General features: G+C 37.8%; 1 protein-coding gene and 1 non-coding gene across 3 annotated transcripts; one reads left to right on the top strand and one right to left on the bottom strand.

The window, feature by feature from the left end:
• Positions 1-31,995: 31,995 nt before the first annotated feature.
• LOC133851288 (ETO1-like protein 1) lies at positions 31,996-38,279 on the bottom strand. Of its 2 annotated transcripts, XM_062287625.1 has the most exons (5): positions 37,340-38,272; positions 35,498-37,210; positions 34,871-35,162; positions 33,048-33,357; positions 31,996-32,387 (listed from the first exon to the last, which is right to left on the bottom strand). In XM_062287625.1, the coding sequence occupies exons 1-5, from the start codon at positions 37,465-37,467 to the stop codon at positions 32,167-32,169; spliced, it is 2,664 nt and encodes an 887-aa protein (XP_062143609.1). In that variant the 5' UTR covers positions 37,468-38,272; the 3' UTR covers positions 31,996-32,166. The 2 variants fall into 2 exon arrangements, with proteins under 2 accessions (XP_062143609.1, XP_062143610.1); XM_062287626.1 differs by lacking the exon at positions 31,996-32,387 and having other exon boundaries at positions 33,191-33,357; positions 34,876-35,162; positions 37,340-38,279.
• Positions 38,280-67,216: 28,937 nt separating this feature from the next.
• Positions 67,217-67,323, top strand: LOC133853087 (small nucleolar RNA R71). The gene has a single exon (XR_009896210.1). It is a non-coding gene; the product is annotated as a small nucleolar RNA R71 (small nucleolar RNA).
• Positions 67,324-72,089: the final 4,766 nt, after the last annotated feature.

Below are 72,089 nucleotides of genomic sequence, written 5' to 3'. Positions count from 1 at the left end.
AACTTTATGCTTAGATCTCGGATTGCAATGAAATAGTGGCATTGGAAAGATCATAAAAAAATGCATCAAATATGTCAGAATATAACTTTTTCTTAATTCGGACATTTACTATGCCAAAATCACCCCGCAATAAAAGACCACAGATCTAAATGAATTTGGAATCTTTTTCCTACTTGGATTGAATTTTTAATCTCTTACTTGGACTAAAAGACTAAGTTCTGATTTTTCTTAGATTCTTAGGGCTTTTAGGCCTTTTCTAATCTCTATAAATAGACCCCTAAGCTTCAAGAGAAGGTGTGCTTAGCTTTAGACTAAAAATTATTCTTAGAGGCTCGACAAGTTGAAGAGGAGAGAAGAACATGGTAGGAGGCCATCCCAGCACCATGATGAGTGGCTAAATTCGTAATAGGGTTTTGATGTAACTCTTTTCAAGTAACAATGATTTAATTGTATTTTAATTTGGGATTTTCTATATGCATGATGGTTGTATAAGTGTGAGAATTGATCTTGTAACGACCCGCTTTTTACAAAAAAACGTAAGTACTTATATCTGGATAATTACGTGTCATTAACCATTCAGAGATGATAGATCTAGCAACGGAAAATACGAATATCTTTTTTTCCTTTACAAACGTCAGGGACAATTCCCTTACAATACATTCAGAGCTTTAACCGAACTCCTCTAGAAATACATTAAAAGTTCTTTACACTAATTATAAAGAAACATGTGTCACACATGACACTAAAGCATACATGAAAAGTTTACTGAATACAAGTAAATCCCTAGCATGTTACATACAAACCAATACGAACATTTACAAGTACAAAGTACTAAAATCCTAACTACATAGCCTTAAATCTCTTAAGCTAGCAATTAATCCAATCCATGATCTTCAGAACCTGCACAAACATCTATGAGACGGTGGTTATAACCACAACCCCATAGTTCCATAAGTAAGCTAACTGTCAATCAACAATATCATGATTTATGCGTTATTTAAGGGACAGAGATATGACATAATGATGTAGTGATAGTTTTCTATGCAAAGTTTAACAATTCAATATAGTCATTGTACTCCTCTCGTTTGAAGCCATTAACTCGGTAAGCGTCTTTCTCGAGGCTGTTCCCTCTACATTACATTTTGATTAGCTTATTTTCGCACTAGCAGAGTACGTCACACGTTACTCTACTAGCACTTTGAGAGACGTTGACTCCAATATGAATTATTAGGGTTTTCGGTTTCAGGCACTATTCCCATCCTGAACCTTTGAGAGACGTTGACTCCAATATTAATAGATTGATTATTAACAGTATGCAACAATCAGTCACATGCATCCAATTAAAATAAAACATAAACACAACACTATTGAAATCCAGTACTACCCTCAGTAAGTAATTTATACTTACAGCCCTTTTGTGCAGTCTCAGTTCATCATCTGCATCAAATACATATACATATGCATTGAAGATTAATATCATTACTTTTTGTAAATCCATGCCTAAACATGAATTTTATTTCCATACATAGAGGCAATCATCTATTAATTGGAAAATCATTTACATTTATTAACACTTAACATGGTTAAGTCTTAATATTTGCTTAATTAATTAGCAAATCAATACCTTAGAATCATATCTAATCTAGGTCTTAAGTAGCACTTGAGTATAATCTAACATTCTTAATATCATCTTCTAAAGCATAGATAAATCAGCTAACAAGAAACCTATGCATATTTCTAGCAAGACATTAACATCACATTGCTAACTTCAAAAGCTTTCAACCATAATACACAACCAAACAGAAAATATGTTTGAACATAATTATAATTAAAGAGAACTCAACATATGAACATGTTTTCATATTTAAACCATATCACAACTCAATAACAACATTCATACATTTCCTTAGATTATATGACTCATTTACATAATATTCAATCTTTTTCATTTTAAAAGAATTCCCTTTAAAACATCAATGTCAATTTATTAACGTATTTAGGATGAAGACGCCACATAGCAAACGTTTGATAATTGAACTAACACCAATATTCCTCCTACACTCAAAATATCACCATACTCATAATTGGTCAACAACAAAGGCCACCTAGGGACTTAAATTCAGTTACCAATCCATTAGGACTACATTTAACCCATTCCAGTTTAACTAAATATATCACACATAAATATCTAGCCAACACCTCCAAATAACATTCCAATATCTATTCAATTGAAACAACCTAAAACAAATATCCAAAACACCATATGGCCAACATAGGAAATCTATCCTTTAAAATTCATCACTGATCCGATTACTAAAATACAAATACACTCAAATATTCATTCAGCTATTCTAACCTCAAAATCAGGTATTTGTTTATTTTGAAAATCCCCAAATCTTTTGGTTAAAACAGGGACATCAACAACACATACACAACCGGTCAGCAAGACCTAAATTCCCGAATATAAACCAATCAAACCAGCACAAATATCAACTCAAATCAGTCCAACACAGTCACAACAGAGACAGTTTTAACCTCAAACCACCAAATTAGAACACTCATCATCAAATCTCCACAGCACAACACACACACACAGGCACTCACTGGAATTCATAGCCAATAATAAGTGAATCGGTCACAGACAATTACAAATCAATTATAAAGCCCCAAAATTATCAAACCCTAATTCCATAATAATCAAATCAATCCCAGAATAATTCATCATAGGTTATAAGAAATTACCCAAAGGATTTTCATAGCAAATCCACTGGAATTCGCCACTGATTCCGCCGGAAAAGTCGCCGGAAAATGCACATGGAGAATCGGGTTTCCTCTCCGGTTCAGCGAGTCACGGGCTCACCGGAAACCTCTATTGGGACCGCCGGACACGGAGGATCGGACCTCCGGAAGGATCGGGTCACACGGTTTCTCCCAGATTCGTTGGGTTTGGCTCACGGGTCGCGAGTCCAAGCTCCTGGGTTCGTCGGGTCTCTCTCTCCCGATCTCTGACTCTCCCTCTCTCTCTGTCTCATCTCGTCTCTGATCTCTCTCCCTCATCCGTGAATCTCTCTCTCTCTCACCCTCAATCTCTCTAATCTCTCTCGTCTCTCCCTGCCTCTCGGGTAGAAGAAGAAAAAAGAAGGAACGAAGAACAGAGAAGAAAGAAAGAAGAAAAAGAAGAAATAAGGAAGAGAGGTGCGTGGGATTTGATGAGAGAGGGGGATTTATTTTATAAAAATATAAGATATTATTTTTTTGTAATCATTAAGTTTTAGTGAAATATCCACTGATATTTTGCACAAAACTTAGTAGTTAAGTTTTTACAAAATATCTTCCATAAAAATATCTCTTATAAAAATATCTCTAGATATTTTATCTGTTGATATTTTTACATTGGTCTTTACCATTATGTATAATTCATTAAAATTATAATCTATATCCATTTTGAGTCTAATTTGTTTCATTGATAATATTGTTATCTCAATAATATTTTAACATCATAAAATATATACCAAATATATATTGCACAATAATATTACACGCAGTGAATATTACACATTAATATTATTATGCCAATTAATCCACTAAATAATTCAGTCATTTTATTAAATAGCCCTGTAATATCATTAAACTTTATCAGAGTTTAATAATATTATTCTTTATTTATAAAATCATGGTTTACAAATAATAAGACCAATGAATATTTATTTTCATAAATATCCATGTATTCATCATTATTTATCGGGGATTAAAATACCGTGTTTAAAGTCACGTATTTTATTAACTGATGGATGTGAATATTGTTTCCAACAATATTAAGCCGTTCGAGCGTCAAGTCTTGAGAATCGAACGTCAATTCAGACTTGTCTATTTTATTCAGTCTTAAATTCTAATTTAAGACATTTTATTTAATTACTTAAAATCTGAGGCGCTGCAGATCTTATCTTTTCTATATGCATTATGAATTTCTTATCTTGACTTAGAAGGTCTTTTATATTGATTGAACTCAATCCTTCATATTTTCTGTGATTATGTGAATGATTGTTATACAACGGTTTTAATTGATATATGATCAAGAGAGTTAGATAGGCCATGCCTAGGGAAGACAGATTGTACTACACCCTAGTTTAATGTAATTTAGGTAGACAGTTCGTACCAACCGAAGATGGGTTATACTATATATTCCATTGATTGTATGTATCCTATTAAAGACGTAGCTAATCCATACCTAGAGAAGACAGGTCGTATTGAATCTTAGTGGTTAGGTGGACGATCCCTGCCAACCGAAGATGGATTATACTTATTCTTTAGAGGTAATTTCTTGACTATTCGAGTAAGAGGAGCCCTATGTCATGCATAGTATGAATTTTCCTTGTTAATTTATGATTGACCATTGATAGGTAGTGAGGGGTGAAATCAATCCCCTATTCTTTCTCTCATCACTATAATCTTTATTTTTATGTCTTTAGTTTTATGTATTTAACTTAGTTATAAATAAAATAAAATCAAACTTCTTTTAAATTAAGTTATATTTAATCTCGAAAAGCTTGATAACAACACATACGCAGCCCTTGAGGTTCGACACCCTCAATATAGCCCTATCTTACAAGAATTCGTTCTATTGCGAGTGATTTATATATTATTGATATTTTTGTACACAAAACGACCACATCATGGCTCAAGCCACCCCTCTTTATCTTTTTTCAAAAAGTTTTTTTAATTTTTAATTAGGCATAAGGACACGTGTCGATTTTTTAAAGCCAGTGGCGTGGACTTCCGTATAGATTTTGGACAGAAATACCATCGCCATCTTTATACCATTTGTGATACGAAATGAAGTTATAGGAAAAAAAAAATAAAGTCGTTAAACCACATGAGGATCAAAGGTATTTATTAACCTTTTTTTTCTTTTTTTTTTTTCAAATGATGGTATTTTGAGAATTTATCACCCCCTCCATTAGGATTTTTCATTAAATCCTAACGTGGGGGTGAGATTGCAATTTTAAAAAAATTTGATACACTAAATTGAGAGTTTTTTAACTTTGGGGGGAGATTGCAAAGGTTATAAAAATTAAGGGGGTTAAGTGAAGTTTTCCCAAATAAGCTACTATTGAGAAGGTTGCAATCATACAAAATAAATCATCTATTGTTTATGTGTATAGTGACGATGTTTTTTTTTTTTTTTTTTTATACAAAACAGGATCATCATAGTATCATGACAATTAACCATGAACCAGCTCAACTCAAAATACATCACATAACATGTGCATAACATATCAGAGGTAACACCTATAGCAGCAGAAACTTATAACATTTTACAAAAGGAATAATTACAACATCAAAACTAATTAGTTGTCTATGTGTTTAAAACTTAATCAAATATTGTTCATAACAAAAGAATGGCTATACAAAAGATGTCACATGCAACACGTGGCCATATTCTAAATCTATACAAAAGAGGACTATCCGCAAGTCCAACACAAATAACCGAAACGAAGAACCTCAGTCGTAGTATTCCAAGTACAATTCTAAAGGGTCCTTATTCGACTTTTGAGGTACTTGCAGCCACAACATCTACATCTATACGATCGTGGCCACATGAGCATAAGTGGAATTATGAGTCCACGATCTCAGCATTATAAAACTTATTAAGTTTTCGTAATGAGCGGACATTTCTTTCCTTCTACTATACGTTTACAATAACAGCTACCCTTGGTAAACTACTTCTCTTCTTAAAACGTTCCGTACCTGATAATATAAAACATACCACGTAGTCATAATATATATATCATGTGACTCAACTATACTTGTATACAAGCTTTCCAACATTCGAAAAATGCAAGTATACTAATATATCTAAGCAAGAAACCATTGACATCATAACTCAGTTATGCTTGTATACAAGTTTTCCAAACCTTCGAAAAATATCATAATAGAAGCACATCTAAGCATAAAGTCTTATAAATCATCATATGCAACAAGCCGTAAAAATATACATATGTTCTGTTCCATTCAAACTTATATATATACTGATACTTCTAGCATGAAATCCCATATAATATACAAAACATCATCATATAAAATTATGTTATGCCTGCTTTCTTATACATAAATTTTTTACATTCTTTCTTTTTCATCACTTTGGGACTTGTCCCGAAGGCTTCTAGGATATCCTACCCATTTTTTTTTATGTACAAAGTGGAATCACCAAAGTGGCATGACGATTAGTCATAAGCCAACATCAACCTAATACATCTCATAACATATGCATAATATATCAGAGATAAACCTGTAGCAACAGAACTAAATTCATTAACTAAAAAGTGTAAATACAACATCAGAGCTATACATCTATCTATGTGTTTAAGGTATAATCAAAATATTATATACATCAAAGAATGGCTATACACAAGAGGTGTCACATGTGACACAAGCCCTATATATCAAATATCTATACAAAATATGGACTATAAACAAATTCGACAAATACAACTATTACAAAAAGCTTCAGTCGTAGTACACCAAATATAAAGCCACTGGGTCCTCATTGACATCAGCGGTATCTGCTACCACAACATCAACATTTATACGGTTGTGGTGGTAGCCACGTCCACGTCCTAAGTTCTCATAATGAGCCAGCTCTTTCCTTTCAATCATTTGTTTACAATAACAACTATTTTGTGGATTGTTGACTTTCATAGAAAGGTTTCATAATTGATAGAGTAAACATTGGCATGTGTATACATGGAACATTATTCTATAATATACACAGCATTACATATATAACATGTGACTTAAACACATTCATATACAAGCTTTCCAACCTTCGAAAAATACAGGTATACGGGTATATTGCAAGGAAATAGCCGACACTATGTTTTGGCTCTACGCGCATACAAATCTTCTAAACCTTTATGGAAGACAAGTATATGCATATTCCCAATATGACATCACAAGAAAGCATTTGACATAGTATACAAGTCTTCTAAACCTTTGTGGAATACAGGTGTACGTATACTCCCAAATTTCACATCTCTAGAAAACAGTCAATGTCATATCTTGGCCATACACGCATGCAAAGTCTTTTAAACCTTTGTGGAATACAAGTATATGTGCACTTAAAAAATACATGACATCACATAAAACATAATATGCAATCTAGCCAATTATCAATATACATATGCTCCATGCCATTCAAACTCATAGGCATATTAATATTTCTAGTATGAAATCCATCAGTAAAAACATGTCACACACCATCATGCTATGCATGCTCTTGTTATGTTTCTTGGTTTTATAGTGCCTGCAAGACTTGAACCCACGGTCTTACACTTGCTTTGCACGGGACTTGAACCCCTGGTCTTTCATTCAACGTTAATGATTTTTTGTAACATGCTCATGATCTCATACCATGTATGCTTCGTGTACATGCTTTAATACTTATGCAACTCTTATCATCGTATGCTTTTCTTAAACTTTTCAACATAAAATGAATTCTTAAATTCTCTTAAAGCACATAAAACATAAATCAATCCACATCTTCATAAACATAACATAAAACTCTTAAATCATCATCAAATCATCTCAATATCGTTGAAAGTGTTTAAAGCATTCACAAGCATATATCATTCTCAAGTATTATCGGCTTGAATTTAGAATGGCAATATCATTTTATACCAACAAAATCACCAAAACTTTAGTATCTTTTCTCAGTGAGTTAAATATTCACATTGGACTGCTTGATATTTGGCTTAAGAAGGATTCCCAACGAAAGCCTTGCAATGCGCCACTACATTATCACATTGCATGACACATTAACAACTAACTCGTAACATTTTCTAACTTTAAATCCCACTTTGGTTCTTGGTTTTTCTCAAGAGCTAAGGCCCATGGAAAACCCTTAAATTTTAAGGTTTCCAATTTACAACCCATTAACTAATAAAACTAACCCATATGATTACCTTAGGTTAGGCACAAAATTCATCAATTTACAACACTTCGACAAAAACTAGGGTTTTACGTTTTACCTTGATTTCTCATCAAAATGGAACCCAATGCTTGGAGCTTTCTAGAACACTTCAAGAATACCAAATACCTAAAGAGAATTAGGAGATCAATCTCAAACTCTAAGGATTTACACAAAATCTAGCAAAGTTGGGATTTTCGGCTTTTCTTCGAAATGATTGGTGAAAATGTAGATCTTGCAACAAGGATCACGTTTCCGGTGTCGGATTTGAGTATGGAAGCTTCAATCTACCAAAATCTAAGGTATATAAGCAAACCCTGATAAGTCTTGAAATATTCTATTTAAGACCCATTCACATTTTTTATCCTTAGTTTGTGTTGTAAATATGTTGTTTTGTTGTGTTTTTGTGTTTTGTCTTATTTTAAGGTCTTAATTGGAAACAAGTTTAAATCATCAGAATTAGACCTGAAAAGATTAATTGAAGAGGTTCCTGCCAAGAGAAAAGCGGACATGTCTTAAAAGCACATGTCGATCGATCGACTTTATATCCAATTGAGCGAAAATCGATCGTGCGACATAGGACATCTGATCGAGTGAAAATCGATCGATTGACGAGAGAATTTGATCAAGCGATTTCAAATCTTACAGAAAAATCTACAGATATCGACACAATTTTTGTGCGATTCAAAATTCAAACTCAAGTTGTGCGGTTGAAATGAGATGTCGACACTCTTCATTTGTGCAGCTGAGATGGATCGTTTGGGATATATTTGATACATCAAATTCTCTATAAATAGAGAAGTGCCGAGAGAGAGAGAGAGGGGGATAGTTTTTGATAATAAGTTTTCTTTTGTATTTTTAGTTGCAATGCTTCGATGCAACCTTTTCATTTATATTTTTCAGAGAGCTTAGATTAGTTTATTTAATTTTGTAAGGCATTTTAATTCCGTTTTATTCAAGAAAGCTTTGATTTTGTTTGATGAAATTCTTTCCTTATTTTATTTCAGCAATCTTTTCTTCTTTCTTTAGTGTTTGTTTCATTTTATTTTTGATACAACTCTGGAATCCAAAATTCTAAAGAGCTTGACCTAGTATCTTAAATGCTTTTCTTTAGTTTTTCTTTTCCAATTCATTGTTCTTCATTGTTTAATTTATAGTTTGGTTTCTTTTTACATAGATTAAAATAAGTGTTGTTTTACATATTGTTGGTAGAAATAAGTTTGAATTGTAGTTTCTAATTCCTCTTAAAGAAATGGATTCTTCTTCTTCTTCCATAAGAGAATCCCATTTCTTCATGAGTAGCTAAATTAATTATAGGGTATTGATGGAACTCCGTCTGATTACCGTGGCTTGATTGTGTCAATCTTTGGATTTCTACATATGTGTAATGATTACATAGCTTAGAGGTTTGCAAAACTTTTGCGAAACGTTCTCCAATTCAATAATCAATCTTGAAAAGAAGGTTTTCTTGTCCATGAGAACCCTTCAATTCTTGAATGAACTCAACATTTCATTTTTATGTGATTAAGGGAACGATGGCTATGTAATGATGCTCTTTGACATAATCTATGTGAACTTGATAGCTAGGGAACATGTATTATTCCACATCCTTTTAGTTTGAATGCTTTCTAGACACTTTTCATTATAGTGTAATTTTTATGTGGATGATCCGTGCAAAACTAAGATGATTTATGCTTTTTCCATAGATATGTATGCTTATTAAGAGGTCTTATAGTCAATGCTAGGGAGCATACTTCATTCATAAGTAGATGTTAGTTCGATGATTAATGTGCAACTAGATAGATTATTATTACCTTTTAAATAAAGTAGTTTCATGTTGAGGTCATCGTGTGACTGACAATCATAACGCTCTCGTATTTTGCATATAAAGGAAATCCGAGATTGACATAATTTTGCCATTGGTATCTTGGATTGAGTGAAATCAATTCCCTATCCCTTTCATTCTATAAATCTCTCCATTTTTAATTCTCTTTAGTCCATGTTAGCTTAGTGTTAAAATCAAAAGAAAATATCTTTTTAAAGTTAAATTGGACAACATCTTAAGTATTCCATAAAGCAAAACAACATACACAATCCTTCTGGTTCGACACCCTTAATATAGTACAAAGATTCAGACTATTGCTACTAGTTTATAAATATTAAAATCCACATCGTCGTTCAAGCCGATTTAGTTTTCAAAACCAAAATCACTATTTTTAATCATCGGTGAAAACACTATCAATTTTTGGAAGCTTCGATCTACCGAAATCTAGGGTATATAAGTAAACCCCAAGAAAGGGAATGGATAGAAAATGTTTGGGAGGAGAGAAATGGGGAAAAAACTAGCTAAACACTCGCTCTAGCAATTTCTACCCAAGCCTGTCCAAACACGTTAGTGGGCTATCCAAACACGTGCTGAAAATGCAACTATCTGCCAAGGCCGTTCAGACACAGATTTGCCCCTTCTGGACACGAGCAGAGAAATCGACCTATTGACTAATGTTGTGAGTTTTAAAAGTACTCGTAAGCACACAAATCATTTGCAATATAGTGTGTGTGCAAGTGTGAGGTCGAATCCACAGGGAATTGTGTTGTGAAAATTAATTTCTATTTAAACTAATTCTATCTTAACCTAGTTCCAAATTTTTGGGATTTTCTGATGCAAAAATAATAAACTAAATAAAATTGTATTAAAAATAATAGATAAAAAAGCACTAAGGTTTTAGAATCCACCTCGTCAAATCAAAGCACATATTCTCATGTTTGTTCATACATCCTATGCATGTTCTAATTTTCATAAAATTACCTATTGAAAGATTCAATGAATTCATCATTTCTACAAATCACAATGAATATCCAATTTAATTCAAAAACATCCAATGTGTCCGTTTGATTAACAAATCACAATGGATATCCAAATTAAATCAAAAGATTCAATGTATCCATTGGATGAAACACATTGAATATCCAACGTTTGCACATATATTAATTGAAACAATCAATTAAAAGAGTTTTGATCCTTTAATTGAATTGAAATGAACACACATTCGGATTATACGAACAAAACATGAAAATACGAAATCCAATCAATGGTGAGGCTTCATCTTCAACCTTAGTTGAAGAATTAGCCTCTCATGACTACGAACAAAATACTAAACTTTATTTAAAACATCAAAATTGAGAGACTTACAAAGATAATGTGCAAAAAGAAATTGTGGGTAGGTCCTAGGCGTAATAGCTGTTGGTAGAAAAAATAATCATGCTTTCTGTAGCCTCCCCGAGTCACCTGCTTACAAAGACGAGAAAGAAAATACATATAGTGATAAGTCTTAGGATTTTTTGGCACCTCCAAAAGAAAACATGTGAATTTTCGGTGCTGCCCCTTCTAGTTCTCACGTTCACTCCCTTGTTCACATTCAGTCTCCCCTTGGTTTCGGCGTATGCTAGTTATGGAAAGAGGCATGTAAAAGTCAAGATAGCTCTCGGTTTGGAAAGAAGTAATGTGAAGAGTTGTTGTAGAAACGCATCTTCAAGAAAAACGAGTGTCCCTCTTTGTGCTGCCAGGTCAAGAGAATCAAGTGTACGTTTGGCGTTTCCAGCTTAGGAAAGAATCCATGCAAAGCAATTAATGACCCCTTTCCATGTTCAATTCTGTGCTGCTGGTCTTCTTGGAAGTAATTAGGAACCTCTTATGGAAAACATGTACGTTTAAGGAAAAGAAAAATAGAAAAGCTCAAGTCGATGCTCTCCATTTCGCACCGCCAAAAGAAATGAATGCATTTGGAAAGAACTCATTTGGAAAGAGCTTGTACCTTGGCAATGACGCATGGCTACAGGCCATGTGTTAGAAATAAATGCACCCATGGTGCTCATGACTTCTGGTTTAGAAAATAATCTCACTTGCTCCTTCATGTACACGTGTAAAGAGCTGCATTTCCATCTCTTTGCTTTGCACATTTCTTTTTCACTTTAAGTCCCTCGCAAGCCTGAAGAATAAGGCTAGTATATAGAGCTCATGCACGTGTCTTCCATTAGACAAAATATTATTCTCTATAAATTTGCAATTTCATGTATAAATATTTTCTCTTAATGACCTGTAAAACACTAAAACACTCAAACTAATTGTTAGTTTTTGTGTTGGCTGCGTTCTGTTGGACAAAATCACTTCTATGTAATGTTGTTGTTTTCACAGGGATGCTATTTTATTCAGAGTCTACACTTCAGTTATGAGCTTCAAGAAGACACTATGCAGAATTCAAACCAGTCAGTTCAGTTCCCTTGCATCCGTCCGAACGACATGGTATTCCATTCGGACGCTCATCTGTCAAAGAATCATCCATCCGGACGACGAGGACTTTCCGTCCGGAGGCCCATCAATGTCTAGAAACTTTGAACTGTTCCAACTTGCATCCATCCGGACGTAATGGCAAATCATCTGGCCGCTATTCAGAGTTCGAGAAGAATCCAGCGTTCAAGTGCATCCGTTCGGACGACGTGAAAATACCGTCCGGACGCCATTCAGTGTTCGACAAGTAATAGGGTTTCTATCTCAGACATAGATATCGGAAGACAACTGCAATCATCCGGACGGTGTGGTATTCCCGTCCAAACGCTATCCTTAATAAGGTAAGTCGTGCAAAAGAAGTTCAACAGTCTGGACGTCAAACTCCATGGTCCGGACGCTCAAACCTTATTATGGAAATTGCGTGCAGCAGAAGTGCAATCGTCCGGACGATAGGGCAACACCGTATCGGATTGGGACGAAATCGGCGTCATTGGAAAGCTAACTAAAAATATTGCAACTTGATGGTCCTAACGGCCAATAGAAACGTCCGGACGGCCTGCCAAAATTTGAGAAGTTTTCAGAATTGCTTTTTAGACACGGAAACAGTTGATCGTCCAGACGCCCAAGTCTGCCGTTCGGATGAGCGTGCCAAAGACTCCGATTCTTACTAGAATTAGGGCTTGTAAAGCCTATAAATAAGAGGCTCTAGGCATGTGTTAGTTTGTAATTTGCCACATTCTGTTGGACAAAATCACTTCTTTGTAATGATGCTTTTTAACAGGGATTCTGCTTTTCAGAGTGCTTCGAGAAGATTCTGCACAATTTACAAGTCAAAAAATTTGGTTCCTTGCTAGCCATCCGGACTACGTGTCATACCGTCCCGTTGCCCAACTATCCAAAGCATCATCCGTCCGAACGATGAGAACTTTCCGTCCGGACCTTCCTCTGTGTCGAGAAGCTTCGACCTGCTCCAACTTGCATCTGTTCGGACATTTCAGCAGTACGTTCGGATGACACTTAGTGTTCGACCAGCTATGGGATTTCCTTCCAAAACACAGTTATGGGAAGATCACTGCAACCGTCCGAACGACGTGGATTCCTGTCGGAACGCGCTCATTCACAAGGCAAGTATCGCATTCAAAATCCAAACATCCAGAAGTCAGTCCTCTTGGTCCGGACACGCGAGCATCAGATATGGAAATTGCTTGCATCAGATCAACCGTCTGGACAACCATCCCCTTGGTCCAGACGTGTGAAGCCTTGGTATGGAAATTACTTGCAGCGAAAGTGCGACCGTCCGGACGACAAGGCACCACTAATCGTACAGTTGTCCGTCCGGACGCCCTATGACTACCATTCGGACGGCGCCTAGGTTTTATCAAGCTAGACGCTCATTTGAACCCTCAACCTATAAATAGAGGTCCCTAGGCTTGAGAACAGCAAGAATTCGATATTGAATTCCATTAGTGCTTAGAGAGTTATATTGTGAGAGTATTGAGCTGAATTGTCTCTCTGAAGCCATTGTAATGTGTGCTGTTGCTGCGCTGATCTGAAGTCTATCTTAGGGGTTGGCCCTAAGGTAAAGTTCAAGGTACAACCACTGCATTAGGGGTATGTGAGTGTTACAACTTTGTAACTAGTCTTGTCATCTGAATAGTGGATATCCTGGGTTTGGCTGCCCCGAAGTGATTTTTCTCATATGGAGTTTTCACTTCGTTAACAAAAATTCTTGTGTCTTTTAAATTCCGCATTGATATTTTGTCGACACTTTGTGCACACACACACTTACTTTGTGTTAGAAGTCATTTTAATTTTTCAATTGGTATTAGAGCTTGGTACACTCTGATTAAGATTAATTTCTTGAGTGTTATTTTTATCATTGACTTCTAGCTATTAAAATGTCTCAAACTCTTAATATTGTTCCTGACTTTGACGGTACGAACTATGGCTATTGGAAGGCTCATATGCGGTTCTTTTTACAATCTATTGACAGTTGGAGTATTGTTGAAACTGGTTGGACTAAACCAACGGATGCAACCCTCGAGCTAGTCCCTCAGAAAACCGCACAGCTTTCTAATGATAAAGCCCTCCATGCTCTCTGTCAAGCACTTTCACCATCTGAATTTGCGAAAATTTCAAATTTTGAATTCGCTCAAGAAGCATGGAAAATCTTGGAAACAACATATGAAGGCACCAAACTTGTAAAATCTGCCAAACTTCAAATGTTGATTTCCAGATTTCAAGAAATTAAGATGTTGGAAGAAGAGACATTTGGAGAATTTTACTGCAAAATGAGTGACCTAAGAAACTCCATGGTGAGTCTTGGGAAACCTGTCTCAGATGTAAAACTCATCTGAAAAATTTTAAGATCTTTGCCTGAGCGTTTCAGGATCAAGGTGACTACAATTGAAGAGAGCAAAGATCTGGAAGAAATGAAGATTAAAGAGTTGGTGGGATCTCTTCAAACTTATGAGATGTCCCTACCCCCGGTCAAAAAGCTAAAGACCATTGCCCTAAAAGCTTCCAAGAAAATGGTAGAAGTGTTATCTGAAGATGACTCTGAGGAGGAAGAAAAAGCAGTGGCTATGTTGGCCAAAAATTTTAGAAGACTAATGAGGGATGACTGATTCAAGAAGAAGTTTTATGAAAAGATGAAGAATGCTCCCAGAGAAGCTGAACCTGAGGAAGTAGAGAAGAAAGATCCCAAAGGTCCGAAATGTTTTGAGTGCTCAGGATTCGGGCATATACGAGCTGATTGTGGGAACCTCAAGAAGGGCAAAGGGAAGGCATACAATGTGACTCTTAGTGATGAGTCAGAAGAAGAAGAAGCTCCTGAGTCAGAAAAATTTCTAGCCTTTGTGGCTCCACTTGTAGAAGAGGAGGATTCTTATTACTCAGAGCACAGTTATAATGGGGAAGAACTCAAGGAGGCATACAAAACTCTCTATGTATAGTACGAAAAGCTGAGGGAAGGTCACAAGCAATACATTCATGATCTGAACAGTTTTGCAAACTGAGAAGAGTTCATTGCTGTGCAAAATTCAAGAGCTAAAGGAGAAGCTACTAAAGACTCAGCTCCAATTAAAAAGAGTCACGGATGAAAATTTAACTCACATGCTATCTATCTAGAAGAGTCCTACCGACAAGATTGGTCTCAGGTATGTAGCTCCTCCCTCTGATACTCCCTTTACTTCAAGGACTGTCTTTGTCAAGCCTGGAGTCCCAGAGCCTCCCCCCACTGTTGAAGATAAAGGGAAGGACAAAATTGATGGAGATGTTCTGGGCACTCAGAAGCCTCCTTCCATCAGAAAATCTCCTATATGCCATCACTGCGATTTAAGTGGGCATGTCCGACCCAGTGCTCCCTACTTAAAGCCCAGAAAGCAAAAGGCAAGAAAGAAGTGCCTTGGCTAGCAAATTATGGCACAAGACCTCTGACCCAGTATCAAGCTCCATGGCATCAGGATCATTACCAAGCTCCATGGAGGCAAGCACCAAGGCATCAGGCTCCTCAATATCAAGCTCCTTAGTCTCATGTCCCTTGGCACCAGGCATCACAGCATCAGCAGCCTCAACAACGATTTGTACCTGCCAATCATAGTGGCAAATCCAAGATCAAATCCAAGCACTCTAAATGGTCGCAGAAGGTGGAAGATGATCAATACTACAGGGAGCCACCTATTTGGATGCAAAGCATGATGGAGTGAATGGGTCAACAGATGAAGTCTTGCCAGCAACCACCCACAGGAAGGCAGGCTTGGTTCAAGAAGAAGAAAGACATTCACAGCATGAGGGGGAATGGACGCACCTAGTATGAGAAGGTGTTCATGCCTAGGATTTGGTTCCTAATCCTAAGGCATCAAGTTTGATTACTTTACTTTTACTTGCTATATTTTGTGTGCAATCTAGGAACCAGTTTTGTTTGGCCCTCTATTTCTCTTGAGAGAATATTGCAGCTACTAATTTGGGAAGACAGAAAAAGCAGGTCGAGCTACTGTTTTTCTGTATTGGCAACATCGATCTTACACAGATTTGATCATGCCTTGCATGTTATATGATGTCCTTTCCATATAGCATTTTGTTTAATAATAATAAAAAAAAAATGGAGAGAAATTGCAAGAATTTTTTTCTTTTCTTGGCATGTCAAATATTGCATGTGTTTTCACCTGATATCTCAATTCTTTATGCATTAATCTACTTTGCTTAGAAACGATTGATAGTTTATGACTATATCTGCCAAATGTTTTCTTGTTTATGCAAAAGTTGGATAGCTTTTTTCCTCATGCGATGAAAATGTACGCTATCCAAGACTCCCCTTAAGGTACATCTTTCCTTCTATGACTTTTTGCTTCTAGAAATTTTGAATAAGAGAAGAGGTTTTTGATAAGATGGCCAAATTGACCAAATGCTAGTTGAACCTAGAACCTAAAAATTCTGGTATTTTCTCTAGGTTGCAACATCAAAAGAATCAAGCAGTTACTCTTATGAATTCTACGCTATATATGTATATTTTCTGCTTATGTGCTGAATTTGCAATATGCCTTGTCCTTCATAGTGCAAGTAAAATTTTACCTTGTCCTTCATAGTGCAAGTAAAATTTTACCTTGTCTTTCATAGTACAAGTAAAACAATTGGGTGTTGCATCTTAAGGGGAGTGTATCAGATGAGGGTGGCTAGGCCCTAGTACTGAATAAGGTTTGACTTTTGATTAATCTTTCACTGATTTTCTCTCTGGTCTAGAAAATCTGGTTGCTTTTTGTCATATCAGTGAAAGTCATACCTTGTGGGAAAAGTCTTCACACACACCCGCATTGTATGAGTTGAGTAATCTATCTACAGGAAAATCTTTGTGCTTATTGAACTCTAAACTCTCTTTTATATCTCTGCATAGTTTTGAGATGCTCTCTGATTGCTTTATCAGTTGATTATGCCTACGTGTTCTGAAGCTGACTTTAGGAAAAATATTTTCTGCTAATTTCTCCCTCAGTTTCTGCCTTTTCAGTGTGAAGCGTCTGGACGACCTCTCTTTGCGTCCGGACGGGTGTGGCTCTGTCGGCCGGACGATTATGTTAGACGTCAGGACGTGCGCAGCTCTAATGGCCGGACAGTAAGGTTACACATCCGGACGCGCGTGGCCTGCTCGCATGTTTACGAGGCAACGCGCATCCGGACGGGGACCCCACCGGTTTTAAAAATCCTAGCCGCCGCATTTTTAGCCTACCCCACTCATTTTCTCACTCTCTTTTGGCTTCTAGTTAGTAAGTTCTCGAGAGTTTTTGCATTTTCTCGCACTCTTTTGTCATTTTGTGCATTACTCACCACATTCCAGGTACTTAGTTAACTTTATTCTTTTCAGTTTCTTTTCAAACTGTTAGAATAGTGATGATTTTGGGAATGTTAGTGAGTTTCTTTTGGGAATGGTAGAATTTCCTTTTATGATATCTGCTGTGTTGGGATTATCTGGTTCGATATTATTGAGGACTGTTTTGTGATAGTTCCTGTTTGTAATTTTTGGAAAAGTCCCTTTTACTGCCGTTATAATGCTGGATTTTCTTTATGCACTAACAAGAATATTTTTTGGATTATTCTTGGCAAATCTTGTTGGTTTCTTTTGCAGAATCATGTCTGCTGGCAGTCCACAACATAGAGTTAGACAGAGGACAGAGGGAGATAGGGCAGCCTTTAGAGCTAAGATTATGGATCGACCAGTCATTGCAGAGAGGAATGTTGTTCGGTCCGACATCATGGTGGCTCCTCTGGACAGTATCCACGACACTATCCAGACCTATCATTGGGTGTGTCTACACACCTGTGCCTGTGTTGTGTACACCAGGCTGGTCAGGCTATTCTATGCCAAACTCATGGTGGTTCAGGATGATGACCGTGGGTTGGTGCTTCAGTCTATTGTAGGCAGGCATACTATCACTGTTGATCCCCAGATCATCAGTTAGTTCATAGGAGTACATGTTCTCCAGATTCCTGGCAGTCCTTATAATGAGGTGGTAATCCCTCCTTCTTTGGATGATCTTAGAGAGTTCTTTCATGCTGTTTCCCAAGGAGAGGAGCGCGCCACCACCATTAGGATTGGTGCCTTATCTGCCCCACACCGCATGCTAGCCAAGATTGTCTAGCACAACCTTTGGCCCGTCGTTAGGCGCAATGCCTTGATTTTGAAGGGGGCCCAGTTCGTGTGTGCTATCAGTCTTCGCTTGCCTTTCTGCTTGTGCAAGCATATTTTGGGCGTTATTCTGGAGGCCCGTGACAAGGGCAATACCGGTCTCCCATTTGGTTGCCTACCCACACAGATTATTCTACAGCCAGGCATCAGTATTGCTGGCAAGCTAAAGATGAAGATCCAGGATCCTCTCAGCAAGTAGACTCTAATGAAGTCCAATGCTCAGCTGCGCAGAGATAATCTAGATGATGATGTGCCCCCGCCTCCTTCTATTCCTGTAGGGATACCGGATGTGGTGTCGTCATCTCAGACTGTTCCGCCACCACAGCAGGATGCCAGCTATTCTCAAATTATGGAGGCATTGGCTACCATTCAAGGGGGGCATGAGTTCCATACAGCTCTCCATGTCATCCATGCAGCAATCCATCTCGGCCATGCAATAGGAGGTTCACTCAATTAACCTCCGTGTGTAGAAAAATCAGATGGATCTCCGAGAGTGTCTCAAGTGCCATCACCCGTCTAGCAGTGATGACGAGGACAATGCACCGATGGCAGATGCATCCTGATTTTCTTTTCCTGCTGTAGTTTTTGATATATTTTGAGACATTTGTGTTATCTTTTTGATAATTTGCTAGATTTGTTTAAACTCCTGGATATTTTATTACTCTGGTTACCCTGGTCCTTTTGAGACTTTTAGGGGGAGTAATTTTTGTGTGGTTTTTATCATTACTTTGTTTTACCCTTAGTCCCTTTGTGACAAAAAGGGGGAGTAATTTTTAATTTGGACCGGGATTGTATTTTTAACCGGTCAAGTGATTTTTGTCCCAGAATGGCCAAAGGGGGAGTTTGTTAGTTTGTAATTGGCCACATTCTGTTGGACAAAATCACTTCTTTGTAATGATGCTTTTTAACAGGGATTCCGCTTTTCAGAGTGCTTCCAGAAGATTATGCACTATTTACAAGTCAAAAAATTCGGTTCCCTGCCAGCCGTCTGGACGACGTGTCATACTGTCCAGACGCCCAACTGTCCAAAGCATCATCCGTTCGAACCTTCCTCTATGTCGAGAAGCTTCGACCTGCTCCAACTTGCATCCGTCCAGACGTTTCAGCAGCATGTCCGGATGACACTCAGTGTTCGACCAGCTATGTGATTTCCTTCCAAAACACAGTTATGGGAAGATCGCTGCAATCGTCCGGACGACATGGATTCCCGTCTGGACGCGCTCATCCATAAGGAAAGTATCGCATTTAAAATCCAGACTTCCAGACGTTAGTCTTCTTGGTCCGGACGCGCGAGCATCAGATATGGAAAATCGTCTAGAAACTTCTAATTGTTCCAGCTTGTATCCGTCCGGACGTAATGGTAAATCGTCTGACTGCTATTCAGAGTTCGAGAAGAATCCAGCGTTTAAGTGCATATGTCCGAACGAAGTGAAAATACCGTCCGGATGCCATTCAGTATTCAACAAGTAATAATCAAAAATTAAAATGACTTCTAATATAAAGCAAATGTGTGTGTGCACAAAGTGTTAACAAAATAATTTAAATGCAGAATTTAAAAGAAACAAGAATTTCGTTAACGAAGTCGAAACTCAATATGAGAAAAACCACTCCGGGGCAGCCAAACTCAGGATATCCACTATTCAGATGACAAGACTAGTTACAAAGTAGTAGCACTCACATACCCCTGATGCAGTGGTCGTACCTTGAACTTTAACGTGTAACCCAACACGAACGCCTCCCAACCAAGTCTCCTACCTGAAGGGGTCTTTAATGGAATCATTTACCTTAGGGCCAACCCCTAAGATAGACTTCAGATCAGTGTAGCAACAGCCCACACAACAATGGCTTCAGAGAGACTTACACAGCACAATAACCTTACAATATAAGTCTCTAAGCACTAAGGAATTCAATACCAAATTCTTGCTGGTCTTAAGCCTAGGGACCTCTATTTATAGGCTATAGGTTCAACTGGGCGTTTGGCTTGATAAAACCTAGGCGTCGTCCAGACGGTAGTCATAAGACGTCCGGACGGACAACTGTATGATCGGCGTTCCAAAATTTCGCTGAAATTCTTTCCTGATTTGAGCCGCATCCGGACGGTGTTGCCCTGTCATCCTGACGGTCGCACTTCAGCTGCACGCAATTTCCATATTAAGGTTTCGCGCGTCCTGACCAAGGGAATGGTCGTCCAGACGGTTGGTCTGATGAACGCAATTTCCATATATGATGCTCGCGCATCCGGACCATGAAGACTGGCGTCCGGACATCTGGATTTTGAATGCGATACTTGCCTTATGGATGAGCGCATCCAGACGGGAATCCACATCGTCCGAAATGATTACAGCGATCTTCCCATATTTGTGTTTTGGAAAGAAATCCCATAACTTGTCGAACACTGAGTGTCGTCCGGACGTGTTGCTGAAACATCCAGACGGATGCAAGCTGGAGTAGTTTGAAGCTTCTTGACATAGAGGAAGGCTGGACGGAAAGTTCTCGTCATCCGGACGGATGATGCTTTGGACAGTTGGACGCCCAGACGGTATATCATGTCGTCCGGACTGCTACAAGGGATCCGATTTTTCTAACTTGTAGACTGTGCAGAATCTTCTGGAAGCACTCTAAATAGTGGAATCGATGTTTAAAAGCATCATTACAAAGAAGTGATTTTGTCCAACAAAATGAAGCCAATTACAAACTAACAAATAGGGTTTCTATCTCAGACACAGATGTGGGAAGACAGCTGCAATCGTCCGAACAATGTGGTATTCCCGTCTGGACGCTATCCATAATAAGGCAAGTCATGCAGAAGAAGTTCATGCTCTAGAATTAGAGCTTGTAAAGCCTATAAATAAGAGGCTCTAGGCATGCATTATGTACAGAATTCGGTAGTGAATTCCTTATAGCTTAGAGAAGGTGTATAGGGAGATATTGAAGATCTACTTGCTCTCTAACTTTTGCCAGTGTATGATTTGATCAGCTGTGAAGTTTATCTCAGGGGTTGGCCCTAAGGTAAAGGATTCCATTGAAGACCCCTTCAGGTAGGAGACCTGGTTGGGAGGCGTTCGTGTTGGGTTACACATTAGAGTTCATGGTACGACCACTGCATCAAGGGTATGTGAGTGCTACTGGTTTGTAACTAGCTTTGTCTTCTGAATAGTGGATATCCTGGGTTTGGCTGCCCCAGAGTGGTTTTTCTCTTAATTGAGTTTCCTCTTCGTCAACAAAAAATTTGTCTCCTTTAATTCCGCATTTAATATTTTATTGCACACTGTTCGCACACACAGTTAATTAGAAGTCATTTGATTTTTCAATTGGTATCAAAGCGGGTACACTCCGTTTAAAGGATTTAATTCCTTAGTGTAATCCTTATCTCTTTGTGACTTCTATTTTTTTAGTACACATTTTATCATGGATTTCTCTCAGTTATCTGAAGAAAATTATGATATTGATCTCTCTAAAGTTTTTGCTAAATTGGATAAAATTGTTTCTCCAAAAGAGCTCAAAAAGGTGAAGCAAGAAAAAGAGTCTTTGATTGTTCAGTTATCTGAATCACATGTTTTGATTCACTCTTTGAGATCTGAGAATACCATGCTATTTGACATTATTGATACACTTGAGAATAAATTAAAAGAATCTAAAGATCTCTTGGAAAAATTCTCAAGTGATAATTTGAAAAGCATGCTTTGTATTCACTCAGATATTTCTAACAAGCCTGCTTTAATTGTTGATGATATGATTACTTCTACTTCACATGCTTCTGATTCTGAATTAGATTCTATTGATATTAAGCATGTGATAATAGATACAGCTTGCTTAGAAAATTCTTGCTTAAATAATCATATGATGCCAAAGTCCAAGGAATCAAGAACACGAGGTAAGTTTGTTCCTACTTGTCATAATTGTGGAAAAATTGGTCATATTAGGCCAAATTGTTATTTGTTGAAATCCCACAAGCCTTGGATTAAGCAGGATGCTCTAAGGAAAAGTGAAGTTGAAGATTCTTCCTCATCAAAATATGTCACTCCGCATAGGAGACATATAAAAGGTAAGGGCAATGTTATTTGTAAGAATGCTAACTATAATTCTGCAGAGAATGTCAAAAAGCATTCAAACAAAAGAAGCTTGCCCACCTATCATCACTGCAGCATCACCGGTCACATCCGACCCAAATGTTCACAGCTCCAGGCTCAGAAGTCGAAGGTTCAAAGGGAGCTGCCAACAAGAGCTACATCAGGCACTCTACCTCCTACGATACTTCAGGCTCCACGGCATCAGCAGCAGTTTGTTCCTGCCTATCATTGTGGCAAATCAAAGAAGAACAAATCAAGGCGCTACAAGAAAAAGCCGTAGAAGCCCACTAACAACCATGGCTATGAAGGGTTGTTGAGCCTGATGCAAGGTTTGCTAAGAAGAATGGCCAACATGGACATGACTAGCAAACCATCTCCACGAGTCAAGCAGATATAGGTCAAGAATGATGAGACCATTGACCCCTTGAGGGGGAGTGGATTCACCTAGTAGGTAGGTCTCCCATGCCTAGGATTTTGGTTCCTAAATCCTAGTGGATGTCAGGCATGTTTGCATTGCATTATTTATCATGTCATATCTTATTCATGCCTTGCATTCTGTTTGAGAACCGTTTATTTTATCCTCCATATTTTCTCTTGTGGTCTTGAGAAACATCTGCATATATTTTTTTGGGGATGACAGTTAAAGCACGTCGGGCGGCTGCTTTTTTGTCTTGGTATTTTTAAACATCTCTCCTTGATGACAGGTTTGATTTTACCTTACATGCTGGGACTAGATGTCATTTCCTTTTCCATAAGCATGTCTTTGTTGTTTTTCTGTTTGTTAGTTTGTGATTGGCCTCATTTTGTTTGGAAAAAAACACTTGTATGTAAAGATGCTGTTTTGTAAGGGATTCCGTTATTCAAAAGAGTTTTAGAAGATTCTGCAAGTCAGAAGATTTTCGGTTCCATGTCAGCCGTCCGGACGCCCATCTGTCCACTGTTCCATCCGTCCAGACGACGTGCCATACCATCCAGACACCCAGACAGACTTAGCATCATTCGTCCGGACGACGTACACTTCCGCCCGGACCCTCCACTGTATCGAGAAGCTTCTGTTCCAGCTTGCATCCGTCCGGACGTCTCAGCAGCCCGTCCGAACACCTCCTAGTATTCGACCAAGCTTCAGATTCTTTCCAAGTTCATTTATGGGAAGATTGATGCAACCGTTCGGACGAAATGGATTCCCGTCCGGACGCGCTTCTTCTTAAGGCAAGAATCGCAATTCAAATTCAACCGTCCGGACACCTGCCTATCATGGTCCGGATGCTCGCACCACAGATATGGAAATTGCGTGTTGAAGATCAACCGTCCGGACAGCCATCCTCCTTGGTCTGGACGCGCGAAAGCCTTATATGGAAATTACTTGCAGCGGACATGCAACCTTCCGGACGACAATGTCTCACCGTCCTGACGCGGCTCTCAAACAGGAAAGATTTTCAGAGAAAATCTCAAAAATTCTGGTTGCACAGTTGTCCGTCCGAACGTCTTAAGTTCACCGTCCGGACATCGTCTGTACATATTACTGCAGTCGCCCATTTGAACCCTCAGCCTATAAATAGAGGCCCCTGGGCATTGAGAACTGCAAGAATTCGGTATTGAATTCTTTCAGAGCTTTGAGAGTTAGTTTGTGAAGTTATCGGACCTGATTCGTTCTCTCTCAAGCCATTGCAAGTGTGCTGTTGCTGCACTACAACTGAAGTCTATCTTAGAGGACAGCCCTAAGATAAAGGATTCCATTGAAGACCCCTTTCAGGTAGGAGGCCTGGTTGGGAAGCGTTCGTGTTGGGTTACACGTTAGAGAGCAAGGTACGACCACTGCATCAGGGGTATTTGAGTGTTACTGCTTTGTATCTAGCTTTGTCTTCTGAATAGTGGATATCATGGGTTTGGCTGCCCCAAAGTGGTTTTTCTCATCTTTAGTTTCCACTTCGTTAACAAAAATCCTTGTGTCATTTATTTTCCGCTTTGTTATTTTTGTTGACACTTTGTGCACACACTTGCTTTTTACTTTTAGAAGTCAATTTTATTTTTCACTGTTTATTGGTTTTCAACAAAAAAAAAAAAAAAATAATGGGGGAGAAGATACAGAATTTTTATTATTTTTGATAGCTTTTCAGATATTGTATATATTTTTGCCTGATATCTCAGTTCATTATGCATTTGTAACGACCCGCCTTTTACAAAAAGACGTAAGTGAAAATTTTGAATTTCCACATATCGTTAAGACATCAACACTGACGTCATCAAAGTATAAATTAGCAGCGGAATATAATTTTTCTTTTACAACTTAGGAATCATAACACATTGAGCTTACTGAAACACTTCTAGACATTTATTTAGAAATCGTTCAACTATACATTGAAATAAGTGTCACTGATGACACTAAAAACATACATGGAAAATCTATCAAATACAAGTATGCCTCTAAGTATACAATTTTCCAAAAGAATACAAACAATACAGGAAAATCATTAGTTACATTAATAAAAGCTTTAACTCTTCAACGCTAACATAATCCAATCCTTTAATTTAATAACCCTTTTGTACCTGCATAATGGACTACGGCCCACATATAAATATATATGGGTCAGTTTACTGATTTCAATAATATAATGAATATGCACTTATTTATGTAATGCAACATAATGAATATACAGCCTTAAGGTTACAAGTATATGCAATTTATGGCCTATGGTTGCAAGTCATAGTCATAGATTGAATATCAAATAACCCTAAAGTAGTAATATGACCGTTTTAATGCAGTGTTTTAATTATATTCATCTTTCTTACACTCCACTCGTTTGTGAATCCATAGGTCCGGCGTTAGCAAGTTCACCAGGGATTACCGTCCCCTCACTTAACGTTTAGTTGTTTGTTACTGGAAGCCAAAGGTCCCAGCGTCAGGTTACTTATTAGGTTCAACCGGGATCTGATGGTCCCACCACTGGCCTATAACCCCCTCTGCCTACCAACTAGTTATTAAACAGTTTAATTAAAATATGTAAAATATGTAAAGTCACATGCACAACCAAATAAACAAATCTATAATCATGACATTATAAAAAGCTACAAGTAAGTATTTTAGAAATACTTGCAACCCTCCAGTGTAGTCTCTTAACTCATCATCTACAATAAACATATATTTATACATGGAATATTAATATCATCACTCATGAATCTAATTGTATTTACATAGATACAATTATCTTTTTACTTTAGAATGCCAATTATATTTATTATCATTATTGTCATTATCTTCAAAAGTAAACTTAACACATTAATATTTAGTGATTAAAACCCTTTTTTCATAAAACACTTAATCCTTAAATAAATATTAAATTTGTATCCTTCACCCCAAAATTACAACTGGTAATAAAACCCACAAGAAATGGAACACTGCCCAACCCACAACCATAATCAGTTAACACAAACTCCAATCCGGCCAACACATGGCCAAATCCATAAAAGACCAACAGAAAATCAACAAACCAAAACTATCACAATTACCCCTTAACACTCGGCCAAACACTCAAAAACCCAGCATCAAAACATCACAACTATTGCACTGGCAGATCAAGACAAAACACAAGAAATATAATGTCAATTCCACCTCAAATAATTTACAACCCAGCTCACCCAATTTTTCAATACCATCAAAACCCATCCACACACACTACTAGCCGGAACAGAGGAAATACCACTGAAATTCCACAATACAAAATACCCAAATCAGTAAACTAATTTCATCTCCAATCCAAAGTATTTTAGGACTAAATCAATATTAATCACAATAAACTAATATATTAATTTCTTCCTAAAATTATAAAGTTTACCGGAAATCTCATCAAAAATCGCCACACAACTGCCAGAAAATCACCCCATGGTTGACCCACCGGAAAACCACACAGAAACGGCCTGAAAATCGCACCTCCAAAAACCGTCGAACCCTTTCTACCTCTTCGGAAGAGGTGTTCTAGACCACCCACCGGCGTCATCTGTTCTACCGACGTCGTCCGTCGACGGATCGAGACCCACCGCTTGGGTCACCGGTCGGTGCTTCTCCCGGCTCTCACTCTCGATCTCTCTCTCTCTCTGCATCTCTCTCCCTCTCAATATCTCTCTCTCTGTCTCACTCTCTCCCCCGATCTCACTCTCTGTCTCTGTTGTGCAAATATCTACCTAAATAAATAGGCAAATACTTGTACGTTTTACTCGCAAGTGCACAAGATCAAAACAATAGTATAGCAGGAAAATACGAGATCATTCCCCCGAAGATTGGTATAAATTGTATTTAAAGAGAAATTCCTAAAAGCGATATGTTGAATAAAACGGGATAAAAGATTGAATTAAAAATACTATGAAGAAAAGGTAGGGCTTCAATATCCACCGCCAATCATACTCAAATAAAATTCACAATATGCACAATACTACAATTATAACATGATGCTTAATGTTTACCAGCCACAAGGGAATGGTATCTTCTCCTAAAGCTATTGATTTCCCTGAGCAACGAGTTAGGCATAGTATCTACTCTAACTCTTTTCTTCCTTGAAGGATTTAGCATGGTATCTACTAAGTTGTTTTTCAAGGAAGCATAAATCTATGGAAATCGGTAAACACACTCAGATTGGAATATGGTATCTATTCCAGTTGTCTTTATGTTGATTAATCCAAAAACCTGTGTCGGGGTTCTTTCGTTACTCTATCATGCCCAGGACTCGGTCATCGAAATTGACATAAATAACAAATCCATACCACATGCATATGATGGCCAAACATAAACATGCGAGGAATTCAAAAAACTAGAATTAATCAAGTTAAGCATCAATATATAAATTGTAGCAAAGCAAATTGAAAGACTTAAAGAGACATGATTAGGGCTTCAATCGAGCCCTAACTAAAGTGTTAGTTACAACTAATATAAACTAAAATTATATACATACAAAAAATAAATAAAGGAATAAAGAAAATAAAAACTAAAAAGAACCTCCTTCTTGATGTAGCATTTGATTCTTCCTCAAAGCTTGTGTGTGTTTTTCTTCAAAGGCTAGAGACCTATTTATAGGGATTAGAGAAGCTCTAGAAGCTCTAGAAATCCTAGAACAATTATAAATAGGACTTCTAGTCCAAATAGAATAATTACAAGTTTTTTTTCTTTTTTGAAATTTCCATCCAAGTAGGAAAAGGATTCTAAAATCCGTACAGATTTGTGGTCTTTTATTGCGAGGTGATTTTGGCATGGTAAACATCCGAATTAGGAAAAACCTATTTCTGACATATTTGTTGAATTTTGTCTTAGCTTTCGAACACCACAAATTTTGTTGCAAGAATAACGATTAAATTACTGAGTCATGCTCATTCTGGATTCTTTCCAAGAATAACGATTTTTTTGCCAACTTCTCTTTCCTTAAATTCAAATTTGATTTGGAGTTTGAATCTATCCAAAAGTGAGATTTCCAACTTCATTATAATCTTGGAATTTGATGGATTTTCTTCCAAAACCTATAAAATATAAGAAAACACAAAAATAACACAAAACATCAAACTATAACAAAACTAAGAGCTTAACATATGTAAATTAAGGGGCTTGAATGTGTAACATTCAACACTTATCACACCCCCAAACTTACATATTGCTAGTCCCTTAGCAATGCAAAATTGAAAATAAAAGGAAAACTAAAACAAGAACTACTCTACCTCCTCTGTCGCGGGAAACACGATTGCATTTAGCATATGCAATAAGCCTTTTAAACCCCTAGGACTCCCTAGTGGACGAGTGAAGTCTCGTGAGGGTTTGCCAGGAATGATACCCACAAACATTATGCAAAATTTCATGTTTATTCCAAAGAGTTAAGTGTCACCAAAATTATGATTCTCATTCATTAGCAAGCTTAGAAAGATAAACTCCATCTTCAATATAAAATAGAATTCCAAAGTCTAACCGCTTACAAACGACAAGCTGTGGCATCACAAGTTCAATTCAGTGTAAGGTGAACTAACACATAATCAAGAGGTTTCAAATTAATTCTAATGTGCAATGACTCAATATCTCAAAATTCACTGGGATCCCCATCAAATTGAATAACCAAGGCATAATAGCAAGAGCTTTATTCTCCCTCTTTTTTTTCTTTTTTTTTGGTCAGGCTGTGCAATGCTTAGTTCTCTTAAGCTTTCTAATTGACCCATGTAACGAGTGTTAGGCCAATGCTCCCAAACCAGATGGCTTTAAGGTATTAGGTGTGAAAACACCCCTAAGAGCTTACTAACTCGAGTTAAAAAGGCTACAGAACTAAACCAGTCATGACTTTAACCAATCCAAACTTCTCACTTTTTGACGTGAATATTCAATGCTTAATGAGGCAAGAAGTCCAGTTACTCAGTGAAAGCTTCAAAAATGGTTTTTGTTTTTTTTCCTTTTTATTATTATTATTATTATAAATATGCCAAGGTATCCATTCAACAAGTCACCTAGCTTCACTCAAGACATTGAAAAATACACAATCAGGTTCATATATCATACCTCACAAATTATATACTAATGTGCTTGTGATAGTTTAGATTGACACAAATGAACCTTAGATGCCAAAAGTAAGTAGTAGGACTTTAGAATCAATTTCAAATGATCATGTGTTCAACATTCTAAGCTCACCAATGAAATTCAAATCACAATTTTTAGATCAACCAAAGTCCTAAAAATAACATGAACATGCAATTCAATTATCACTTTTTTTTTCTTTTTATTTTAAACAAAAAGTGTGTCCCATACCCCCAAACTTAAATTACACATTGTCCTCAATGTGTAGATAGAATGGAAAGAATGTAATACCCCAAAAATCCTAATTTTTAAATAGCTAAAATTCTGAATTTCCATAGTGATGTTAACTTAGTAATCTTTTAAAGACTTCCCTATCAAATTACAAATAATAATAATAATAATAATAATTTTGTTTTCCTTTAAAAATAAAATAAACTGTAATCGAATGTTCGATGAGCCCTTAGAAAGTTCGACGTGGACTCCTATCGAAAGTTCAAAGCATCTTTGGGACATTCAATGTAGACCACTTTTGCGCGTGTTCAAAAATAGTACATCGAAAGTTCGAAGTATCTTCAGAACATTCGAAGTGGACCACTTCTACGCATGTTCAGATCAATACATCAAAAGTTCGAAGCATCTTTGGAAAGTTCGATGCGGACCCCTTCTTCTTTTTTATTATAGTACACTGAACGTTCGAGATCATACACCAAACATTCGATTATACCTTAAAAGCAATTTTAACATACCATCCACCTCATTTGGCCTTGTCTCCTCTAAACTGGTCTGTATAAACCACCACCACAACCCTTAGATGCCTCCACACTTCCATGCGTCCTTGCTATCTTATTTATTGAGTGAGAGAGAGAGAGATTTTAGAGAGAGAAGAGGTGATTTTTGTGTTGCTCAGCTTCATTCAAGAAAAACCCTGAACTCTAAACTCTTTTTCATGATGCTAGCATCCTAACCATGTATTGTAATGAGTCTTAAACGTAACATGGTGTGTTCATAATTTATTTCTCTAAAAAAATGGAATATTTTCTAAGAAAGTATGAGTTTACACTTATTTTTCATAAACCTTTATGATTACATGATTTAACATGATGGATTGAAGCTACTTTAAGTCTTGGTTTTAAAAGAAAATGGTTTGAGTTTGAGCTTAGAGTTTTTCATGCGTTCTGGTACCTCTCAAACGTTCACTGCAGAGGACTGAACGTTCAATCCTTGTGATGATTGAACGATCAACCAAGATACCGAACGTTCAACAGTGGCTAGAAAATGGTAATTAGGGTTTTAATGATAGGTTAGAACGCTTAAGTCATATTTAGGGTTTTCCGTGCATTGGTTAGAACTCTCATAGTGTTTTGTTTAATATTAAGTCATGATTTCGCAGTAGCGAGAGTTTGAGATGTTTGAACCTTTGTATGAGCATTTGAGGTAAGTAAATATTTTAAAACTGGTATCATTTTGACGTGTGATATGTCAGCTGACTGAACACATTTTTGTTCTTTATAAAATATGTTAAGACCCTACTGTTTTCATATTGCTTTGTGATGAATAATACTTATTTTAGAATATTAATAAATGAACAATATTTGCATCATATGACATGGTACACCAGTACATACGGTAGAACGACCATGGGCTTACTATATGGGCTTGACCCTATGGTAATAGAAGTTACTTGGAATGATGTTCGGCCTTGGATCCAATGGTTCTTGTGACCAAAGCATCTATGCTTGAGTGATGGTCACTATAGACAGACGTCATTAGTGGCGTAGGCTACCCGAGGTCAGAATCGGTCGTGATGCTAGTGATGGACGATAACGTACAATATTCGGGGCACCAGTGTTGTCTTCCAGGTCCCTCAGGATAGTGCCAACCCTACTAGGAAGGGGTAACATCCTAGGTGGACCATATGAAAAATAGTTATGACTTATGTGATATGTAGCATGTTTTCTCTACAATAAAATATTAGTATTGTTACCAAAATTACGCCAATCGATCCTTCAAAATTTATTATTTATTTTTCTATCTAGGCATAATAACAAAAGCAATACACATTATTTGTGAAAATTCACGTTAAGATTCCCAAGGCATAAGACTGTTACTCAAGGCTCCTTGAATAGTCGTTTTTGTAATTATTTATTTACCGAGTCATGGACGCAATTATTTTTTTTCTACTGTGAAACACACTGGTGTTTTTGCATATTAATAGGTTTCTTGAGAATAGAATGAGGAATTCGCTAAATGAAAATACCAAGTGGATGACTTATATTGTCTGGACTAGGCAATAGAATTTAATTATAGTAGTGTCTATTTGAAAGCTCTGAGTTCAAGTTGATGATACATGATTTTCTTATGATAAATTAGAATTACCTCATATCATGATTTCCTTTTCCGCATGCCCCTTTTTACTCCGATTCAATTTTAGGGTAATTTTTCCGATCAATTACCAGTTAATTGAACTTAAGAAATTCAACTACCTAAATTTGGGAGCGTTACACCAACCCTGCCGAAAATGGGTTAGTAAAAATACTATCAAGAAGCCCTGATATGATAGTTCCAATTTTTCTTTTGATTGGATCATTGGCCAAAGCAACTTTTTATTATTATTATTATTATTATTATTATTTATTATTTTCTATCTATTGATTGGATCACTACCGAAGCAAAATTTTGTAACGCATTAGAGCATCCCATTACTAAGCTAGCTCGGGCCAATTTATGGATGAAAAATACTACATATACTCTCGAGTTCTTACTTTCATTTATTATTATTTAATTAAATAGTAATTTTTATTGACACATTAAAAAGTGAACACTTAATAGCACTTCAAAGTATGTATAGCACTCCTCTTTATTGGATTTCGATATATCAATCAATTTATGCACATATTTTCCTTTCTTATATATATCGGTTAAATACAAAAACGAATGAGCACTTCAAAGGGAAATCCATAATTTTCTATTGTTACAAATTAAATTATATTACCAAAAATATTAAAATACAAATTACAAAATTTGGGGATGAAAAAGATACGACATGGATCTTACATGCACAAGCTCACTAGTATACAAGGTGGCGATAAAATTGACTTTTTTTTCTTTTTTTTTTTCCTTTTTTTTTCTAAGTCATGGTTCAGGGCTGTTTACACGGCTGCGAAGCTCCAACATTTCTTGATGGTTTGGGTCAACAGAAAGAGCAGCTCGACAGTCGCGTAGTGCGCCCAAGACATCGCCAATGTGCTCGTGGAATGCTGCCCGCAGATGTAGAAGGTGAACGTCTGCTTTGAATGCGATTGCTTTTGTTAATTCAGCAATGGCTTCTTTCTCCTTGTGGCTGTCCATTAACACTGCTCCAACCAAAACCACAATATGAACTCAATACCAGCTGAATGAAGAAGTTGCAAACAACAACAATAATAATAATAAAACACAGTAATTTCCAAACCTAAAGGCTGACTAGTCTGAATGGGAACAAACAGTAAATTTGAAGCAAAGAATATGTAGCCATAACCTGAAAAGTCTAAATGGTCAAAACAAGACTTCACCATGACACTAAAGGTGGTGCCACCACCCACTTCTATTTTAATGAACTACGTAGCCAATTTGAATAAGAAACTCTTGTTCTTTCACAGCTCAGTGATGGTTGTTCCATAATCTTAAACAAGACTAGATCAATGGAAGACTTGCACTACAGGATACAAACATTCCATGTAATTTATGTTGCAAATAGAAGTGCAGAAAATATTTTTTTTGCGTAGGGAGTATAAACCATTTTTTTTTTCCTGGGCGCAGGTGGAAACCATATAACCTTATAGATTCAAAGTATGGAGTGAAGAGAATTCTTTGGAATCATTCATACACCAGCAACAACAATCATCATTTAATTGATGTTGTTGATTTCTTCGATGTCATCATTTAATTCAATTGTTTAAGTCTTTAAAACTTACAGAAATCTTAGGCACTATTGAATTCATGCAGGTATGGGTATTAAGGAGGAAAAATCTAACCTGCAGCTCGATATCTGTAAGGGTACACCCGGAGTGGATCTAATCTGGTGACCATCTCCAGGTCCGCCTTTGTGAGTTCACGGTCACAGTACTCAGACCTCTTTTCATAAGCAGATGCATTGTTTCGGGCCTTCTCAATAAGTTTGGTCATTTCCTCGTATGCATCAGCCTTTTCATTTCTAAGAAAATGAACCCGAGCAAGGCCCTGATGGGCTCGGGTGTGCCGGATATTAAGGGCATTAATGTAACAATCAGCTGCCAAGTCTAACTTCCCACAGTCAACATAAACACTTCCAAGATTGTTCAGTGCCTGCAAATGGACATTTTAGGATTCAAATAAAAATGTATAAATCCAAATTGTTTACTATGCATGTAACATCATGCCATTAACAGATGGGATGAAGTATGAATGGTCACAACTCTACAAATCCCGATCATTAAGACACATGTTGGACCGATTGGCTTTCGATAGTATTGCTTCCATTTTACATTACCATCCGGTCAACCATCAATTCACTTTGAAGGCTGAAATCTTCTTGCAATTATAATACTGGTTAGACCATTACCTAGTTAACACTGGATGCTGATTATACAGGATTCATGAACAGATAGACAGGCAAATTCTTTTTTTCTTTTAGATGAATATAGGCAGGCAAATTCGCCAATTTTCATATCCTCTATTAATGAAAAGTATTCCAAAAAAAAAAAAAAAAGAGGGGAATTAAAAAGGAAATTCATCATAGGACATACTTTACTTAAAGGGGAAAAGCCAAGCTACCACCTATCAATCTAGATACAAATAAGTTAGAGTTGAGATACGCTGATAAAATGAATCATGTAAGAACACTTTTTGTGAAATAAAATTCCATATTGTATCAAATAACTGAAAACATTACCCTCTGAAGTGTTCTCTAATGTCACCAGTGAATAGAGAAAATCTTTTGAAACACTGAAGAACCCAGCCCCCCAATGAATTTTACAAAAATTCATGGATACAGTGGGAGGGTGCACAGAAACTTTTAATACTTTCAAATGATAATTTTAGAAACATGAGCCAGTATGAATTTTATATATTATACCTCTTGCACCGATAAAATTTTACTGATTTTAGAACTAGAGCAAGAATTTTTAAGGGGTTTCGGCAGGGAGGTATTAGTTCATAAGCTACAAACTTTTGGAGACTTTTAGTGCCCAGAAACAGGTCTCATTGCATAAAGATAGGATTATACAGAACTGATAAATATTTGGTGAAAAAGCCATGCCTTTCATTAAAGTCAACCAAATATGAACAAAATGATACATGACAAGAGCTTCAATGATCAAAATATTATGCTTTGGATTTATTTTCTTTTTTGCTGGGCAGAAATACCACAAATGAGAGAACAAACAGAAGTGGATATACAGACAATATATGTAGTCAGAGAAAATGAACATCCGCCCAAGGCAACACGGCAGCTTTTAAATTGGTCAGCCAAATTTTAATGTGTTCCAGAGTCCAGAGAGGCCCCTTGGACCTGACCCACCACCGTGTTTTTTCTTTTTTTCTCTTTTCTTTTTGATTTGCCAATAACCTCTTTTAACCAGTGCAGCTATTGACCTACGTTAAGCAGATTTGAGTAATCTCAACGAGTGCAACATTATTTAATTATCACATCAGTTTTGCAAAATGTACTTTTCTTTTATTCTATCCACCAATTGTTTCTCCCACAAGAACATCATCATCAAACCTAAATCATAAGCCAGACATACATTTGTTGTCAACTCTATAACAATGCAGAATAAGATAATTAGTCATGAAAATGCCAGGTGATAGACAACCATACCTGACCTTTGCGCAGCCTGTCTGAGGGACACTTCAAGGCATCTTCAAGAAGTGAAACAACAGTTGAAGAACAAGATGGATCTTGACTAGAGTCAGCCAATGCATAGGCTTTCAGGAAGAAGGCCTCAAAGGATCTCTTGATTTTGATAGACTCCTCTGCTTTTCGGAGCCCTTCCTCACAATGGCCAGTATCATATAAGATCCATCCCTCATAAACCAGCCGTTCATGTTCACTGGACCCATGTTGGCGAGCTAATTGAAGACTCCGCATGGCTGCGTCAGGACAGTTCAACCTGATCAAGCAATGGTGTGAAGTTTCTATTGACCACAATGTGAAAAGAATAGTACAACAACCTAAATATCAAACAAGAGGAAGAGGAAAATGGAGCCAAATTCAGGATTTACAGAAAATAATTCCGACTTTATTTAAACTCTGAATCTGAAAACCCAGTGCAGAATACTCACATTAGGTTTGGGATGAGCATGGACTAAATCAAAGGTTACCGAATCACACAAGCAAAAATTTGGGTTAAATATACTTGATAAAAAAAGGTGATTATAATTCCAGTCCTTCAAACTCCATGATGAAATTATTACAGTGCCCAAATATATTAAAAATAGTACATACCTCAGGAGAAGCAAAGACTGCCTGAAGTATAGAACCCCTTTTGCAGCATCAGATTCAAGCATCTGGTAAATCACAGACAGAGACCCAATATCATCAACTGAAGACCACCTATCATACAATTGCAGCCAACAATCTGCCGTTGTCCAATTATCTACATGCTCACGCACAAGAGTACGGAGCTGGGATGCTGCCACTCGTCCCTCAAACATCCTATAATCAGGGGAGAGTGTGAGAATTGCCTGAACATCACGAAGGGCTGACCGGTAATCCTCATGCGCTAAATAGAAACAAAACCGAAGTTCCAAGCATTCTAATGCAAGTTTAAACCCAAGGACCCGATTGATCTCTGCGAGCGCAGCTTGAGCATTCTGTTTCCTCATTAAGGAAGCGGCGCGATACATGTAGGGGTAAGTAAGAGTTGGGTCCAACTCAGTTGCTTTCTCAAGGTCCTCCCAACATTTATCACCTTCACAGTATAATGACCTCTCCTCGTGCATCCATCCAAGAGGGGTAACAGTGGAAATTACAGAGCTGAGCCTCTCATAAGCCCAAAGTTTATGACCCCTGATGTAACCAAGTCTAGCCAAACCTACAACAGAATAAATATGACCAGCATTCACAGCTGCCTCAAAAAGAGGTTTGGCTTTATCATACTCTTTCCTCAAGAGCCTCACACATCCCAATTGATGAAATGCCAACAATCTCTGCTGGTCTGTCTTGGCAAACTCAATCAACCGTTCCAGGAAACAAGCTGCTTTGTCAGACCGAGGATCAAGGTTCATAGCCACTTCACTTAATAAACAGTATAGAGAAAATGAGGCCAGCCCAACCATTATTGATATCTGTTGTCTGTGAGCATGAATAAACATTTCCACCACCCGATCATCATTCAAACAATTGGGAAGATCACGTAAAAAAACTTGCAAACAAGATGCAGCTAAAATTGGAGTGTTCTCTTCAAGTGCATATTCCATGAGTCCTACCGCAACTTCTCTAGTGGAAACCAGAGATGCAAGTTTCCTATCACAAGCATCTTTGAGCCTCTCACAACAAAACTTATTCGCAAAAACTAATATTTCCAGTAAGAGTTTCAGAGGGGCTTCACTTAAACTGCCTGTCATGCTAAACTCCTTCACTGCCCTCATACCTGAGGGTGAGATACTGTTTTCAGAAAAATCAATTTCCTCACAAAGTGATTCTGTGAAACACCCATTTAGCATAGCATTAAAAGGTGCTGAAAGGCCAGATATTTTCTGCCGGTCACAAACTATTTTCTCGTCTCCAACTCTAAAACTGACATTTGTTGAAACTTGGTTTCCATTCATCGAAACACACTCATGGGGATTAACGTTTATATCAAGAGGAAGCTGAGACCCTACATCTATAGGCCCAAACTCTTGTGCACATTTACCACAAGTGCCAAGCAAATCAGCTATAAGATCTTCCCCTTGCTTCTCATACTTCAACCATGCCCCGAAGACAAGTTTGTCATGGACGGTGCTAGCCTTCTGCCAAGCTGCACGGAGGCTTCTCCGCATCAATTTGACCTCCCCAAGGCCCCTAAACACCTGAAATTGTAACAAATAGAGGCTCGACCTCTCTTGTGGAGGACAGGACTCGAGTTCTTCATGAATTTGAGCTAAAACTTCAACGTAATCAACAGGTTTAAAGTACGGGAGTATCTGTGGCTCAGGGACCTTGATTAGAGATTCTCTACAACAATTTAAACCCCCCAAGAAACAAAAACACAAACCCAACACTATTTTAATTAACTGAATAATTAAAAATAGAAATATAAAAAATAAGCTACTGAAACTGAAAATTTTGAGAAGAAAAACTTACATGGATGAAGAAGAGGACTGTGATGAAAGTTTGGAAAGTTTCCCTCTTTCTACTTGAAGCCAAGACTCTGGATTGAGAGCATTGAGCTGTGTTTCTTTACAGGACTCAGAGGGAAAGAAAGTCCTCATAGAGAGATGAAACAACTCCCAGATCTCCACAACAACCGGATGGGTTTCTCTCTCCACACAACTCAAACACAGTAAAAGTTGGAGAAAGAAAAAGAAAGGAAAAACAGCTCCTAATCACAATTCACTGCCCTTAGCTGAGACAAATTCCAATACCACCAAGCAACCAAAAAAAAAAAAAAACCTAAAAATACAATTTGAAAATACAAAGTTTCAAATAAAACAAACAGTCAACATACCTATATGGATTTCTTTCAAGTAGTTGATACACTCCAAGAATCCAAAAAAAATAATTTCGGGTTCGTGACACTCACCAAACGAACAAAAATTGATTTTTGTTCTTTTGCTTGGCAATCACAATCATACAAAATTATGTTGATTCTACTATACATAAATGATAAACCAGAACCTGCTTTGTTGCCTCTAGTTTACAACAGAATAAAATATCATCAGTCTCTTCAGCATATAAAAGCCAAAAAAAAAAAAACCCACAAATGGTTACGTAAGATCTCTACCAGAAAAATGAGCAAACCCACATTTTAGCCCACCCAATTTCTCCATAAAACGCCAAACTACCAATACAAAACAAAGCAGTGAGAGAGACCCACTTCAGTTTGTGGTTTGAATTTGCAGACCCAGATCAGAAAATAGGAGCTGAGACTGGAGATCAGACAGAGAGAGAGGAATCCAAACGAAAAATTATGACTTTAACTTTGTTTCTTTCTTTTTTGTTTGGTAAAAGGGAAAGTTTCTTTTCTTTTCCTTTTTTTCTCACTTTCCTTCCGTTGGAGAGCAGAAATTTTTTTGCAAGTTACCCTTTGTGGGAAGTTGTACAAGCTCGAAAACAAGGAAATTAGTTTTGGATTGAAGGATTCCAACGACGTCGCTTTGTGAATTCAAGCGTTTAAACTGCGTCGTTCTTGGGAATGATTTTTTTTGGGTTGGCATTGCAAATGATGGTCGTGTTTACGGCAAGAAGTGTCCTACCAAATGGGGTCCTTCGAATTTAATGTACGTTTTAACAATGGCAAGTAGAAATTAATACTAGGAGCATCTTCGGCGCCAATAGTTAAAGTTGTTATTAAAAAAGTACCATTTGTTATTTTAGTTATTATTTTTTTAATATTATTTTTTTAAAAAAATTATTCTATCCTTTATGTGCATTTAAATATTATTTTGTGCCAAAAAAAAAGTGAAAGAATTAGAAAGAGAGAAAGAAAAAACAAAAAGAAAGGGAAAGAGAAAATATTAAAAAACTATTTGTAATGTGATTCATTATTGACACTGCTTATTCACTATTCACATTAGAAAGAAAAAATTTATTTTGCTCATTTTGTTGGAGACGAAAAATGACTCATAACAATCAAATTTAACTATTATAAATCATTTACCTATTTTATTGAAGATGCTCTAAAGATAAAGACCGAAAAGAGTCTTGAACATTTCACACTAGTGACTAGGCTCTATAAACACTTGAGATTTCTTAGATAAAACCTCAATCACGCCTGATTAAACAAAATGGGAATGGATAAGACCCTGATTTGTGCGGTGATGCCCGCTAGTTATCATATATATATATATATAGCTCACTTTGGGAGTTTTATTTTTCTATAAAGATTTTGAAAGTTTAAAAAATTCTAATGATTTTAAAGATATAACTATGCCTAAATAGTTAGGACGAGAGACGAAAAATGAATTGGAAATTTACAATAATTGGCTGTTTTAATTATTAGTAATTTGTTTTAAAAAAAAAATATAGGAAAATTTTTACATGAGATTTGCTTGTTAAAAGTTTTGAACTATCCGACCATCTACTCGAATAAATGAGTCTTCTATGAATTTTTTTATAATTATTATTTAAATTGTTAACAATTTAAACAATTAATTATTGATAATTACAATACAATAAAACCATAAAAGAAATAGAATGTTGGTGTACTTTGACCTTATTATCATTCTTATACATAGACTATATAATTTTGAGTTAAAAATGTTTAGCATAACAACAATCATACTTGAAATATTCACGAATCTGATTTTAAACAATTGATCTGTCTGAGTGACTACACCCTAGACTCTCTCTCTCCCACAAAACTAGCAACAGGCACTTGGGCATATTTCACACGATCTATGGAAACCAGCAAGTGCCGATGTTTTCGCCCCTGAATTATCGGAAAAATATCATATCTAAATGACTAAAATGACCCTAACTTCCCTCTACGAAATTTAGAATGCTACGCTCCAACGACTCCCCTCCGTTGTGGGAGGGGGGGGGGGGGTGGGTCCTCGGGAGTTTAATGAATTTGATTAATAATAATTAAAAAAAAAAAGTCTTAGCAATTGGCTCTCCTCCACTAACATTCCCTATCAGGGTCAGAAGGAATTTTTTCTTTTCGAAACACCCAAAAAAAAAAAAAAACTATTAGTTTCTTTTATTAAATATATATGTTATCTTAGATTTTATAACCGGTGTTGTATAAATAATCATTCAATCAGCCTCTACATAGAAAATAATCAAGCTATTTAAGAAAAATGAATTGAATCATTCTTAAAATCTTCTCCACATGGAGGTAATACACCCACGCGCGAAAATCGAGAGGCTTTTCATAGAACATTTTGCAAAAGCAAAACAACCTAATTAAATTTTGGTCTAGTGTTGGAAGGATTGTGGCGATAAAGGTTCCCTCAATAAACCTGGCACGCCTACCAGCTGGCTAACATAGCTGTTTGGCAAGTTCCACATATCTCCATTGTTTCCGAGTGATTGAGCACCGTCGATTCATAAGCCGACCTACGGCCCAGGACGAGTAGGAGCATGGAGACTTGTACTTGCATCTTTTGGATTTAAAAACAAGCGCGATGATGACTCTCGAACACTGTTTGCAAGTGACTTGAAAAATAATAGATTCTTAACTTACTTTGTGTGTGATCAAATGTTAAATACAAAATTGAAAGGAGACAAATATTTTGTTGACGAAGTGAAAACTCAATTAAGAGAAAAATCACTCCGGGGCAGCCAAACTCAGAATATCCACTATTCATAAAACAAAGCTAGTAACAAAGCAATAACACTCACGCCCTGATGCAGCGATCGTACGTAATCCAAGATGAACGCTTCCCAACTAAATCTTCTACCTGAAGGGATCTTCAATGAAATCCTTTAGTTTAGGTCCCTAAGCTAGACTTCACACCATAAAATCGCACAACAGACAACTCTTAGAGAGCTAGCAAATCTTCACAGTTTTTACCTAAACACCCTCTCTAAGCTCAAAGGAATTTAATACCGAATTCTGTAAATAATACAAGCCTAAATACCTCTATTTATAGGCTTTTGAAAATCTAAATCAACACTGATTCGAAGTTCTTTGGGCGGCGTTAAGACGTAGGCATAGAGCGTCTGGACGACGGCGTTAAGACGTAGGCATAGAGCGTCTGGACGACAAGCTGCAACCGACTTCCATAACGCGCTTTACTCGTTTACTTATTAAGGACTGTGTCCGGACAGTGTTACCCTAGTGTCCGGACGGTTGCTAGCTGTCTTCACCAAACATGTCTGCTGCATAGTTCAGAATCTTCTCAACACTGAGTAGCGTCCAGACGGTGTTGCCCTATCGTTCTGATGGCTCATGATGTCTATGCTGAACTGTTCAGAATCTTCTCGAACACTGATGGGCGCCCAAATGCTTCCACTCGGCTGTCCGGACGGTCAACTAAGGATCTGACTTTTACTGAGTTGTGAACTGCACAGAATCTTTTAAGAGTCTGTAAATTGTCTTCTTGATGCTTGTGACACTGATACTTGTCATTTAAAGGCATTTCCATAGTGGTGAAATAATCTCTGAATATTCTGAAGATTCTAAATAATTACGGCGTCCCTGTTTCAACAGTATACTTACATGGCAGTGATTTTGTCAATAGAATGTAGCCAATAAAACTAACAAACTCCTCATTTGGCCATTCTGTGACAAAAATCATTTGACCGGTTAAAAATACAATCTCGGTCTAAAATAACAAATACTCCCCATTTTGTCTTAAAATGACAAAAGGTAAATAGAGTATCTAAACCACAGACAAAAAGTTCTAAAATCTAAAAATAATAGGGATTATATAGAAGTGTTTGCAAGTAGCCCAAATAATCAGAAGTTTGTAAAACAATTGATAGAGGAAGGAACAAAAATCCTCTATGTACCAAATCTTGTTGATCCACTAAAAGCAAGTGACAGAGAAAGATCCGTACAATAAGCTGGATTTGTCCTACTTCGGCTTCTAGCTCTTGAAGCTAGGTACCATAGACTAAAAACCTTCAGTCGCTTAAGTTTGCAAAGCCTGAAACTGATTATCCACAGATTGAAATCCTCTAGTCAACTGGTCTGCAAGATAAATGAGAAGATTCACCACTGAACCTCTAACTGGTGCAGATCTTAAGAAACATGCTACAGAAGGGTCTACATGAGCTGGGAGAAAAAGCTCATCTAAATCCTGAGACCTTTAGAATTTGAGCGTATGACTTCAACAACAGTCTATATTCCAAAGGATCCATCTATCGGACATTGTGCTGGGAGCCGCTAGCTGTCATATTCCTGAAAAAATTTAAACAGAAATATTTCCAAAAATACCACCACAAAGAAATATTAGATCCTGTTAGTTTTTTTTAAAAAAAAAAAAAAGAAAAAAAAGAAAAAAAAGAAAGTGGTATTATGACGGCTATCAATTGGATGCCAAAACAATTTACACAAGTAATGCAGCAATCTGTAAGGCACAGATATATCAAGACCAACCCAGCACGCAGACATAATAGGATTTTCATGCACAATATCTCAAAAATATTCCTATCAATAAATATTCCATTATTCTAAAAATGATAACAACTTAAAAGAACAAAGAAAATATAATGGAATAAGAAGAGATGTGCAAGGAATGCCAAAATCTCGGGAGTAATCCGCGAGAGAAACACACAACATGACAAACAAAAGAAAAAAATGTAGTACTATGTGAATGGCAAAGAAAGCAAAGGGCTCGCATCCGGACGTAGTACACACTTGTCCAGACGATATACTGCCAAATCATAAATCAACAGAGCCGCATGCATCCGGACTCAAGAATAGGTCCGTTCGGATGTTTTACACTGTGTAATACCCCGTATTTTAAGATATTAAATAAAATATCTTAAAATAAGATTTAAGATCTAATAATATAAATAGAATAAATATGAATATTTATTAGATAAATATTCATCAATATTTTTATTCATCAATTTTAAGTATAAATATTTACTAGAAATATAATAATGGGTCTAATTTATTAAAGAGATTTAAATAAAAGAAAATTCGGATGAACAATATGTTGATCGATCCACCAAAACTGTCGATCGATCCACCAAAACTGTCAATCGATTCACTTACTATTCATGTCAATCGATCGACACTAAATAAAGGGTGAATAGTGTGTCGATCGATCCACCAAAAAAGTCGATAGATCAACTTTCTACAGAAAACAGATTCATGCTCTGAATCACCTGGGATTTGATTTTTATTACCAAATCTCCCCAAATCTTCTCTCCAGCCGTTAGATGCGATCGTTTTGGAGCAATCTTGGCCGTCCATTTTACTATAAAACAGAACCCACCCCTCACATTCAATTCATGCTTCAATCCTCTACAAATCTCTCTCGTTTTCTCTCCCGATCTCTCTCAAATTCTGTCTCTCTCTCTCTCTTGGGTCAGTCCAACAAAGAAAAAGAAGAAATTATGAGGATCCTTATTGTAAGTCTCTTTTCCCCAAGCTCTTCTCTCCTTCTCTATTTCTCTATCTCTCTCTCGGCTCTACCTACAGATAAAAAGGAGAAGAAGTAAGAAGTAAAAGGAACTTTGTGTGTGTGTGGATTCTCGGTTGGTGATTAAGGAAACACCAAAATCTCTCAACTCCCTCAACCAATCCTCTTTCTTTCAATTGGACTATAGTGGGATAAAATATCTAACCTGAGATATTTTAGGTAAGTCCTTTATTAAACTCTATGTTGATTTTATTAAGTTAAAGTTATTGGAAGTTTTGTTTTAAAGTTATTAGTTAACAAGTTATTAACATTTTTATGTTGGTTTTAAAACAGGTTCAAGCGGAGTATTGACATATAAAAATACGCTATTATAATGCCCGAGTAAAAAAGTTATTATTTTACAAAAACGCCGTTACGCTGCCGAAATATTTTAAAGTATTTTAGGCGTTATTAATACTAATATGTTAGTATTTTAATTGGCTACATTCTGTTGACAAAATTACTATTATGTAATGTTGATGCTTTCACAGGATGCCGTATATTTCAGAGTCTTCAGATATTCAGAGTTTATTTCTCTGATGTGGAAATAGCTATTTTATGACAAGTTGCAAGTGTCACAAGCTTCATGAAGGCTATTTCAGTGTTCAATGAAGATTCTATGTAGATTCTATGTAGATTCCAACTCAGAGAAGTCGGATCCCAAGCAACCGTCCGGACGATGTGGTGTTCCCGTCCGAACGCTCATCAATTAGCAACATCCGTTTGGACGACGAGAACTTTTTGTCCGGACTATTTCAGTGTTCAATGAAGATTCTATTTAGATTCCAACTCAGAGAAGTTGGATCCCAAGCAACCGTCCGGACGATGTGGTGTTCCCGTCCGAACGCTCATCAATTAGCAACATCCGTTTGGACGACGAGAACTTTTTGTCCGGACACTCATCAGTGTCTAGAAACTTTGAACTATTCAAGATTGCATCGGTCCGGACGTAATGCCATACCGTCCGGACGCTATCATTGGTAAGGCAAGTCGTACAGCAGAAGTGCAACCGTCTGGACGCGGCCTTGATATGGAAGCTTTCAGCGCTATTTTGGAAAGGTAGTTGCAGTTGATCGTCCAGACGCTCGGTCAAGCCGTCCGGACGCCCTCTAGTATTTCGATCATAACTTTCTGCTCAAATATCAAATTGGGATGAAATTGGCGTCATTGAAAAGCTAACAAAATATATACGACCTAATCATCCGGATGGCCAAGAAAAACGTCAGGACGCGTGCATAAAACCGTCCGGACGCATTTCAAGCTTTTAGGAAGATTTTTGCCCACGTCTCAATGTTTTTATCATAACTCTCTGCTTGAGTGTCAGATTGAGATGAAATTGATGTCGTTGGAAAGCTAAGAAAAAGTCCTACAACTTGTATGTATGGACGACATCCGTGCTGATGAGTGCCAAATATTGTGTATTTGGACCCCTTGATTTACATTAGTTAGACCTTTAGCCTTGTTATTTTCTGATGCTTTGGTTAGTTTTTGTGTTTTTATGTTTTTATGTTTTGTAGGTCAATAAGTGAGGAATGAAAAAATTCATGTGGAATTGCTTGGAAAATTCAGAAGTTCTGAAGAACTCGATCGATCGAATAAAAGTCAATCGATCGAAATTTCCCAGAACTTACTTTTGCAGAAGCGCGCCAGAACACCCAATCAGGAGCTTCTCCATGACAAAAAGAAGTTCTCCCTCTGATTTTTGCAGCAAAACACGCTGGTTTCGTGACCTTGGTTGTCTCTAGCAAGAGAGGAACCCTAGAGGGGGTTAGAGGAGTCATTTTACATGGGTTTCTAGCCCTAATTTCCTTCTATAAAAGCCATAGCCATGCCTCCTTGTTGAGAAAGTTCAGAGAGCAGTAGCTAGGATTAATTCCGTGCAATTTGTAGTTGATTTCAGTAGCTCTTTTCTTTAGACATTTGTCTTTGTAAAGCTTTTCTTCTATTTTCATGTTTGTTCTTCATTTTTTGTGGTATTCTCAGTCATAGAAGGCTAGTAACCTCAACTAAGGTTGATGATGAAACCTTTCCATTGATGACACTCACACTCTTGTTATACTACTTGCACATTTAATGATATATCATATTTGTTGTTCAAATTCCATTCATTTAATGCTTTATCTTTTGCAATGAATGTGGTTGGTGGTAGATATATGACATTTAATGTGTTTCAACCGATGGATACATTGTTTTATCGGTTTGAATGATGATATCCATTGTGATTTGTTCACTGAATGGATACATTGGATGATTTGATTTCAAATGGGTACTCTTTGTGATTTATCTTTGAGTTGGATTTATTTAATGGTTCTAGAGTTTGTGGTTAAGAAATTTGAATGACATCCAAAGCTTAATGTTCTTTGGATGTTCAAGTGGAAACCAAGAGTGTGAGTTGTTGGATTTGGTTTGGTAGATGCCTTAGCCTTAGTTCCTTTTAATTTGCATATTTCATTTCATCTGTTTTATTTAGTCTTTTGTTCTTGAATCAACCCTCAAACTTTTGGAACTAGGTTAAAATGAGGTTTGATTAAACAAGACACCAACATTTGACCATTTCCCTGTGGATTCGACCTCGCACTTGCACACACTATATTGCAAACAATTCGTGCGCTTGCGAGTACATTAAAATTTTCACAACACGCATTATCCGGACAGAAAGAGAGTAGTGTTCGGACCTCCAGATATGCGCTGTTTCTGAAGTATATCGCAGAAAACCGTTCGGACGTGGCTAACTTCTTTCCGGACGCTCGACAGACAGAGTCTGATTTTTAGCAGTTTTTAAGGTCTCTTAAAGCCTATAAATAGGGGGCTCTAGGTCTGTATTTTGTACAGAATTCGGTGGTGAATTCCATAGGGCTTTTGAGAGGGTGTTTAGGGAGAATCAAAGATCTGCTAGCTCTTAAGTCGTTGCCAGTGTGTATCCAAGTGTTCGTGTAAAGTTTATCTTAGGGGTCGGCCCTAAGGTAAAGGAATCCATAAAAAACCCCTTCAGGTGGAAGATCTGGTTGGGAAGCGTTCGTGTTGGGTTACACGTCAGAGTTAAAGGTATGACTACTGCATAGGGTTATGTAAGTACGAGTGTCTTGTAACTAGCTTTGTTTTTGGATAGTTGATTTCCTGGGTTTGGCTGCCCCGGAGTGGTTTTTTCTCTTCATAGAGTTTCTATTTCGTAACAAATATCTTGTCTTATTTAAATTCCGCATTTAAGATATTTGTTTGCACACAAACACACAGTTGATTTGTTTTAGAAGTCAATAAATTATTTTCATAATGCCGTTATTCTGTCCAGATTTTATTAGAATAAAATAAGGTTATTATTCTATTTACTTGTTTTGAAACATAAAAGCTCATTATTTATACTTGGTAAGTTATTATGTTTATTTGATATATATATATATGTGTGTGTGTGTGTGTGTGTGTGTGTGTTTTAATGTTAAAGCTTTTATAATACCATTTTAACTAAAATGGGTATTTTGGTTATTATTTATAAATGCTATTATAATGCCCGCATGAAATATGTGGCATTATAATTAATCCATTTTATATGCCGTTATAATGTCCAAATGACATTATATTGATTAAAGATAAACAATGGAAAAAGAAAAAAGAAAAAAAAATATTATGCTTAAAGATCTTAATAGATGCCATAATAAATTCTGGGGATAATTGCACCGTTGGTCCCTGTGGTATACCATAATTATTTTTTACTCCCTATGGTTTAAAAAGTTCATGGGAGGTCCTCATAATATGCAATAATTACAAATCGATCCCTGGCATCAAATTCTGTTAAAATTTTTAACAGATTCCGTCAAATGCCACGTCAGCGACACGTGTCGCCAATAAGATGGCGACACGTGTCCACCGTAATAAAAATATATAAATTTATTAAAAAATAAATAAAAATACTTATTCTTTTTTTAAAAAAAAAAACAAAAAAAAAAAGCTGAAGGAGCCGGCCACCCCCAAGCCACAGGGGGTGGCCTTCGGGCCACCCCTAGAAGATCCAAGGGTGGCCCAATGGCCACCCTAGGCCACTGGGGGTGGCCGCGCGCCACCCCAAGTGGCCGGGGGTGGCCCGATGGCCACCCCTGGATCTTCCAGGGGTGGCCTTTTCGGGCCACTGGGGTGGCTTCGTGCCACCCCCGGCCACTGAGGATGGCCGCGCGCCACCCCCTGCGGCCACTGGGGGTGGCGCGCGGCCACCCCCAATGGCTGGGGGCGGCCTGTCAGTGGCTGGGGGCGGCCAGGCCACCCCCAAAGGGGTGGCCGGTCCCTTCAGCTTTTTTTTTTTTTTTGTTTTTTAATTTTTTGAATTTTTTTTTTTGAATTTTTTTTTTAAAAATAAGTATTTTTATTTTTTTAATAAATTTATATATTTTTATTACGGTGGACACGTGTCGCCATCTTATTGGCGACACGTGTCGCTGACGTGGCATTTGACGAAATCTGTTAAAAATTTTAACAGAATTTGACGCTAAGGATCGATTTGTAATTATTGCATATCACGAGGACCTCCCATGAACTTTTTAAACCATAGGGAGTGAAAAATAATTATGGTATACCACAGGGACCAACGATGCAATTATCCCTAAATTCTGCATAAAAGATTAGTAATAAAATGTAATTGGACAAATTGCAAATGTGGAGATAATTAGGAAATTATATTTAGGATTAAATGTTAGAAATTAGAATAGGATTAAAATGCATTTTTGGTGAATTAAATATGTGGCATTATAATTAATCCATTTTATATGCCGTTATAATGTCCAAATGACATTATATTGATTAAAGATAAACAATGGAAAAAAAAAAATAAAAAAAAAATATTATGCTTAAAGATCTTAATAGATGCTATAATAAATTCTGCATAAAAGATTAGTAATAAAATGTAATTGGACAAATTGCAAATGTGGAGATAATTAGGAAATTATATTAAGGATTAAATGTTAGAAATTAGAATAGGATTAAAATGCATTTTTAGTGAATTATACTAATTCACTATTTGCTTGTATTATATATGTATATATTGCAGCAATTATATCTGTGAACGCTTTCCTGAAGCCAGAAGAATTACTGTGAATATTTCTTACTCACTGAGGATAATACATGTCGTTTGGTCTTTAATGACTAGTGATTGCTGTTTTATTTAATTGTATGCATATGGTTTGACATTTGATATGTTTAACATGCTCTGGTTGGAATTATGTATATGATGTTGTTTGCATGATTATACTGTGGTAAAATTATGAGTTATGAACGGTGAAAATACTTTATTGACTTCTAATTAAAACCAAGTGTGTGTTTGTGTGCAAACAAATATCTTAAATGCAGAATTTAAATGAGACAAGATATTTGTTACGAAGTGGAAACTCTATGAAGAGAAAAAACCACTCCGGGGCAGCCAAACCCAGAGAATCCACTATCCAAAAACAAAGCTAGTTACAAGACACTCGTACTCACATAACCCTATGCAGTAGTCATACATTTAACTCTGACGTGTAATCCAACACGAATGCTTCCTAACCAGATCTTTTACCTGAAGGGGTTTTTGATGGATTCCTTTATCTTAGGGCCGACCCCTAAGATAGACTTCACACGAACACTTGAGCACACACTGGCACCGGCTTGAGAGCTAGCGGATCTTCGATTCTCCTTAAACACCCTCTCAAAGCACGATGGAATTCACTGTCGAATTCTGTACAAAACACTAGCCTAGAGCCCCTATTTATATGCTTCAAGAGACCTCAAAAACTACTGAGATTCGGACTCTGGCTGGCGAGAGTCCGGATGGAAGTTAGACACGTCCGGAAGGCTTGACCGAACGTCCGGGCGGTCTTCGCTAAAATCCCTTCCGCGTTCGAACGGAACTCTGGAATATTCTAAACTACTAGACATCATTTGGACGTGTTGCCACGTCGGCCGGATGGCTTGCAGAGACTTCCCAAACAGTGTCGACTTCTGAAAACAGACTTCTTGTTGAATCTAATTGACCTAGCGTCCGGACGTTGCTTGGGATCCGACTTCTCTGAGTTGGAATCTGCACAGAATCTTCCTTGAATATTGAAATAGCCTTCATGAAGCTTGTGACACTTGAAACTTGTCATAATACGACTCTTTCCACATCAGAGAAATAAACTCTGAATATCTGAAGACTCTGAAATATACGGCACCCCTGTGAAAGCAGCAACATTACATAATAGTGATTTTGTCAACAGAATGATGCCAATCAAAAACTAACAAACTCCCATTTTGGCTATTCTGGGACAAAAATCACTAGACTGGTTAAAAATACATTCCCGGTCCAAAAACTAACATATACTCCCCATTTTTGTCTCAAAGAGACAAAGGGTAAATAGAGTATAGAAAGACCACAGTATTAAAAAACTCCCCCTTGATATCTCAACAGAACAAGGGTAAACAGAGTATATAAAATCCACAGACAAAAACGTTCTAAAATCCAAAACAATAGGAAACTAGACAAGAGTCTGCAAGTGGCCCAAATGAGAGGAACAAAAATCCTCCAAGTACCAAATCCTGCTGATCTACTGAAATCAAGTAATGGAGAGAAAATCGTATAAAAAGATGGATTTGAACTACGTCGGCTTCTAGCTCCTGAAGCCAGGAAACCATAGACTGAAAAGTTTCAGTCACTTGAGTCTTATTGCCCGAAACTGATCATCCGCAAAAAGAAATCCTCTAAACAAGTGGTCTGCAAGATGATAAAGAGGATTCGCAACTGAATCTTTAGCTGGTTCAGGCTTTGTGAAATCAAGCGACTGAAGGTTTTTCAGCCCATGGTTCCCGGCTTCAGGAGCTAGAAGCCGAAGTAGTACAAATCCAGCTTTTTATACGGTTTTCTCTCCGTTACTTGATTTCAGTGGATCAACAGGATTTGGTACTTGGAGGATTTTTGTTCCTCTCTTTTGGGCCACTTGCAGACTCTTCTCTATTTTCCTATAGTTTAGGATTTTAGAACGTTTGTTTGTCTGTGGATTTCATATACTCTGTGTACCCTTGTCCTGTCGAGACATCAATGGGGAGCATTTTAATACTGTGGTTTTTCTATACTCTATTTACCCTTTGGCCCTTTGAGACAAAAAGGGTAAGTATGTTAGTTTTTGGACCGGGAATGTATTTTTAACTGGTCTAGTGATTTTTGTCCTAGAATGGCCAAGGGAGAGTTTGTTAGTTTTTGATTGACTGCATTCTGTTGACAAAATCACTATTATGTAATGTTGCTGCTTTCACAGGGATGCCGTAAATTTCAGAGTCTTCAAATATTCAGAGTTTATTTCTCTGATGTGGAAAGAGCCTTATGACAAGTTGCAAGTGTCACAAGCTTCAAGAAGTTTGATGTGGAAAGAGCCTTATTATGACAGGTTGCAAGTGTCACAAGCTTCAAGAAGGCTATTTCAGTGTTCAAAGAAGATTATGTGCAGATTCCAACTCAGAGAAGTCGGATCCCAAGCTTCCGTCCAGACGACTCAGTATAACGTTCGGTCGCTCATCAGTCAGCAACATCCGTCCGGATGACGAGAACTTTTCGTCCGGTCGCCCATAAGTGTCTAGAAACTTCTAACTGTTCAAGATTGCATCCATCCGGACGTAATGGAAAATCGTCCAGCCGCTATTAGGAGTTCGAGAAGAATCTAGTGCTCAAGTACATCTATCCCAACAACGTGGCAACACCGTCCGGACGCCATTCAGTGTTCGACAAGTAATAGGGTTTCTGTCTCAGACATAGATATGGGAAGACAGCTGCAACCGTCCGGACGATGTGGTGTTCCCGTCCAGACGCTATCCTTGATAAGGAAAGTCATGTAGAAGAAGTTCAATCGTCTGGACGTCAGACTCCATGGTCCGGACACTCAGACCTTATTATGGAAATTGCGTGCAGTAGAAGTGCAACTGTCCGGACGCTAAGGCAACATCGTCCGGACACTCTCCAGTATTTTGATCATAACTTTCTGCTCAAATATCGATTTGGACAAAATCGGTGTCATTGGAAAGCTAACGAAAAATGCTGCAACTTAATTGTTCAGACGACCAATAGAAATGTACAGAAGGCCTACCATCCGGTCGGAAATATCAAGCATTCAGACGGCCCGCCAAAATTTGAGAAGTTTCAGAATTGCTATTCAGACACGGAAACAATTGACTGTTCGGAAGCCCAAGTCTGCTGTCTGGACGCGCGTACCAGAGACTCCGATTCTGACTAGAATTAGGACTTGTAAAGCATATAAATAAGAGGCTCTAGGCATGCATTATGTACAGAATTCGGTAGTGAATTCCTTATAGCTTAGAGAGGGTGTTTAGGGAGATATTGAAGATCTGCTAGCTCTCTAGCTTTTTACAGTGTGTGATTTGATCTGCTATGAAGTCTATCTTAAGGGTTGGCCCTAAGGTAAATGATTCCATTGAAGATCCCTTTAGGTAGGAGACCTGGTTGGGAGGCATTCGTGTTGGGTTACACGTCAGAGTTCAAGGTACGACCACTGCATCAGAGGTATGTGAGTGTTACTACTGTGTAACTAGCTTTGTCTTCTGAATAGTGGATATCTTGGGTTTGACTGCCCCGGAGTGGTTTTTCTCTTAATTGTGTTTTCACTTCGTCAACAAAATATTTGTCTCATTTAAATTTCTCATTTAATATTTTGTTGCACACTATTCACACACACAGTTAATTAGAAGTCCAATAATTTTCACAACATAAAGACAACTGGAATAGATACAATGTTTCAATTTGAGTGTGTTTACCTATTTATGTAGATTTAAGCTTTCTTGAAGAACAACTTAGTAGATGCCATGCTAAAAATCATTCAAGAAAGAAAAGAGTTAGAGTAGATACCATGCCTAACTCGTTGCTTAGGAAAATTAATTGCTTTAGAAGAAGATACCATTTCCTTGTGGCTGGTAAACATTAAGCATCATGTTATGATTGTAGTATTGTGCATATTGTGAATCTTATATGAGTATGATTAGCGGTGGATATCGAAGCCCTTTCTTTTATTCCTATTACTTCAATTTAATATTTGAGTATGATTAGATGCTTGTGACATTGATATTGTCATATTAAGGCCCTTTTCATATTGGAGAAATAATCTCTGAATAATTACGGCGTCCCTCTTTCAGTAGCACACTTACAATATAGTGATTTTGTCAACAGAATGTAACTAACAAACTAACTAACTTCCATTTTGGCCATTCTGGGACAAAATTCACCTGACCTGTTAAAAATTCAATCCCAATCAAAAAATAAAAATACTCCCCCCTTTTTGTATCAAAAGGACAAAGGGTACGTAGAGTATTAAAAACCACAGATAAACAGTACTAATATTCTACAAAATAGGAATAAAAGTAAACTGTCGGAAAGAAGCCCAAATAATCAAGTTATAATTCAAAAGAACTGAGAAGAGGATAGAAAATCCTCAAGGCACCGAATCTCACTGGTCCTCTGGCATCAAGTGACGGAGAGTGTTCCGTTCATTGATCTGAATTTGAGCCACTTCGGCTTCTAGCTCCAGAAGCTGGGAATCCATAGACTGAAAATCTTCAATCACTTGTGTCTAGAAATCCTGAAACTAATCATCCACAGATTGAAATCCTCTAGTCAACTCGTTTGCAAGACGAATGAGAAGAATCACCACTGATCCTCTAACTGTTGCAGATCTGAAGAAGGATGCTATGGAAGGCTCTGCATGAGCTGGGGGAATAACCTCGTCTAAATCCTGAGATCTTTGGAATTTGTGCATATGACTTCAACATCAGTCTATTTTCCAAAGCATCCATCTGTCGGATACTGTGCTGGGAGCCATTGGATGACATATTCCAGAAAAAATTTTAAACAGAAATATTTCCAAACATACCACCACAAAGAAAGATTAGATCCTCTTAGTTTCAAAACAATTGTGGTATTATGACGGCTGTCAATTGGATGCCAAAAAAATACAAAAGCAAATATAGCAATCCAAATAGCACAGATATATTAATATCAACCCAACACATAGAATATGATTTTTATGCACAATATCTCAAGAAAAATATTCTAGTCAATAAATATTCCTTTATTTTAAAAAGCATAACAACTTAAAAGAACAAAAGAAAACAAAGCGAATATAATGGAATGAGAAGAGATGTCCAGAGATTGCCAAAATCTCGATAGAAATCCGCGAGAAAACAAACACAACATGTTAGTATTTTGGCCTTATTTTGTGTTTGGACAAAATCACTTAAGTGTAAAGATGCTGTAAACAGGGATTCCACTATTCAAAGTCCGCAAGTAAGAAGAATTCAAGTTCCCTGTCAGCCGTTCGGACGATCGAGCCATCCCGTCCGGACGACCATCTGTCATTGTTCCATCCGTCCGGACGACGTGCCATACTGTCCGGACTCCAGATAGACCAAGTATCATCCGTCCGGATAACGTGTCTCTCCGTCTAGACCCTCCACTGTGTCGAGAAGGTTCTATCCAGCTTGCATCCGTCCGGACGTTTCAGCAGCACGTCCGGACGCCTCTCAGTACTCGATCAGTTTCTGATTTCTTTCCAAGTTCCAAGAAAGGGAAGATCAATCAACCGTCCGGACGGCGCCTAGGTATATTTTGCCTGACGCTCATTTGAGCCCCCAGCCTATAAATAGAGGCCCCTGGGCATTGAGAACTGCAAGAATTCGGTATTGAATTCCACAAATGCTCAAAGACGTGATATTTCCTCTGAAGCTATCAAGTGTGTTGTTGTTGTGCTACAACTGAAGTCTATCTTAGAGGTTGGCTCTAAGATAAAGGATTCCATTGAAGACCCCTTCAGGTAGGAGAACCTGGTTGGGAAGTGCTCGTGTTGGGTTACACGTCAGAGATCAAGATACGACCACTGCATCGGGTATATGTGAGTGTTACTGTCTTGTATCTAGCTATGTCTTCTGAATAGTAGAATTCCTGGGTTTGGCTGCCCCGGAGTGGTTTTTCTCTTAATTGAGTTTCCACTTCGTCAACAAAAATCTGTGTGTCATTTATTTTCCGCTGTGCTTTAATTTTTATTGACACTTATGCACACACTTTATTTTTAGAAGTCAATTTCATTTTTCAATTAGTATCAGAGCTTGGTACACTTTGAGAAGATTAAATTCTTGAGTGTCATTTATTTTTGACTTCTATTTGCTACTATGTCTCAAACTCTTAATTCTGTTCCTACCTTCGATGGTACGAACTATGACTATTGGAAAGCTCGGATGCGATTCTTTTTAAAATCTATTGACTGTTGGAATATTGTTGAAACTAGTTGGAATAAACCAGAGGATACAACACTCGAAACAGTCTCTCTAAAAAATGCCCGACTTTCCAATGATAAAGCCCTCCATGCTCTATGCCAAGCACTTTCTCCATCTGAATTCGCCAAAATTTCAAACTGCGAATCAGCCAAAGAAGCATTGCAAATTTTGGAAACAACATATGAAGGCACAAAACTTGTAAAATCTGCCAAACTTCAAATGTTGATTTCAAAATTTGAGGAAATTAAGATGTTAGAGGAAGAGACATTCGGAGAGTTTTACTCCAAAATGAGTGACTTGAGGAACTCCATGGTGAGTCTTGGGAAACCTATCTCGGATGTAAAACTCATCCGAAAAATTCTCAGATCTTTGCCTGAGCGTTTCAGGATCAAGGTAATGACTATTGAGGAAAGCAAGGATCTTGAAGATTGAAGAGCTGGTAGGATCTCTTCAAACATATGAGCTGTCTCTGCTCCCGGTCAAGAAGTTAAAGACCATTACCCTAAAGGCTTCCAAGAAGAAGGTAGAAGCCTCATCTGAAGAAGATTCTGAGAATGAAGAAAAGGCTGTGGCTATGTTAGCCAAAAATTTCAGAAGATTGATGAAAGATGATCGGTTCTAGAAGAAGTTTTCTGAAAAAGCAAAGAAACCTCTCAGAGAAGCTGAACTAGAGGAAGAAGAGAAGAAAGATCCCAGAGGGCCCCGATGTTTTGAATGCTCAGGCTATGGGCATATCCGGGCCGATTGCGGGAATCTTAAGAAGGGAAAGGGGAAGGCTTACAATGTGACTCTTAGTGATGAGTCAGAAGAAGATGCTCTAGAGTCTGACAAATTTCTGGCCTTTGTAGCCCCATATATTGAAGAAGAAGACTCGTATTACTCGGAGCATAGTGATAATGAGGTGGAGCTCAAGGAGGCCTACAAGATACTCTACAAAGAGTATGAGAAGCTGAGGGAATGCCGAAAGCAGCACCTTAATGATCTAAACAGTTTGCAGACTGATAAGAGTTCATTGCTGCTCAAGATACAAGAGCTCGAGGAAAAGCTACTAGAGACACAGCTCTAGCTAGAGAGAGTCACTGATGAGAAGTTGACTCGTATGTTGTCTATCCAGAAGAGCCCAAATGACAAGACTGGTCTCGGGTATGTAGCTTCCTCTTTTGATGTTCATTCTTCCTCAAAGACTGTGTTTGTGAAACCTACAGTCCCAGAGCTTCCTCCCACTGCTGAATATAAACAGAAGGAAAATGTCAATGATGATGTTCCAGGCACTCAGGAGCCTCATTCCATCAGAAGACCTCCTATTTGCCATCATTGCGGTCTTAGTGGGCATGTTCGGCCTCAGTGCTCCCTCTTGAAAGCACAAAAGGCCAGAGTCAAGAAAGAAGTGCCCAGACAAGTTCATTATGGCACTAGATCTGCAGCTCAGCATCAGACTCCATGGCATCAGGCACCTCACCAAGCACCAAGGATTCAGTATCAAGCCCCTTGGTCTCATCAGCGGCCTCAGCAGCGGTTTGTACCAGCCTATCACAAGGGCACCTACAAGAACAAACCCAAGTAGTTTAGAAGGCCTCAAGAAGAGCAACATTACAGTGAGCCTCCCATCTGGATGCAGAACATGATGGAGTGGATGATGTAGTCCTGCCAGCAACCACCCACTGGAAGGCAGGCTTGGGTTGAGAAGGATAGTTACCCCATGAGGGGGAACCGACGCATCTAGCAGGATCGAGTGTTCATGCCTAGGATTTGGTTCCTAATCCTATGGCATCAGGTTTGATTGCTTATTTTACTTGACATATTGTTATATGCAATCTAGGAACCAGTTGTGTTTGCCCCCTATGTTTCTTGAGAAAACTATGCAGGTATTATTATTTTTGGGGAAGACAGAAAAAGTAGGTCGAGCGACTGTTTTTTTGTAGTGGCATCATTGAGCGTACACAAGTTTGATCATGCCTTAGCATATGATGTCTTTTCCATATTGCTTGTTGTTTCTTTTTGTTTAATAAAAAAAAAAAAAATTGGGGAGAATTTGCAGGATTTTTTTCTCTTGGCCTATTAGACAGTGTATGTATTTTCACCTGATATCTCAATTCTGTAAGCATTAATCTACTGTGCTTAGATGTAATTGAAAGTTTATGACTATATTGGCCAAATGTTTTTTCCTGTTTATGCAAAAGTAGGATAGCTTCTTTCCTCATGCGATGAAAAAGTGCACTATCCCGGGCTCCCCTAGAGGTACATCTTCCCTTCTTTGACTTTTTGCTTTTGGAAATTTTGGATAAGAGAAGAGGTCCTTGATAAGATAGCCAAATTGACAATATGCTAGTTGAACCTAACACCTATAAACTCTGGCACTCCCCACAGTTTGTAGTACCATAAGTTTCGAGCAGTAATTCATAAAAAGTTATGTGCTTTAAATTGTTTAATCATTGCTTATGTGCTTAAATTTACCTTGCCCTCTATGAGCAAGTAAAAATTTTACCTTGTCCTATATGGTACAAGCGAAACAAAATATGTGCTGTATCTTAGGGGGAGTGTATCAGATGAGGGTGACTAGGCCCTAGCAAGTTATAAGGTTTGACTTTTGGCTAATCTGTCGCTGATTTTCTCTCGTGTCTAGAAAATCTAGTTGCTCTTTGTCATGTCTTGGAAAGTCATACCTTGTGGGAAAAGAGTCTCCACACACACACACGCATTGCTTGAGTTGAGTTGCCTATTTGAATTTTCTGTGATCAGGAAAAATTATTTGTGCTAATTGAAATCTCAACTTTCTTTTATATCTCTGTTTAGTTTTGAGATGTTCTTTGATTGTGTTATCAGTTGATTATACATGTGTGTTCCAACACTAACTTGAGAAAATTTGATCTCTGTGAAATTTTCCTCAGTTTTTCTGGTGTTTTAGTGTGGAGCGTCCGGACGGTCTCCATTGACGTCCGGACGGTAATGGAGCCCAATTGTTCGGATGGTACCTGGTTGAGTCCGGACGCGCGCGACCTGTCCGAATGTTCCCAATGAAATATGCGTTCGGATGACGTTAATGCTCCCGGACGGGAACCCCACAGTGGCTATAAATTCCCCTGCTCGCCGCATTCTCTCTATATACCCCACACAATCTCACTTTTGGCTGTTTGTGAGTTTTCCTTCTTGTGAGTATTTGGCATTTTTGCATATTCCTCTCATTTTCCAGGTATTTTTCTCATCTTTTTCTCTTCAGTTTGTTTTAAACTGTTAGAATGTTATTTTTTTTGGAATATGAGATGTATATATCTGCCATGTTGAAATTTCTTGTGATATTACTCTGTCTTTATTTTTACACAAGTCCTTTTATTGTTGTTATTCTGCCAAATTTTTGTTATCCTAACAAGAATATTTTTGGAATATCCTTTTTGCAAAATTCTTGTTGGATCTTTTGTAGAATCATGTCTGCAGGCAGTCCACCCTGAAGGGTCCGTCAGAGGCTTGTGGAAGATAGGGCTGCAATTCAGGCCAAGATTATGGACCGCACTGTCATTGCTGAGCGGAACGTCCTTCGGGCTGACATCATGGTGCCATCGCTGGACAACATTCTTGCCATTATCCAGATGTTCAATTGGGGATATCTCCACAGTTGTGCTTGTGTGGTGTACACCAGACTGGTCAAGCTGTTCTACGCCAACCTGGAAGTGGTGCAGAACGATGATCACGGAGTGGTGCTTCAGTCCTCCGTTGCAGGCCATCTCATCACTGTTGATCCTCAGGTCATCAGTCACATCATCCGAGTCCCAGTGCTCGAGATTTCGACCAGCCCATACAATGAGGTGGTGCTTCCTCCATCCCTGGATGATCTCAGGGAATTCTTCCATGCCATTCCCCAAGGCGAGGAGCGCTCTATTGCCATCAGGATTGGTGCCCTGTCTTCCTCCCACCGCATGCTGGCCAAGATCATTCAGCAGAACATCTGGCCTGTTGCTCGGCGCAGTGATCTGATCCTGAAACGGGCTCAGTTTGTCTATGCAGTCCACCTTCGCTTGCCTTTCTGCCTATGCAAGCATATTTTGGGTGTTATGTTAGATGCCCGTGATGAGGGAAATGCTGGTCTTCCGTTTGGCTGCCTGCTTACTCAGATTATTCTTCAGTCGAGAGTCAATGTCAATGGCGAACCGAAGATGAAAATCCAGCAGCCAATCAGCAAGCAGACATTGATGAAGTCCAATGCGCAGCTACAGAGAGATGACTTCGATGATGAGGTGCCCGCACCTGCTGCTATGCCAGTCGGCTTTCCGGATATGGCTTCATCCTCACAGACTGTTCTGCCATCTGAGCCGGAGGTCAACTATGCTTAGATTATGGAGGCTCTTGCTGCTTTTCGGGGGGGGGGGGGGATGAGCAATATGCAGGTGTCTATGTCCACCATGCAGCAGTCCATCACTTCCATGCAGCTAGAGGTGCACTCCATCAACAAGCGTGTGGAGCAGAACCAGCTGGACCTCAAGGAGTGCCTGAAGTATCATCATCCCAACAGCAGTGATGATGAGGCTGATGTAGACGGGACTTTACCTCTACCTGAGGATGTTTGATTCCCTCTTGTTTTTTGTTATTTTGGAACATTTTATTACTTTTCTGTTGTTATAACACTTGGATTTATATTACTCTGTTTCCCGGGTCCTTCTGAGACTGTTAGGGGGAGTAATTTTTATTTCAGTTGGTTATTTTATTACTCTGTTTTACCCTTTGTCCCTTTGTGACAAAAAGGGGGAGTAATTTTTATTTTGGACCGGGAATATATTTCCAAACCGGTCAAGTGATTTTTGTCCCAGAATGGCCAAAGGGGGAGTTTGTTAGTATTTTGGCCTCATTCTGTGTTTGGACAAAATCACTTAAGTGTAAAGATGCTGTAAACATGGATTCCACTATTCAGAGTCTGCAAGTCAGAAGAATTCAAGTTCCCTGTCAGCCGTCCGGACGATCGAGCCATCCTGTTCGGACGACCATCTGTCACTGTTCCATCCTTCCGGACTCCAGACAGACCAAGCATCATCCGTCCGGACGACGTGTCTCTTTGTCAGGACCCTCCACTGTGTCGAGAAGGTTCTATCCAGCTTGCATCCGTCCGGACGTTTCAGCAGCACGTCCGGACGCCTCCCAATACTCGATCAGTTTCTGATTTCTTTCCAAGTTCCAAGAAAGGGAAGAGATCAATCAACCGTCCGGACGATGTGGTATCCCGTCCGGACGCACGTCTCCTTAAGGCAAGAATCGCAATTCAAATATCACCGTCCGGACGTCTGACAGCTGTGGTCCGGACGCGCGTTCATCAAAGAATGAAATTGCCGATTCTACTTCAACCATCCGGACGACTGCCTGTCATGGTCCGGACGCGCGCATTGCAGATATGGAAATTGCGTGTTGAAGAATAGCCATCCGGACGCTCATCCCCCATGGTCCAGACGCGCGAAGCCTTATAAGGAAATTACTTGCAGCAGATGTGCGACCGTCCGGACGAGGCTCTTAAATAGGAAAGATTTGCTCGCGAAATTTTCGGAAAATCTTGTCGTACAGTTGTCCGTCTGAACGGCGCCCAGGTGTATTTTGCCTGACGCTCATTTGAGCCCCCAGCTTATAAATAGAGGCCCCTGGGCATTGAGAACTGCAAGAACTTGGTATTGAATTCCACAATTGCTCAGAGACGTGATATTTCCTCTGAAGCCCTATCAAGTGTGCTGTTGCTGTGCTACAACTGAAGTCTATCTTAGAAGTCGGCTCTAAGATAAAAGATTCCATTGAAGACCCCTTCAGGTAGGAGAACCTGGTTGGGAAGCGTTCGTGTTGGGTTACACGTCAGAGATCAAGATACGACCACTGCATCGGGTATATGTGAGTGTTACTGTCTTGTATCTAGCTATGTCTTCTAAATAATGGAATTCCTGGGTTTGGCTGCCCCAGAGTGGTTTTTCTCTTAATTGAGTTTCCACTTCATCAACAAAAATCTGTGTGTCATTTATTTTACGCTGTTCTTTAATTTTTGTTGACACTTATGCACACACTTTATTTTTAGAAGTCAATTTCGTTTTTCACAACATGACATGAGAAATCAAGAAAAAATGCAGTGGTGTGCGGCTGGCCGAGAAAGTAATGGGCTTGTGTCCGGACGTGTTACTCACTTGTTCAGATGGCACACTACCAGATCATCGATCGACAGAGCTGTACACGTCCAGACCAAAGAATAGGTCCGTCCGGATGTTTCACACTAGAAGCTGAAATTAGAGGAAAATTTGCAGAAAAATAATTTTTCCTAAAGTTAGCTTCAGAACACGCATATATAAATAACAGATAAGACAGTCAAATAACAATTCAAAAATATGCAAAGATATAATTGAGAGTTAAGTATTCAATAAGCACAAATTTCCCTGTAGATTTTTTTTTTAAATAGATGACTTAACTCATTCTATGCGTGTGTGTGTGTGAAAGCTTTCTCAATAAGATATGATGTTTGTTGATATGATTTAGAACAGCTGAATTTTTTAAACAAGAGAGAAATTTTCAATGTTAGATGAGTCAAAAGTCAAACCTTATCTTACTAGGGCCTAGTCACCCTCATCTGATAAACTCCCCCTAAGAATCAACATTTTTTTTTCTTTTACTTAGTCCATTAGTGACCGTCTATTTCCAGAATGAATTGGTAATTGATTGTTTCTATAAGGACAAGTTCAATAATATATTTCAAGCACATTCAACAGTAGATCTTTTGAATCCAGATTTTTTGATTTTTTTAATGCTTTATTTATTGCTTACGCTGCAATCTAGAGAGAATGCCTGAATTTATAGGTTCTAGGTTCAACTAGAGAGTTGGTCGATTTGACAATCTTAGTAAAAAAAATGCCTCTCATCAAAATTTCTAGATGCTAAAAATCAGATAGAAAAAAAAAAAATGTACCTTAGGGGAGCTTTGGATAATGCATAATTTTTTTCATCACATGAGAAAAGCAACTATCTCGCATTAAGATGCAACAATAAAACTTAGCAAATATCATGCATTAACTCTCAATCATATATGCTAATAAGACAAAAAAAAAATAACAAAAACATGCTATCAGGGAAAAAGATAAAATCTAATTCTAGCATGTGAGGTAAGAGCAAACCGGTCCTCATAGAGAGGTTTGAAATTACCAAAACAGAAAAATAGGGTTGTGCAAATATCTACCTAAATAAATAGGCAAATACTTGTACGTTTTACTCGCAAGTGCACAAGATAAAAAAGATAGTATAGTAGGCAAATACGAGATCATTCCCACGAGGATTAGTAAATTATGCTTAAAAAGATATTCCTAAAAGAGATATGTTTAATAAGACGGGATAAAAGATTGAATTAAAAAGCTTAATAAGAAAAGGTAGGGCTTTAATATCCATCGCTAATCATACTTAAATAAGATTTGCAATATGCACAATACTACAATCATAACATGATGCTTAATGTTTACCAGCCACAAGGGAATGATATCTTCTCCTAAAGCTATTGATTTCCCTAAGCAACGAGTTAGGAATGGTATCTACTCTAACTCTTTTCTTCCTTGAAGGATTTAGTATGGTATCTACTAAGTTGTTCTTCAAGGAAGCATAAATCTACGGAAATCGGTAAACACACTCAGATTGGAATATGGTATCTATTCCAGTTGTCTTTATGTTGATTAATCCAAGAACCTGTGCTGGGGTTCTTTCATTACTCTATTATGCCCAGGACTCGGTCATCCAAATTGACATAAATAACAAATCTATACCACATGCATATGATGGCCAAACATAAACATGCGAGGAATTCAAGAAACTAGAATTAATCAAGTTAAGCATCAATATATAAATTGTAGCAAAGCAAATTGAAAAACTTAAGGAGGCATGATTAGGGCTACAATCGAGCCCTAACTAAAGTATTAGTTACAACTAACATAAACTAAAGTTATATACATACAAAAATAAATAAAGGAAGAAAGAAAATAAAAACTAGAAAGAACCTCCTTCTTGATGTAGCCTTTGATTCTTCCTCAAAGCTTGAGTGTATTTTTCTTCAAAGGTTAGATGCCTATTTATAGGGATTAGAGAAGCTCAGAAGCTCTAGAAATCATAGACCAATTATAAATAGATCTTCTAGTCCAAATAGAATAATTACAAGTTGAAAATTATTGGACTTCTAATTAACTGTGTGTGTGAACAGTGTGTAACAAAATATTAAATGCAGAATTAAAGGAGACAAATATTTTGTTGACGAAGTAGAAACTCAATTAAGAGAAAAACCACTTCGGGGCAGCCAAACCCAGGATATCCACTATTCAGAAGACAAAGCTAGTTACAAAGCAGTAGCACTCACATACCCTTGATGCAGTGGTCGTACCTTGAACTCTAACGTGTAACCCAACACGCATGCCTCCCAACCAGGTCTCCTACCTAAAGGGGTCTTTAATGGAATCCTTTACCTTAGGGCCAACCCCTAAGATAGACTTCAAGTTAAGCGCAGCAACAGCACACACAGCAACGGCTTCAGAGAGATCAACTTAGCACAATAACCTCACAATATAGCTCTCTAAGAACTAATGGAATTCAATACCGAATTCTTACTGTTCTCAAGCCTAGGGGCCTCTATTTATTGGCTGACAGTTCAAATGAGCGTTTGGCTTGATAAAAATGGGCACCGTCCTGACGGTGGTCATAGGCCGTCCGGGCAGACAACTGTGCGACGGAAATTTTGAAAATTTCGCTGAAGATCTTTCCTGTTTGAGAGCCGCGTCCAGACGGTGGTGCACTGTCATCCGGACGGTCGCACGTCGGCTGCAAGTAATTTCCATATAAAGGCTTCGCGCATTCGGACCAAGAGGATGGTCGTCCGGACAGTTGATGAGATGCATGCAATTTCCATATCTGATGCTAGCGCGTCCGAACCATGCTGACTGGCGTCCGGACATCTGGATTTGAATTGCAATACTTGCCTTACGGAAGAGCGCGTTCGGACGGGATTCCAAGTCGTCCGAACGGTTGCAGAAATCTTACCATATCTGTGTTTGGAAAGAAATCCTGAAGCTAGATCGAACACTGAGAGTCGTCCGGACGGGCTGCTGAATCGTCCGGACGGATGCAAGCTGGAGCAGTTCGAAGCTTCTCGACACAGAGGAAGGTCCGGATGGGAATCCACGTCGTCCGGACGGATGACGCTTTAGCTTGATGTGCGTCCGGACGGTGTGACACGTCGTCCGACCGGCTAATGCAATGGGCAGCTGGGCGTCCGGACGGTATGACACGTCGTCCGTACGGCTAGCAGGGAACCGAATTTTCTGACTTGCAAACTGTGCAGAATCTTCTGGAAACACTTATGAATAGCGGAATCCCTGTTAAAAAGCATTATTACAATGAAATGATTTTGTCCAACAGAATGTGGCCAATTACAAATCAACACAAGTCTTTTCTTTTTCTGAAATTTCCATCCACGTAAGAAAAGGATTCCAAAATTCGTACAGATTTGCGGTCTTTTATTATGGGGCGATTTTGGCATGGTAAAATTCTGAATTAGGAAAAACCTATTTCTAACATATTTGTTTCATGTTTTATTAGGTTTCTAACGCCCCTAGTTTTGTTGCAACCCAATACTTGAACCGAAAGTTATGATTAAATTACTGAGACATGGTCATTATAGATTCTTTCCAAAAATAACGAATTTTTGTCGACTCCTCTTTCCTTAAATTCAAAATTGATTGGAATTTAATCTATCCAAAAGTGAGTTTGCTGACTTCGTTATAATCTTGGGATTTGATGGATTTTGTTCCAAAACCTGTAAAATACAAGAAAACACAAAAACAACACAAAACATCAAACTATAACAAAACTAAGAGCTTAACATATGTAAATTCAGGGGCTTGAATGTGTAACATTCAACACTTATCACACCCCCAAACTTACATATTGCTAGTCCCTTAGCAATGCAAAACTGAAAATAAAAGGAAAACTAAAACAATAACTACTCTACCTCCTCTGTTGCGGGAAATACGATTGCATTTAGCATATGCAATAAGCCTTTTAAACCCTTAGGACTCTCTAGTGGACAAGTGAAGTCTCATGAGGGTTTGCCATGAATGATACCCACAAACATTATACAAAAATTCATGTTTATTCTAAAGAGTTAAGTGTCACCAAAATTATGATTCTCATTCATTAGCAAGCTTAAAAAGATAAACTCCATCTTCAATATAAAATAGAATTCCAAAGTTTAACCACTTACAAACGACAAGCTGAGGCATCACAAGTTCAATTCAGTGTAAGGTGAACTAACACATAATCATGAGGCTTCAAATTAATTCTAATATGCAATGACTCAATATCTCAAAATTCACTGGGATCCCCATCAAATTGAATGACGAAGGCATAATAGCAAGAGCTTTATTCTATTATATATATATATATATATTTTGGGTCAGACTGTGCAATGCTTAGTTCTCTTAAGCTTTCTAATCGACCCATGTAACGAGTGTTAGGCTAATGCTCCCAAACTAGATGGCTTTAAGGCACTAGGTGTGGAAACAGCCCTAAGAGCTTACTAATTCAAGTAAAAAAGGCTACAGAACTAAACTAGTCATGACTTTAACCAATTTGAACTTCTCACTTTTTGACGTGAACATTCAATGCTTAATGAGGCAAGAAGTCCAGTTACTAAGTGAAAGCTTCAAAAATAGTTTTTCTTTTCTTGTTCTTTTTCTTTTTATTATTATTATTATTATTATTATTATTATAAATATGCCAAAGTATCCATCCAACAAGTCACCCAGCTTCACTTAAGACATTGAAAAATACACAATCAGGTTCATATATCATACCTCAGAAATTATATGCTAATGTGCTTGTGATAATTTAGATTGACACAAATGAATCCTTAGATGCCAAAAGTAAGTAGTAGGACTTTAGAATCAATTTCAAATGATCATGTATTCAACAATCTAAGCTCACCAATGAAATTCAAATCACAATTTTTAGATCAACCAAAGTCTTAAAAATAACATGAACATCCAATTCAATTATCACTTTATTTATTTATTTTTTTTATTTTAAACAAAAAGTGGGAAAAGTGTGTGTGTGTCCCATACCCCTGAACTTAAATTACACATTGTCCTCAATGTGTAGATAGAATGGAAAGATCATACCCTGGAGATGAGAAAATTGGTTGGACTAGGTATGGCTCCTAGCATACCCCCAAACTTGAATGCAAAAACACTTGTCTCTGAAAAGCAAATCTAGAAAAACAAAACCAAGGAAAGGAAAACTAAAAAATAAAAAAATAATAGAAACTAAAATTAACCAAAATAAAATGAACTATAATTAAAAACAAAACCAGAATTCTTTAAAGGATATGGATTTTCAGTGCATGCAGTAGCCTTAGTACCACTAATTTGGGCAGATGTGCTTAAGCTCCTGGACTGCTCGAGCGCTGTTGGTAGTAGCTTTTGAGTTTAAATTTGAAACATCAATCTTTTCTTCTCTTAGACCATAGAGAATGGATTCTACCTACAAAAGGTAGTTCCTAATGTTCACAGATCGGGGTACATCACTCTGAGAATTCTCAAACAGTTTCTCATCCGGAAGGGAATCATGAACTAGAATACTATGTGGAGAATACTTAGAGAGTTTTTCTACTTTGATGACCTCAGTTTGCTCGTCTAATAGCAGTAACTGACTATTCTCATGGCCTCTTGGTAATTCGGGAATAGAAGTTGAAGTTGAAGAAGCCTCAGTGCTCACTTCCTTGCCTTTTTCCCGATGTAGATCATTTTGACCTCAATTTGCTCCTCTTTCCCCTCTTCCTTATGATTTTCGACCACTTCTTCACCCCTCAATGTTGTGATAGCTTGCTCATGATAGGAAGAACTCCAATCCTCCACGTAATATCTACTAGGATTAGCCGCCAACTGACTTTGAAGCTCTCTTTCTCTTTTGATGTGGTTGATGATTTGTTCACAGTGAGCTTCCATTGGGAATTCGCCCATTTTTCTCTCACTTAACTCTTTGTCCAACTGCCTCACTTGTGTTTCCAATCTTTGAATAGCTTGACTTGTCTGAGCATTGGTCTGTTGTTGCTCAGTCAAAAATTCGAGTAGAGCATTTCAAGGTCATTCTTCTTTGGCTTTAGATTCGGTTGGACCGCTTGTGGTGGAGCTTGATAGTTATTTCCCTGTTGGAAATTTCTTTGTTGCCCTTGAGGATTTTGTACATTCTGAGTGTTACTCCATGAAAAATTGGGGTGGGTTCACCACCCTGTATTGTAGGTGTTGGAGTATAAATTGTTCTTTGGAGGATAATTATTCAGTCTTAGTGGTGTGGTCAGAATGAGAATATATGGCACATACCTCCACTTGAGCAATCTGTTGAATGGGAGAGATGTTATGAGTAGTCATGACTTTCACTAGCATATCCAGTTTTCTCTCCAAGGTAGCCATCTGAGTTTGAACTCCATTATTGCCATTCACTTTATAGACGCATTTTCTTTTGAGTCCTTGCCTCCCTCGGGATGAGAATTGTTGGGAGTTTTCGCTTAAAGTCTCAAACAGGTTCTTTTGTCTCCTCGCTATTCTTTTCCATTAGTACACCTCCACAAGTTGAATCTACAAGACTTTTGTTAGAATCATTTAAACCTTCATAGAAAGCTTGTACCTGATCGTCCTGAGATAGATTGTGATGTGGGCATTTTAGATGTAGCTCCTTGAAGTGCTCCCACACCTCAAAGAATAGGTCTCCATCTTTTTGTTGGAAGGTTTGAATCTCCCTCCTCAATTGCCTAGTCCGTTGGGTTGGAAAGAACTTTTTCAAGAACTTTGTGGTCAACTCCCAATTGTGAATAGACCCTGCAGCCAAAGAATTCAACCATAATTTAGCATTATCTTTCAAGGAAAAAAGGAAGAGAATTGACTTGATTCCTTCCGCATTTAAGCCATGGACGTTTTGAGTTTTGCAAAGATCAAAGAAGTCCCGAATGTGTAGATATGGATCCTCTGTAGGTGTGACTCTATAGTGTGGAACCATATTGAGCAACGGAGACAAATCAAAATTGCTTTGCACATTTGGTTGAAAAGCAATGCAAGAGGGCTGTGATAAGTGCTGAATGTTACACATTCAAGCCCCTTAATTTACATATGTTAAGCTCTTTGTTTTGTTATAGTTTGATGTTTTGTGTTGTTTTTGTGTTTTCTTGTATTTTACAGGTTTTGTTAGTAAATCCATCAAATTCCAAGATTATAACGAAGTCGGCAAACTCACTTTTGGATAGATTCAACTCCAAATCAATTTTGAATTTAAGGAAAGAGAAATCGGCAAATATTCGTTATTTTTGGAAAGAATCCAAAATGAACATGTCTCAGTAATTTAATCATAACTTTCGGCTCAAGTATCAGATTGCAACAAAATTTTTTTTTTTCAGAAAGCTAATAAGAAATTCAACAATTATGTCAGAAATATGATTTTTCTAATTCTGATGTTTACCATGCCAAAATTGCCCCGCAATAAAAGACCGCAAATCTGTACGAATTTTGGAATCCTTTTCCTACTTGGATAGAAATTTCAGAAAAGGAAAAGACTTGTAATTATTCTATTTGGACTAGAAGACCTACTTAGAATTGTAATAGGAATTCTAGAGCTTCTCTAATCCCTATAAATAGGCCTCTAGCCTTTGAAGAAAAGACACACAAGCTTTGAGGAAGAATCAAAGGCTACATCAAGAAGGAGGTTCTTTTTAGTTTTTATTTTCTTTCTTCCTTTATTTATTTTCTGTATGTATATAATTTTAGTTTATATTAATTGTAACTAACACTTTAGTTAGGGCTCGATTGAAGCCCTAATCATGTCTCTTTAAGTTTTTCAATTTGCTTTGCTACAATTTATATATTGATGCTTAACTTGATTAATTCTAGTTTCTTGAATTCCTCGCATGTTTATGTTTGGCCATCATATGCATGTGGTATGGATTTGTTGTTTATGTCAATTTGGATAACCGAGTCCTGGGCATAATAGAGTAACAAAAGAACCTCGACACAGGTTCTTGGATTAATCAACATAAAGACAACTGGAATAGATACAATATTCCAATCTGAGTGTGTTTACCGATTTCCATAGATTTATGCTTCCTTGAAGAACAACTTAGTAGATACCATGCTAAATCCTTCAAGGAAGAAAAGAGTTAGAGTAGATATCATGCCTAATTTGTTGCTTAGGGAAATCAATAGCTTTAGGAGAAGATACCATTCCCTTGTGGCTGGTAAACATTAAGCATCATGTTATGATTGTAGTACTATGCATATTGCGAATCTTATTTGAGTATGATTAGCGGTGGATATTGAAGCCCTACCTTTTCTTCTTATTATTTTTAATTCAATCTTTTATCCCGTCTTATTAAATTTATTTCTTTTAGGAATATCTTTTTAAACATAATTTACCAATCCTCGTGGGAATGATCTCGTATTTGCCTACTATACTATCTTTCTAATCTTGTGCACTTGCGAGTAAAACGTACAAGTATTTGCCTATTTATTTAGGTAGATATTTGCACAATAGGCTGATTTGGATTTTGTGGTATGAAGGAACTCTTCATCGGCTTCCGCTCGGGTGGATTCTCTACACGTACTCCTGCCATGTCTTCCTCAACTTTGAATATGTTTTCTATTTCTGAGGTGTCTTTACACTGTCAAATAGTGCATTTGATCTCTGGATCATATGTAATGATGTCTAAATTCTAAGATCGACGACCCACTGCGCTTGATCCTAGTTGCGCTCGAGTGTATATGAATTGTGCACTCGATCACAAGACCAGAATCTAAAATTTGCAGAAAAGACTAAGAAACAGAAGAGAATAATTTTTTATTTTTTATTTGATGAACAGAAACAGAAATAACTAAAATAAAGGAAAATTTTAAAAACATAATTTAACACAATCCCCGACAATGGCACCAAAAGCTTGCTGTGCAAATATCTACTTAAATAAATAGCCAAATACTTGTACGTTTTACTCGCAAGTGCACAAGATCAGAAAGATAGTATAGTAGGCAAATACGAGATCATTCCCACGAGGATTGGTAAATTATGCTTAAAAATATATTCCTAAAAGAGATATGTTTAATAAGACGTGATAAAAGATTGAATTAAAAATAATAAGAAGAAAAGGTAGGGCTTCAATATCCATCGCTAATCATACTCAAATAAGATTCATAATATGCACAATACTACAATTATAACATGATGCTTAATGTTTACCAGCCACAAGGGAATGGTATCTTCTCCTAAAGCTATTGATTTTCCTAAGCAACGAGTTAGGCATGGTATCTACTCTAACTCATTTCTTCCTTGAAGGATTTAGCATGGTATCTACTAACTTGTTCTTCAGGGAAGCATAAATCTATGAAAATTGGTAAACACACTCAGATTGTGTTGGTATAGTTTCCGGTATGATGTGAATCTGCACGTTCTTCTGGTGTTCTTCACGCTTCTTAATAATTCTGCAAAACAACAAAAACTAAGGGACCCTTCCGGGGGTCCTCTTCGATGCCTAAATTAGCTTCTGTAAGAAAATAATGCTCTATGCATAAAAATTGAGTCTTAGTTTATACCTGGGGTATGGGCCTATTTATAGGCAAAGAGGCGGAGTCAAACCTGGATTAGGACTCCTGCTCCTTGTGGATCTAGAACTGCCGTTAGAGTTCTAATTGGACTCTGACCCTTTATTAGAATTCTAATATGATATCTTTATTAGACTTCTGATCTGATCATTCTTCTTATTCGATTGGACCATGAGTCCTATCCCAATTCTACTAGGGATATGACTGATTTCTCTAGAGTAGTTGCTAAATGTCTATCTCCTTATTGGATCGGGTTGAGTGAAACTTATCCCCAATAGTTACCCCCCAATTCCCTTATCCGAAGCTTGCTTGAATATCGGGAATTTTATGTCTAAGGAAACCCGAGCTTTGTCTCCTTCTGAAAACCTACTAATCTGCAAAACCTGAGGGTTAAATCTTACCCCCCATTACCTTCTTGTTTTTCCTTAGGGTTTTCTCCCTGTCTCTTGGAATGGCTAACTCCTGAAAAACCTGCAAAAATCGAGGGTTAAATCCGACCCCCCTTTCTTCTTGCTCTCGGCTAGGACTGATCCGAGACTCTTAGCTAGAACTGATCCGAGAGTTTTCTTCTTTCTCTCGGCTAGGACTGATCCGAGAGGTTTCTTCTTTCTCTCGGCTAGGACTGATCTGAGAGCTTTCTTCTTTCTCTAGGCTAGGATTGATCCGAGAGCTTTCTTCTTTCTCTCTGCTAGAACTGATCCGAGAGTTTTCTTCTTTCTCTCAGCTAGGACTGATCCGAGAGGTTTTTCCTTGCTCTCGGCTAGGACTGATCTGAGAGGCTTTCTTCTTGCTCTCGGCTAGGACTGATCCGAGAGGCTTTTGCCTACAAAATAAGCGACATCAACGGGTTCCCGGTCCCTAGATCGGGAACACTCCGATGCTTAAGTCAGCTCTATTCTTTTATTCTGAAAATACTTATTCCCAAAATCTGGGGAATTTTCTGTCTTTTATTATAACATGTCTGAGTTAAAAATAAAAGTCTAGTTCTTTTCAAACATAAATGCTAAAAATAAAAGTCTAGCCTGAAATTTCCGAGAGTCCTTTCTACCTGATCACGGGTAGATTCTGTTGTTGCCTCGGCTATCTATGTCATGGGCTTCTACTTCTTCAGTCCTCTCTTCTTTCTATGTCATCTCGAGGATCATTCTCCTGATCCCTTTCATTTGGCTGATGACGGTCTCGGGGATAGTAATCCCGTGGCTGCTGATCTTGGGGCTGATAGTCCTGATGATTCCGAGGCCTGTTATTTCCTAGCTGGTTCCGTTGCTCTCCCAAGAACCGAACTAGCTTGCCATTCTTTATAAATTCTTCTATTGACAACCTTAGGGTTACGCACCCCTCGGTGTAATGCCCTCCTTGTTTATGAAAATCACAATACTTGCTTGCATTCCTGTAAGGAGGATTACCTGGTATCTTTTGTGGTTCCCGAAACGCCGGATCTCTTTTGATCTCCATAAGGACTTCTGATATCTCGGCATTGAGAGGTGTAAAATTGTAATCTTTGAACTTCTTTACCTGCCTCTGCTTTTCCCCATTAGCTTTCCTGAATTCTTTCCTTTTCTTTTCTGGGGCTGTCTCTCGAGGTAGCCTAGAACTAGCCATAGACTTCAGCGTCTCTTCCTGATTGATGAATTCTTCTACCTTATCCATGAGGTCCTGCAAGGTACTCGGTTGGTCTGGCTTCCGAAACGTGTGTTCATCACCATGCTTGATCTTCTTTTTCTTTTATGAGGAATGAATAATTGTTTCCCACAGACGGCGCCAAACTGTTGGTACAATTTCCGGTATGATGTGAATCTGCACGTTCTCTGGTGTTCTTCACGCTTCTTAATAATTCTGCAAAACAACAAAAACTAAGGGACCCTTCCGGGGGTCCTCTCCGATGCCTAAATTAGCTTCTATAAGAAAATAATGCTCTATGCATAAAAATTGAGTCTT

The sequence above is a fragment of the Alnus glutinosa genome, chromosome 12, assembly GCF_958979055.1.
Source record: "Alnus glutinosa chromosome 12, dhAlnGlut1.1, whole genome shotgun sequence".
In the NCBI taxonomy this organism is placed as follows: Eukaryota; Viridiplantae; Streptophyta; class Magnoliopsida; order Fagales; family Betulaceae; genus Alnus; species Alnus glutinosa.
This window is presented reverse-complemented; position numbering and strand designations above follow the sequence as displayed.

Coding starts and splice junctions, on each gene's coding strand:
- LOC133851288 (XM_062287625.1), bottom strand. CDS start 37,467: ATGAGGACTTTCTTTCCCTCTGAGTCCTGTAAAGAAACACAGCTCAAT. Junction 35,163..35,497: donor CAGTCTTTGCTTCTCCTGAG/GTATGTACTATT, acceptor TTGCTTGATCAG/GTTGAACTGTCCTGACGCAG. Junction 33,358..34,870: donor ACAGGCTGCGCAAAGGTCAG/GTATGGTTGTCT, acceptor GTCCATTTGCAG/GCACTGAACAATCTTGGAAG.